The sequence below is a fragment of the Rhinoraja longicauda genome, chromosome 7 (assembly GCF_053455715.1).
Source record: "Rhinoraja longicauda isolate Sanriku21f chromosome 7, sRhiLon1.1, whole genome shotgun sequence".
In the NCBI taxonomy this organism is placed as follows: Eukaryota; Metazoa; Chordata; class Chondrichthyes; order Rajiformes; family Arhynchobatidae; genus Rhinoraja; species Rhinoraja longicauda.
Genome location: NC_135959.1, coordinates 70,550,229 through 70,622,317, shown reverse-complemented (window position 1 = coordinate 70,622,317; position 72,089 = coordinate 70,550,229). Strand labels below are relative to the sequence as shown.

General features: G+C 46.3%; 1 protein-coding gene across 1 annotated transcript; it reads right to left on the bottom strand.

Annotated features, from left to right (window-relative positions):
* Nucleotides 1-32,076: 32,076 nt before the first annotated feature.
* On the bottom strand, nt 32,077-56,183 carry LOC144595592 (palmitoyl-protein thioesterase ABHD10, mitochondrial-like). Its single transcript, XM_078403158.1, has 5 exons — nt 55,875-56,183; nt 48,525-48,705; nt 43,971-44,082; nt 36,937-37,074; nt 32,077-34,613 (listed from the first exon to the last, which is right to left on the bottom strand). Exons 1-5 carry the CDS (start codon nt 55,963-55,965, stop codon nt 34,272-34,274), a joined length of 864 nt encoding a protein of 287 aa, XP_078259284.1. The 5' UTR covers nt 55,966-56,183; the 3' UTR covers nt 32,077-34,271.
* Between the last annotated feature and the right edge of the window lie 15,906 nt (nt 56,184-72,089).

Sequence of the window (72,089 nt, the reverse complement as noted above, 5' to 3'; positions counted from 1 at the left end):
TGCTGACAAGGACAGACATTCAAACTCGACTGTCTGTCTGGCAGATACCTCAAATTACGTTTATGAGAAAATTAGACTTTCTCTCCAGAGATGTTGACTGTCCCGTTGAGTTACTCCAATAAGTTTGTTTCTATATTAAATGGCAATTTTATTTCTTTTTTAAAACTCAAATTGTGCAAATGCCATGCGTAGGAAGGAACTGCAGATGCTGGTTTAAATCGAAGATAAGACACAAAATGATGGAGTAACTCAGGCGGGACAGGCAGCATCTCTGGAGACAATGAATGGTTAATGTTTCGGGTCTCGACCCTTCTTCAGACTGCAAGGGTCTCGACCCGAAATGTCACCTATTAATGCCAAAGATAGACACAAAAAACTGGAGTAACCTCCAGGATTCATTAGCAATTTATAATACCCGTTCCCAGATGAGGCGAATGGGAATGAGGACCCTGACAAGCAGGAGTGAAATATCAGTCTGGAGAAGTGTCTGACCAGACACATCACCCATTCATTCCTCGTCTCCAGAGATGCTGCCTGTCCCGCTGAGTTGCTCCAGCATGTTGTGTCCATCTTCGGTTTAAACCAGCATGTGCAGTTCCTTCTTCCACCTATTAATGCCATGAGTTAAATGTGGCCCTTGTGGCTAAAGGGATCAGGGGGGTATGGAGAGAAGGCAGGTACAGGTTACTGAGCTGGATGATCAGCCATGATCATATTGAATGGCGGTGCAGGCTCGAAGGGCCGAATGGCCTACTCCTGCATCTATTTTCTATGTTTCTATGCGGCTGGTCTGCAGAAACGCACCTTTTGAAGTGGACACCTCCGTCTCTTCCTTTTGTCGAGCTGCTGGGGCTCCAGCGCCCAGTTATAGCGGCGCCTAAGGCAGCGCATCAGGCGGACGGCCACGAAGCAGGTGACGGCCACCGTGCAGACGCTCAGCAAGGTGGCGAAGCCCAGGTTGGTGGTCCACAACAGCGACAGGAACTTGTACACCAGCTCGCCGAGCAGAGCGAAGCGCGGCTTGGGCGGCGGCTGTGCCGGCAGCTGCCTCCACCACGACGCGGGCGGCTCATTGCCAGCCGCCAGCCCGAAGAGCTGCAGCAGGTCGGCGATCATGGCGCCGGGCGGGTCGGTGCGGTGCAGCCCGCCGGCCGACCGGCCAGCGCCTCACGGGCAGCGAGCGGCTCGACCGCCGTCCGTGCGGCGACACCCTACCCAGCACCGTCGGAAAATTGTATGCAATCTTTGGAATTGCAGACTCTTGCAGTTAGCGGCTCGAATCGTCAACGCAACTGAGCAAATGGAGCGAGAGGAGAACAGGGGGAGAGAGACGGACGGTAGATCCGGGCAGGCGCGCGGACCAGCGGACAATTTGAACCAGGCAACCGTTGGCTGCGCGAGCCACAGCAAGCTCTGAGCGTCTGCCGCGGTTGCGCAGCCAAGCCCAAGCCTGCCCCGCTGTGACGTCACGGCCCGCTCAGCCTGCCCCGCTGTGACGTCGCGGCCCGCTCAGCTGGCCCGCTGCCGCGTCACGGCCCGCTCAGCCTGCCCCGCTGCGACGTCGCGGCCCGCTCAGCCTGCCCCACTGCCGCGTCACGGCCCGCTCAGCCTGCCCCGCTGCGACGTCGCGGCCCGCTCAGCCTGCCCCGCTGCGACGTCACGGCCCGCTCAGCCTGCCCCGCTGCGACGTCGCGGCCCGCTCAGCCTGGCCCGCTGCGACGTCACGGCCCGCTCAGCCTGCCCCGTTGTGACGTCACGGCCCGCTCAGCCTGCCTCGCTGTGACATCACGGCCCACTCAGCCTGCCCTGCTGTGACATCACGGCCCGCTCAGCCCCCCCAGTCTGCACCTCTGGAGATCATCATCATATCATCATCATATATCTACAGCCGGAAACAGGCCTTTTCGGCCCTCCAAGTCCGTGCCGCCCAGTGATCCCCGTACATTAACACTATCCTACACCCACTAGGGACAATTTTTACATTTACCCAGCCAATTAACCTACATACCTGTACGTCTTTGGAGTGTGGGAGGAAACCGAAGATCTCGGAGAAAACCCACGCAGGTCACGGGGAGAACGTACAAACTCCTTACAGTGCAGCACCCGTAGTCAGGATCGAACCTGTGTCTCCGGCGCTGCATTCGCTGTAAAGCAGCAACTCTACCGCTAAGTGCTGGACTCCTGGTTTAACAGCCGGTCAGTCAGCATCTCTGGAGATCATGGAGAGGAACAAAGTTCTGGAGCAACAGTAGGTCAGTCAGTGTCTCTGGAGATCATGGACAGGTACAAAGTTCTGGTTTAACTCGGTGAGTCAGGCAGCATCCATGGAAAACATGGATATGTACAAAGTGCTGGAGTAACAGCAGGACATGCGGCATCTCTGGAGAATATGGATAGGTACACAGTAGTGGAGTGACAGTGGGAGAGGCAGTGTCTTTGGAGAAAATGGAAAGGTACAAAGTGCTGGAGTAACTCAGCGGGACAGGCAGTGGCAGTAGTGGAAGTGGCGGCGCTGCGCAGCAGCTGCGGCTCACCTGCAGTCCGTTTGTCTTTTGTGTTGCCAATCCATGATCTTCTGATTTGGACAGGTACAAAGTGCTGTAGTAACTCCGTGGGGCAGGCAGCATCTCTGGAGAAAATGGATAGGTCAATGTGCTGGAGTAACTCAGTAGGTCAGGCAGTACCTCCGGAAAACATGGATAGGTACAAAGTGCTGGAGTAACTGTGGGATAGGCAGCATCTCTGGAGAAATGTATTGGTATAAAGTACTGAGTGGGCCAGGCAGCATCTCTGGAGAACGGATAGGTACAAAATGCTGGAGTAGCAAAATGCTGGAGTAACAACAGGCCAGTCAGCATCGGATAGCTACAAAATGCTGGAGTAACAACAGGCCAGTCAGCATCTCTGGACAAGGGAAATGTATGTATTGGAGTAACTCATTCAGTCAGGCAGCATCTTTGGCGAACATGGAAAGGTACAAAGTGCTTGTGTAACAGTGGGACAGGCAGCATCGCTGGACAATATGGATAGGTACAAAGTGCTGCATTAACTCAGCAGGTCCGGCAGTACCTCTGGAGAACATAGATAGGTACAAAGCGCTGGAGTAACTGGGCTTGTTGGGCGGTACCTCTGGTGAACATTACAAAGTACTGGAGGAACTCATTCAATCCGGCAACATCTTTGGTGAACATGGAAAGGTACAAGGTTATACAGTAACCCAGTAGGTCAGACAGCATCTGGGGAGAACAATGATAGGTTCAAAGTTCTCGAGGTAAGTGGGTAAGTATTGCTAGAATAACTCAGCAGGTCAGGCAGTATCTCTGGAGAACATGGATGGGCACAAAGTGCTGGAGTAACATCAGATTAGTCAGCATCTCTGGAGAACATGGATAGGTACAAAGGTCTTGAGTAACTTAGTGGGACAGGTAGCATCTCTGGCGAACATGGATATGCACAAAGTCCTAACAACCGGTCAGTCAGTATCTCTGGTGAACATGGATAGATACAAAGATCTTGAGTAACTCAGCGGGCAGGTAGCATCTCTGGAGAACATGGATAGGTACAAAGTGCTGGAGTAGCAGTGGGACAGGCAGCATCTCTGGACAATATGGATAGATACAAAGTGCTGCACTAACTCAGCAGGTCAGGCAGAACCTCTGGAGAACATAGATAGGTACAAAGTGCTGGAGTAACTCGGAGCGATAATCAGCATCTCTGGAGAATAAGGATAGTGCAAAGTAGTGGAGTAAAGCGGGTCAGGCAGCATCTCAGGAGAACATGGATAGGTCCAAATTGCTGGAGTAATTCAGTGGGATAGGCAGCATCTCTGGAGAATATGGATAGGTACAAAGGACTGGAGTAACTCAGTAGGGCTCGAGATCATGGAAAGGTACAAAGTGCTGGAGTAACAGCAGGTCAGGCAGTGTCCCAGGAGAACATGGATTGGTAGCATTTTCGTAGAACATGGATAAGTTTAAACTGCTTCAGCAACTCACGGGACACGCAGCATCTCTGGAGAACATGGATAGGTACAAAGTGCTGGAGTAAAAGTAGGTCAGTTATCTCTAGAGAATGGATAGGTACAAAGTACTGGAGTAACTCAATCATTCAGGCTGCTATTTTGAGAACATGGAAAGGTAGAAAGTGCTAGAGTAACTCATCGGGACAGGCAGCATCTCCGGAGAACATGGCTAGGTACAAGGTAGTGGAGCAACAGCGGGTCCAGTAGCATCTCAGGAAAACATTGACATGTTTAAAGTGCTGCAGTAACTCTGCATCTCTGGAGAACATGGAGAGGAACAAAGTACTGGAGAATTCATTCAGTGCCAGAGTAATTCAATGGGACAGGCAGCATCTCTGGATAACTTGGAGGGAACAAAGTGCTGGAGCAACTCAGCAGGGCAAACAGCATCTGTGGAGAATATGGAAAGGTACAAAGTGCTGGATTAACTCAGCGGGACAGGCAGCATCTCTGGAGAACATGGATACGTACAAAGTGCTGGATTACCTCTCTCGGCCAGGCAGCATCTCAGTTGAACATAGAGAGGTTTAAAGTGCTGGAGTAACAGCAGGTCTGACAGCACCCCAGGGGAACAGATAGGTACAAAGTGCTGGAGTAACTCAGTGGGACAGGCAGCATTCCACTGGAGCCTCTCTTACCTGACCTCTGCTCCGCTCTGATCCAAATCCACATGCCTGTTGTGTTTTCACCATTATCCCTGTCCTCCCTTTTTTCCAATATGGAATGGTCCTCAAATGAGGTTTTACCTTTGTCCCCCTCTGCCTCAATGAGTTCTGGGCCTACCATGATGTCGAGCTCATTTTCCACTTCCTCCTCCTCCAGTACTTTTTAGATGTGAAGGAGTCCTCACCTCCCATTGTTCATCCCTTCTCCAACATTTACCCCCCCCCCCTCCCCCAACCTTCTGGACTTCCCATCCCGGCCTTCTACCCTCATGGGACCTTTTTTCTTTCCAACTGCCGGCTCAACATCAAGAGTCTTGTCCTCAAATCCCCTCAGACATTCCAACCTCACCCCCTCTGAACACACAGCCCTCCACTTGTATAGCAACAATCCCAACATTGTTATTCAACCCACCAAAGGTAGGTGCTATTGTAGTCCAGCGTGCCATTCTGAGGCCAGATGCCATCATCTCTCAAGCTGTCTATGATCTCATTGTCTCTGGAGATCTCCACCCACAGCCCCCAATCAATGTTCCCCAGCCCCAAACTGTCTGATTTTCTCTCCTCCTCAAAATCCACAAGCTGGCCTGCCGTGGCAGACTCATCATCTCTGCCTTCTCCTGCCCCATGGAACATCTCCACATATCTCAATTCCATCCTACCCTCACGTCCAGTCCCTTCCCAGCGAGGGCTGAGACACCTCATGAGCCCTTCAACTCTTGTAACAACTTGCAATTCCTCGCCCCCATTGCCTCATCTTCACCATGGACGTCCAGTCCCTCCACACCTCACTCCCCCACCTGGAACTTGTCATGTTCCTCCATTTCTTCCTCCAACAGAGACCCAATCAATTTCTCTCTACTCCTCCTGGCAGAACGTGTTCCTCAACCTCAACAGCTTCTTCGTTAACTCCTCTCACTTCTCTCCAAGTTCAAGGTGTAGGCATGGGCACTTGCTGGGCCACGGCTATGCCTGCCTTTGTATCAGGTACGTCAAACAGTCCTCGTTTCAGGCTTACACAGAGCCTATCCCCCAACTCTTTCTCCGCAGCATCGATGACTGCAAGGGGCTCCCTTTGGCACCTGTGCAGGACTCATGGATTTCAATAGCTTCACCACTAACGTCCAACCTGCCCTCAAATTCACCTGAACTATCACTGACATTTCACTCCCCTTTCTTGATCTATCGGCCTGCATCACGTAATAGACCTACCGATTCCCACAGGTATCTGGTCTATTCCTGCCTCTTGTGCCTTCTCTACTCTCAATTCTTCCATCTCCATCGCATCTGCTGCAAAGATGACTTTCCATTCTCTCTTTCGTAAATGTGGTTTCCCCCTTCTGTCATAACTGGGTCCCTCACCCTCCTCTCTGTTTCCCGTAGGTCTGCTCTTGATAACCCCCACCCCCAGATGGAACAAGGACAGAGTTCCCCTGGTCCTCACCTATCATCGCACCAGCCTCCGCATCCAACTCATCATCCTCTAACAGCTCTGTCACTTCCAATGTGATCCCACCATTAGTCACGTCTTCCCATCCCCGCCCCTTTCAGCCTTTCACAGAGACTGCTCCCACTGCAACTTCTTTGTACACATCCCTTCCCATCCGAACCCGCCACTCCCTGCAACCGCAGAAGATATAATACCAATCCCTATACCTCCTCGCTCACCTTCATCTAGGGAGCCCAGCAGTCCTTCCAGGTGAGGCAGAGTTTCATGGGCACCTCCTCTAACCTCATCAACTGCATCTGATGTTCCCGATGTGGCCTCCTGTACATCGGCGAGGCCAAGTGTAAACTTGCCGACCGTCCCACTAAACACTTGCACTCAGTCCACCAAGGCCTTCTGAATCTCCCGGTTGTTGACCATGTTAACATCCCTTCTCATTCCCACACTATTCTTCCTGTCCTGGGCCTCCTCCATTGCCAGAGTGAGGCCTCTCTCATAGACTCTATGGGGCAGCTCACAAGCCAACATGGGTATGAACATTGAATTCTCCAATTTTGGGTAACCTCTCAAAACCACGCCCTTCCTTTCTCCCCCAACACACCCCCCTCACTCTTCCTTCATTCCCTCCTACCCTTCCCTCTGCCCCACCTGAATCCCACCTATTTCTTCCCTCCACTAACACCCCTCCCCTTAATTTTCCAGCTTTCAGTCCAAAGAAGTATCTCGAACCGAAACGTCACCTATCCATGCTCTCCAGGAATTCTGCTTGATCCGCTGAGTTACTCCAGCAATCTGAGCCCTTTGATGCTTTTTTTACTCAATGCAATCCCAATGAGTTGTTTTCCAGTACCATTTCTTCTCTGAAATGTATGTATAATTCTAAAATATTAGCAAACAAACATATGATAGATAATTTAAAATAAAATCACATGTTCAGCTATGCAACATCACAATCCTGAGTGAGAAATGTTATAATTTTTTATTGATCAAGATTTTTCAGGCAATGTTTAAAGCTCAACCCTTTCGGCAAACTCAGTAAGAGTTTGTTACAAGAAGAGAGATATGCAGCAGAAATATTGGTCACGCAATGGTGTATTGTATGCATTTTTACTGTTTGTAAATTGACTGGTTTAATTACAAGAATTTCTAGATCCCGATTTATCCATCAGCTTCATTTATTCATGTGAGGTTGAAGGTAAGCGCTTGTCTGCCGCAGATAGTCCATGTAGCTCCTGATATGCTCCCTACAAAAACACAATGGAAAACACGTAGGCTTAGGTAGACATCAAATGTTAGAAGATAAATAGCGGCACGGTGGCTGGCGCAGCGGTAGAGTTGCTGCCTTACAGCGAATGCAGCGCCGGAGACTCAGGTTCGATCCTGACTACGGGCGCCATCTGTACGGAGTTTGTACGTTCTCCCCGTGACCTGCGTGGGTTTTTTTCCGAGATCTTCGGTTTCCTCCCACACTCCAAAGACGTACAGGTATGTAGGTTAATTGGCTGGGCAAATGTTTTTTAAAAATTGGTCCTAGACTGTGTAGGATAGTGTTAATCTGCGGGGATCGCTGGGCGGCGCGGACCCGATGGGCCGAAGGGCCTGTTTCCGCGCTGTATCTCTAAATAAAAATAATAAAATCAGAGTAAAACAGCATCTGCAGTTCCTTCTATCTCCAAGACATCAATAGTGCCTTGGAGCATTGAAAAGTACAGCACAAGAACAGGTTCTTTGGCCCACAAAGTCTGTGTTGAACGTAATGCCAAGACCTTAACTTGCACTTAACCCATAGCCCTCCAATCTCTGCATATCCATATGCCTATTCAAAAACCTCTTAAATGCCACTATCGTATCTGCCTCAATCACCATCCTCGGCAGCACGTTCCAGGCACTCACCTACCTCTGTGTAAAAAAAAGTTACCTCACTTATCTCTTTTAAAATTTGCCCCTCTCACCTACAAGCTATGCCGTCCAGTATTTGATTTTTTCATCTTGGAGGTAAAAAGGTTCTGACTGTGTACCCTATCTGTGCATCTCATCATTTATATACTTCTATCAGGTCTCTCCACAACCTCTGCATTCCAGAGAAAGCAACCCACGTTTGTCCAATCTCTCCCTGTGGCTAATATCCCCGAATCCAGGCATCATTCTGGTAACCCTCCTCTGCTCCCTCTCCAAAGCCTCCACACCCTTCCTATAATGAGGCGACCAGAACTGCACACAATGCTCCAAATGCGGCCTGACCAAAGTCCTATAAAGCTGCATCATGATTTCTAGACTCTTCTCAATGTCACAACCAATTAAGGCAAACATACCATATGCCTTCTTTAACACTCTACTTGTGTTCCCACGTAGGTATTAATGGACTTGGACCCCAAGATCCCTCTGCATATCAATGCTGTTTAGGGTCAAACCTTTAATTGAACATTTTGAGCTCCCAAAGTGCATCACATCACACTTGCTCGGATTAATTTTCACCTGCAATTATCTGTCCATTTCCATAGTTTAGATTAGAGATACAACGTGGAAACAGGCCCTTCGGCCCATCGGGTCCGCGCCCACCAACAATTACCCATACACTAGTTCAATCCTACACTCTAGGGATAAAGACAGAAGCCAGTTAACCTACAAACCTGCATGTCTTTGGAACATGGGAGGAAACTGGAGCGTCCGGAGAAAACCCACGCGGTCACAGGGAGAATGTACAAACTCCATACAGACAGCACCCATAGTCAGGATCAAACCCAGGTCTCTGGCGCTGAGAGGCAGCAACACAATGCTGTGCCACCACTAGAGTTGATCTATATCACGTTGTATACTTTTAACAGACCTCCCCACAGTCCGCAACCCTAGCAATCTTGGTGTAATTTGTAAACTTACTAACAAACGCATCTATGTTTATGTAGCAACATGGAACTGCAGATACCAATTTTAGACAAATTACCCACTTCATCGTCTCTGGTGATCTACCTTCCACCGCTTAAATCCAGGCTGTTTATTCCAAGGCCACCTGGAACCAGAGTGACCACCAACATCATGTCATTTTCATATATACATGTTACTACGCGGGCAAACAAAGTAGTCCTTGTGATACAACAAAGTAGTCCTTGTGATACAACAAAGTAGTCCTTGCAATATCACAACAATACTTTCCACCTTTCCCTGCTTTTTGGTATGTGGGAGATTACATAATGATGTAAAAGAGGCAGAGGAGATGATCAGGGTGAATGCCACAAAACCACTTGGAGAGGACGTCCTGGAGTACTCTTCCAGTGAGACAATGGGTATAGCTCCGGAATAAGAAAGGTGCAATGACTATTTAATGGGTTAGGACATAGACCTCCAAAGAAACATATATGTTCTACGTTCTATGGAAACATCACAAAACTAAAAGGACACTTGTTCCACATATTTTTTTATTGCAGTTCCTTTTTTACACCATCATTGATCTGCACAATATATATCAAACAAGCTGTTTAGTACTCACTGAACAACAGAAGGATCTGATGCAAAACCAACTGAACTCAAACCGATGTAGTATTGTGCTGAGTCTCTCAACGATGTCCAGTATTCACTTGCCTAAATTACATTAAACATACAGTTAAAATATGCGGAACATACAACTCATACAGAATGGAAAGCCGTTAAGAAAAATATATATATTTAAACCGTTCATGATTTATAACTTGCAGTTTTGTAAAATTCCCCCAACCCCTGGGTGAAATGGTTGTGTGGCTAATAGGGAATGGAGGTCTATAGCCTGTGCAAACTACCAATGAGTTGCAAATGATACATTCGGCATGTGTTGTGACTTCATAACGTAAATTAAATAGCTGGTGAGCAGTGAATGTTGTGGTTGACTCAGTCCAGAAAAAAAAATCAGCCCAATGTATCAGTGCCGACCTGATAATTGACTAAATAGGCTTTCTCCTCAGTCAAACCTGGAGGGATAAATATTTCCCGAAGGACCAGAAGACTTCCCGTTTAACTCTAAATAATCCTGAAAGTATCAGTGAGAATGTTGGAACAGATCAACAAGGAACAGGAAATCTGCTGATGAGTCATCTGGTGCAATCTATTTAAATTCCAAGGGTAAATACGTCCAAAGATCTTGCCTCAGATCTGAAAACTTTTCCTGAACTCTAACCCGAGATAAATGAGGCATATTCTGTGGAGAGATAGGCGCCTTGTGAAGAAAATAAAAACCCATGTAGACTCCTCACTTGCCTGATATAGTGACAGTGCCACAGCTTAAGAATATGGGGTGGGCCATTTAGAACTGAGATGAGGAAAAACTTTTTCAGTCAGAGAGTTGTGAATCTGTGGAATTCTCTGCCTCAGAAGGCAGTGGAGGCCAATTCTCTGAATGCATTCAAGAGAGAGCTAGATACTCTTAAGGATAGCGGAGTCAGGGGGTATGGGGAGAGGGCAGGAACGGGGTACTGATTGAGAATGATCAGCCATGATCACATTGAATGGCGGTGCTGGCTCGAAGGGCCGAATGGCCTACTCCTGCAACTATTGTCTATTGTCTATTGATTTTCACTTGAATGTCTTTTGATTTGGTGTACTATATTTGGTGTTCATAATTTGATCTCCTCTTGAGTCATAGAGTCATACAGCGTGGAAATAGGCCCTTCGGCCCAATTTGCCCACATCGGCTAAACATGTCCCATCTACACTAGTCCCTCCTGCCCGCATTTGGCCCATATCCCTCTAAAAAAATCTACATCGGAAAAACAAATATGGATTGGGTGAGCACTTTGTGAAGCACGTATACTCAGTCCATTGGGGTATCCATGAACTTTGCTTAGCTTCCCATTTTAGTTCACCACACCTCTGTCTCACTCTGATATATCAGTCTGTGGCATCCTGTCCTGTTACCAAGAGGCATAAAGCAAGCTTGAGGACTAACAGCCAGATTTACCTAGATTTTCAGAAAGTCTTTGATAAGGTGCCACATGGGAGGCTGCTAAGGAAGATAAGAGCTGGCAGATACTAACATGGATAGCAAGTTGGCTGGATGGCAGAAGACAAAGAGTGACAATAAAGGGGGCTTTTACTGGTAGGCTGCCAGTGACTAGTGGAGTTCTGCAGGGGTCGGTGCTGGGGCCGCTGTTCTTCACGTTGTATATTAATGACTTGGATGAAGGGATTGAAGGCTTTGTGGCCAAGTTTGAAGATGATATGAAAATAGGTGGAGGGGCAGGTAGTGTAGAGAAAGCAGGGACTCTGCAGGATTTGGATAGGTTGGAAGAATGGGCAGAGAAGTGGCAGATAGTATATAGTGTAGCAAAGTGTGGAGACATGCATTTTGGTTGTGGGAGTAAAGGCGTAGATTATATTCTAAATGGGGAGAGAATCCAGAAATCGGTGCAAAGGGACTTGGGAGTGCTGGTGCAGGATTCCCAAAAAGTTAATCTGCAAGTCGAATCAGTGGTAAAGAAAGCAAACACAATGCTAGCATTTATTTTGAGAGGGCTTGTATACAAAAACAGGGATGTAATGCTGAGGCTCTATGAGGCGCTGGTCAGGCCGCATTTGGAATATTGTGAGCAATTTTGGGCACCATATCTGAGGAAGGATGTGTTGGCTCTGGAGAGGGTCCAGAGGAGGTTTACAAGAATGATCCCAGGAATGACTAGGTTAACCTATGATGAGCGTTTGATGGCACTGGGCCTGTACTCGCTGGAGTTTAGAAGAATGAGAGGGGATATCATTGAAACGTACAGAATAGTGAAAGGCTTGGATAGAGTGGATGTGGAGAGAATGTTTCCACTGGTGGGAGAGTCTTGGACTAAAGATCGTAGCCTCAGAATTAAAAGACGTTCTTTAAGAAAGGAGGAACCATTTCTTTAGTCAGATGGCGGTGAATCTGTGGAATTATTTGCCACAGGAGGCTGTGGAGGCCATCAGTGGATATATTTAAGGCCTATATCAAGGATATAGATAGATTCGTGATTACTATGGATGTAAAAGGTTATGGGAAGATGGCAGGAGAATGGGGTCAGGAGGGAGAAATAGATCAGCCATGATTGAATGGCAGAGTAGATTTTAATTTTTTTTTTTTTTTAGATTTAGAGATACAGCGCAGAAACAGGCCCTTCGGCCCACCGGGTCCGCGCTGCCCAGCAATCCCTGCACATTAACACTATCCTACACACACTAGGGACAATTTTTACATTTGCCCAGCCAATTAACCTACATACCTGTACGTCTTTGGAGTGTGGGAGGAAACCGAAGATCTCGGAGAAAACCCACGCAGGTCACGGGGAGAACGTACAAACTCCGTACAGACGGCGCCCGTAGTCAGGATCGAACCTGCGTCTCCGGCGCTGCATTCGCTGCATTTGCTTTCAAGAGAGAGCTGGATAGAGCTCTTAAGGATAGCGGAGTGAGGGGGTATGGGGAGAAGGCAGGAACGGGGTACTGATTGATAGTGATCAGCCATGATCGCATTGAATGGCGGTGCTGGCTCGAAGGGCTGAATGGCCTACTCCTGCACCTATTGTCTATTGTCTATAACTCTACCGCTGCGCCACCGTGCCGCCACTGGATGGACCGAATGGCCTAATTCTGCTCCTATTGCTTATGATCTTATGAAAGTCTCATCCTCTGCCTGTGAATATTATTTTTAGAAATACAGTGTGGAAATAGGCCTTACAGCCCACCGAGTCTGCACCAACCGGCGATCACCCGTACACTAGTTCTATCCTGAACACTCGGGATAGTTTACAGAAGCCAATTAATCTAAAAACTTGTGCAGGAATGAAATGCAGATGCTAGTTTAAACTGAAGATTGACACAAAAGATGGAGTAACTCAGCGGGTCAGACAGCATCTATCAAGAAAAGGTATAAGTGTAAGGTATAATTATAATCTCCACCAGGGGGCACCGCACCATGGCTGCCTCGCCTACAGTCTGTCTGTCGTTTTCTAAGCTTTTTACAATTTTTGGTAAGTTTTATAAGTTTGTGTAAATGTTCTCTGGTTTGTTCTACATGGGGGGTGGGGGAGGGGGTCGGGGAAACTTTTTCAATTTCTTACCTTGCTGGAGATGCGATTGTTTTCTGGATTGTATCTCCAGTCGCTCTGCGGCCTAACATCGTGGAGCTGGAGGCCTTGCTTGGAACTGACTTTGAGCCACCGCGCGGCGTGTATTTACCAACTGAGCGTGCGATTCCTTGCCTGGGATCAACGCTCCAACTGCGGCCTGCGGACTCTAACATTGCGGAGCGCGCAGTCTCGGGTTGAGTCCGGTTGGGAGCTCCAAAAGCCGCACGAGGTTCGACTGGTCCAGAGCCGGGGTAGATCACTCGGCGCGGGGAAGCTGAGATCCCCCCCCACCCCGATGCAGGAGCTGGATCGCCCCGACGAGGAAGGCCCAATGCCGGCTACGGGAGTCAAGATTGTCCCATCAACAGAAGGTTAGAGGCCCCCGACCGCTAGAGGACAAAGAAGGGAGAGATTGAACTTTTTTTCGCCTTCCATCACAGTGAGGAATGTGGAGGAGTCATTGTGGTGGATGTTCATGTTAAAATGTATTTTGTGTGTTCTGTTGGTTTTTATTGTTATGACTGTATGGCAAATGACATTCCTTATATGTTGTGAAACATACTTGGCTAATAAAGTATAATTGTGATTGTGATTGATTGTGACATTTTGGGTCGAGGCCTTTCTTAGACTGAAAGTCAGGGGAGAGGGAAATGAGAAATGGTGTAGGGAATGGTGAAAGAGAGATAGAAAACAAATAAATGAAAGCCATGTAAAAAAGTATCGATGATAAAGAGGACATAAGATTCTGTAAACTCAGCTCTGTCTAGTTTGAAGCCATCACTTGTTAAGGGATGTGTCACACAGTAATATAATCCTACCTCCATATTATACAACTTTTATGCTTATCCTGGAGGTGCCAAATTAATGAAATAATCCATCTGTGATTTATCTTGTTCACACTAAAAGCTATCGAAACATTAGGAGTGGCATTTTCTGGAAAAGCTGGAGTAACTGAAGAAGTCTGAAGAAGGGTCTCGACCCAAAACGTCACCCATTCCTTCTCTCCAGAGATGCTGCCTGTCTCGTTGAGTTACTCCAGCTTTTTGTGTCTATCTTCGGTTTAAACCAGCACCTGCAGTTTCTTCATATGCACGGTAGCGCAGTGGTAGAGTTGCTGCTTTACAGCGAATGCAGCGCCGGAGACTCAGGTTCGATCCTGACTACGGGTGCTGTACTGTAAGGAGTTTGTACGTTCTCCCCGTGACCTGCGTGGGTTTTCTCCGAGATCTTCGGTTTCCTCCCACACTCCAAAGACGTACAGGTATGTAGGTTAATTGACTGGGTATATGTAAAAAATTGTCCCTAGTGTGTGTAGGATAGTGTTAGTGTGCGGGGATCACTGGGCGGTGCGGACTTGGTGGGCCGAAAAGGCCTGTTTCCGCGCTGTATCTGAAATATGAAAAAAAAATATATATATTAGGAGTGGCATTTTCCATTATTAAGAACTACAGGGCTGAAAAGCACTTCACAACATTTTTTACATCAGCCTCAGGATAAGGCATGGAAAACACCTGGGGTGGAGAACTTCAATTTCTCAGATGGAGGTTACTCTTACATTTATTATTGTCATGTGTATCAAGAGGCCCTTGTTTAAAATCCAACGACAACATTGTTTTTTAAGGGACATTCCAATAACGAAATGTCTCTTCAGTTGTGCAGTCTTCACTGCCCCATTCCCACTGTGAAGGAAATCTGAGGTTGGAAATCTGATTACCACACTGCATAGGTTTGACTCGAAGTTTTTAGGATGAATTGATGAAAAATTAGCCACCAATTTTGCAGCGAGTTTTACAAGCAATCATACAAATCATACGAGCAATCAAATGTGAGTTTTACCTGCTCTGCTGGGGTGACGCCCCACACATTATTTGCACTGTTTGAATCCCAGTATCCTTGCATAGCGTTCGTTTGCCTTTTGCTTCGGATGAAATGATGGGCTTCTTGATCAGTCAGGAATGGTGCAGCAACCACCCCTGCCAAAACGGAAAAGCTGCCATCATTGACCACGCGACAAAATAAAATCAAATGATTTAAAACCTAGAAACATAGTCATAGAGAGATACAGAAGACAGCATCTCTGGAGAAAAGGAATAGGTGGCGTTTCGGTATGAGATCCTTCTTCAGACTTCTTCAGTTTGAAGAAGGGTCCGGACCTGAAATGTCACCTATTCTGTCTGAATAATAATAATAATAATAATAATATATTCCTTTATTTGTCCCACACCGGGGAAATATACAAGAAGGATCTCAACCCGAAACGTCACCTATACCTTTTCTCCAGAGATGCTATCTGACCTTCTGAGATACTCCAGTTTTTTGTGTCTATCTTCTGTTTAAACCAGCATCTGCAGTTCCTTCTTGCACATAGAGAGATACAGACCAGAAACAGGCTCTTTGGCCGACTGAGTCCATACTGAAGAAGGGTCTCGACCCGAAACGTCACCCATTCCTTCTCTCCTGAGATGCTGCCTGACCTGCTGAGTTACTCCAGCATTTTGTGAATGAGTCCATACTGATCATCAATTACCCATTTACAATATTCCTACATTAATCTCAATTTTTTATTCACCCGACATCCACAACAACCCTTTCTATATTTGTTATTTCTTCTCTTTTAGGTAGATCAGAATCTCATATTGAGCATAAAATGAACGCTCAACTCTTTGGTTAGTAAGTTTGCAGATGACACCAAGATTGTTGGCATTACAGACTGTGAGGAAAGCTGTGAAGGTGTACGGCGGGATATAAATCAGCTGCCAAGATGGGCAGAGAAATTGCTACATCCACAACCCTCTGCAATTTCTTACAGTCTTGGATGGAGCTGTTCCCAAACCATGCTGCGATGCATCCCAATAAAATGCTTTCTATGGCGTACAATGCTTTCTATGGCCTCAGAAAAGCCACCAGTGTCCACAAAGACTCTTCACACCCCTGCAACAGTCTGTTCGAACTCCTTCCATCGGGCAGACGATACAAGGCCTTCTACGCCCGCACCTCCAGACTCAGGAACAGCTTCATCCCCAGGGCCATAGCTGCTATGAACTGGTCCTGCTGAGCCGGATGGTCACATCGCACAGTGATCCGGCACAGATCTACTTGCACTTTATTCTGTTTTAAAACTTGCAATTTGTTTCATTGGGTTGTTTAAATGAATACTGACTAGCTAATTAATTTATTGCATCGTATGGGAGGCGCATTCCCAATCTCGTTGTACCCCTGTACAATGACAATAAAGATATATTGTATTGTATTGTATTGTATTGTATTGTATTTGTAGAAGTTGGTGAGGGTTAATGGGACATGCTAAACTTCCTAAGCCTTCCAAGTAAGTAAAGGTAGTGGTATGCTTTCTTGGCCATAGAATCGATGTAGCTCGTCCAGGACAAATTGCTGGTGGTATTAATTCCTACGAACATGAAGCTATTGACCTTCTCCACTTCAGTGCTATCAATGTATGCATGTGTACTGCTTCTGCCTCCACCACCAACCCCAGCAATGCCTTCCAGGCCTCCACTACTCCCTGTGTAAAGAACAACTTGCCCTGCAGATCTCCATTAAACTCCCTGCTCTCACCTTATTGCCATGCCCTCTAGTGTTGGACATTTACACCCTGGAAATAAGGTTCTGATTGTCTACCCCATCTATGCCTCTCATAATTTTATATACTTCCATCAAGTCTCCCCTCAACCTCGGATGTTCCAGAGAAAACAATCCAAGTCCATCCAACCTCTCCCTGTGACTGGAACCCTCTAATCCAGGCAGCATCCTGGTAAACCTCCTCCTCACCCTCTCCAAAACTTCCACACCTTTCCTGTAATATTCCAGATGCGCTCTGACCAAAGTCCTATAGAGCTGCATCATGACTTTATGACTTTTGTGCTTAATGCCCCCAGCAATGAAGGCAAGTATACCATATGCTTTCCTTACTACTCTACATGTTTTGCAACCTCTAGTGAGCTATAAACTTGGACTCCAAGATCTCTCTGCACATCAATGCTTTTGAGGGTCTTGCCCTTAAGACCACCCTCAGCCTCCTGAGCTCCCACGAATAAAGTACTAGCTTGCCCAGTCACTTGAGGGCTCTGTCCCTTGGGTCCTGGCAACATCCTCGGCAACACAATGATGCTGGGGGAAACAAAAAAAGTGGCACAGCTGTTAGAGCTGCTGCCTCACAGCACCAGGCACCCAGGTTCAATCCTGACCTCAGCTGTAGTTTGTGTGGAGTTTGCACGTTCTCTCTGTGTTCATGCAGGTGCTCCAGTTTCCTCCCACATCCCAAAGATGTGCCGGCTTTGTCGGTTAACTGTCTGGTGTAAATTTCCCTGTTAAATTCTCCCCACAACCCGTACTAATTAAGAATCTATCTGTCTCTGCCTTTAAAATATCCATTGACTTGGCCTCCTCCACAGCCGTCTGTGGCAACGAATTCTACAGATTCACCACCCTCTGACTAAAGAAATTCCTCCTCATCTCCTTCCTAAAGGAAAGTCCTTTAATTCTGAAGCAATGACCTCTAGTCCTTGACTCTCCCACGGGTGGAAACATCCTCTCTACGTCCACTCTATCCAAGCCTTTCACTATTCGGTAAGTTTCAATGAGGTATGAATGAAGTAAGTATGTTGAGGAGTTTGATGGGATGTTTCTGTCACCAGTAGCTTGAGGAAAAAGAATGGCTGTTATAATTTAAGCATGTACTCTGGTTATAAAAGGTGCAGAGACACATGTTAACCTCCAAATATTTTTTTGCTGGTCAATATCATGATTCATCTGTGACCTAATTTTCAGGCAAAAAATATTTCTTTAAGACTTGCAGTGGTATCAAGAAAAGTCGCCCATTCACAATTGACAAAAGTAATTATGGATGATATATCATTTGAGCATAGGCTCATACACCGATCAGCCAAAACCTGATGACCACCTGCCTAATATACTGTTGGTCTTCCATTTGCCGCCAAAACAGCACCGACCCACTGAGGCATGGACTCTACAAGACCCCTGAAGGTGTCCTGTAGTATCTGGCACCAAAATATTAGCAACAGATCCTTCAAGTCCTGTAGGTTGCAAGGTGGAGCCGCCGTGGATCGGACTTGTCGATCCAGTACATCCCACAGATGCTCAAACGGATTGAGATCTGGAGAATTTGGAGGTCAGGGCAACACCGTGAACACTTCATCATGTTCCTCAAACCATTCCCGAACAATGTTGCAGTGTGGCAGGGCGCATTATCCTGCTGAAAGAGGCCACTGCCATCAGGTAATACCATTGCCATGAAAGGGTGTACCCGGTCTGCAACGATGTTTAGGTAGATGACACGTGTCAAATTGACATCCACATGAATGGCTGGGCCCAGGGTTTCCCAGCAGAACATTGCCCAGAGCATCACACTCCCTCCACCGGCTTGTCGTCTTCCCACAGTCGGTTCGGACCAGACGGGATAGCCTTCGTTGCCCTCGCGCATCGATGAGCCTTGGGCGCCCAACACCCTGTGGTTTGTCCCTCCTCGGACCACTGTCGGTAGGTACTCACCACTGCTGACCGGGAGCACCCCAGAAGCCTTGCCGTTTCAGAGATGCTCTGACCCAGTCGTCTGGCCATAACAATTTGACCCTTGTCAAAGTCGCTCAGGTCTTTACTCCTGCCCATTTCTCCTGCATCCAACACATCAACTTCAAGAACTGACTTCACTTGCTGTCTAATATATCCCACCCCTTGACATGTGCCATTGTAACAAGATAATCAATGTTATTCACTTCACCTGTCAGTGCTCATGATGTTTTGGCTGATCAGTGTATATTTCCATGAAATGGCAGTACGTAAGAGCATTGAAAGTATTTCGGTGGCTGGTGTGGGCAAGTTGTGCCAAAGGGCCTGTTTCCACACTGTATCACTCTATGGCAGCCTGCAGCCTAATGATATGAATATTGAATTCTCCAATTTTAGGCAATTGCCATCCACCATCCCTTTCTTCAACATCCTCTTTTTTCCCCCTGGACTCGCACCTATTCCTTCATCCCCCCTCCACACACACACACCCCACCTCCTTTGCCATCTTCCTCTAGCTTTACAATTTACAACTCTTCAATCCTTCTGTCATTTGCATCTCTGACCTTTGTCCAACCATCTGCCTATCCACCCCCCCCCCCCTTATTTGTATCCAGGTTTTTACTTGCCAGGTTTTGTCCTGCCCCTCCTCTCTTCCAACTTTCCTCCCCCGCCGCCCCCCCCCCCACATTCTGCCTTAAGAAGGGTCTCAACTCAAAACGTCACCTATCCACGTTCTCCAGAGATGCTGCCTGACCCGCTGAACACTTCAGCACTTTGTGTAAACCAGCATCTGCAGTTCCTTGCTTCTCTGGATTCAATTGTTTTCAATCTCCCCTGCATTGGTTTAGATGGGCTGCACGATGTCACATCGGGAGAGATGCTGCCACACTGGTCTGCTACGGTGGCGTTGCTACCAGAGACCCGGGTTCGATCCTGACCACGGCTGCTGTCTGTATGGAGTTTGTATGTTCTCCCCGTGACCGCGTGGGTTTCCTCCCACACTCCAAAGACATGCAGCTTTTCAGGTTAATTGTCTTCCGTAAATTGTCCCCAGTGTGTGTAGGATAGAACAAGCGATCGCTGGTCGGTGCGGTCTGGGTGGGCCGAAGGGCCTGTTTCTGCACTGCATCTCTAAACTAAAGTAAACACTATGCATTGGTTGGCAGTGGAGCTTACTTGTCCTTGCAAGCATTTCACTACAAACAACCACGAAGCCCACAAGAAAAAACAGCACCAGAAGTAAGAATTCTGCCCCACTGAGATCTTACTTCTAATTCCTGTCAGATCATCACAGTTTTAACTATCCAGTTGGCCAAAATTCCGTGTGTTTCAGCCTTGAATCTACTTACTGGTCCAGTGTACACACAATTTTGGCAACTTGCACGTTATTATTTGCTAGTTCAAGATTTTCAGTCTAAATTGCTTAAATTGCCAGTCCTGCTGCACAGTAAAGTTCAAATCGCGTGTGGGACGGGACACCAGATGCTGGTTTACACCGAAGATAGACACAAAATGCTGGAGTAACTCAGCGGGACAGGCAGCATCTCTGGAGAGAAGGAATGGGGAATATGGGGGGTATGGGGAGAAGGCAGGAACGGGGTACTGATTGAGAATGATCAGCCATGATCACATTGAATGGCGGTGCTGGCTCGAAGGGCCGAATGGCCTCCTCCTGCACCTATTGTCTATTGTCTATTGAATGGGTGACGTTTGGGGTTGAGACCCTTCTTCAGAAGTTCAAATCAAACAATTAACCAGGTAGAGACTCCTCCACACTCACCACATTCAAAACATCACTGAAGTCTCACCTATTCAGTACTGCCTTCAACCACTGAAGGTCCCCCACCTTCTGTCTCCTTTCTCTGTTCGTTTACTTATTTATCTATTTATTCACTTCCCTATGTTCTCTAAATCCCTGTAAAGCGTCTTTGAGTATATGAAAAGCGCTATATAAATGTAATGTATTATTATTATTATTATTATTATTAAAGTAATTGTTAATTGTAGTTAATTCTGCTCATAAATAGTGAATGAAGGACCTGTTGCCACATTGTATCTCTAAAGTAAAATAAACATTATGCATTAGTTGGCAGTGGTACTTCCTTGTCTGCCAACATTTCACTCTAAACCAAATCACCAGTAAATGCATATCAGTCATTGATTATTTCTAAAACGACCATTATCAATCTGAGGAAGTTTTGGATGCAATGTTTTTAACACCTTGCATTCTTGTTTTTGCACCTCATCGCATGACTTTGCAGCCGTTGTTGTGGGTAGTTGGCTGTTTGGGCTGAGGGAAAGCAACTGAGCCTTTTGTCCTTGCAAGCATTTCACTACAAACAAGCTTTGAATTCGATTCCGATGAACTCAGCCGATATTTCACCTTGAGGGTGGCTGAGGTGTCCCGGAGCTGGAACCACAACACACAACGATAAGTGGGATTAATAATTAAATGCATCTTACCATAAATGAGCAGCGCTGCGAATGCAAGTTGGGTGATGATAAACGGCATACTATGAGAAAACAAAAATACATTTTATTAACTAAGTTACCTCTTGGTGCTGAAAAACACATCTGAAAAATTTGCCTTATTGGAAATCCTGAGAAGGGAACTGCTTGACTTTGCTGCGGAGATACATACTTGCTTCCCCTGTGCGTGTTTGTGGACAGACCAGGAGTGAGCGCCTCCCGGATCCTGGATTTCCTCCAGGATCAGTCTATGTGTCGGGGAGCCAGTGCCTTTTTCCATTCATGAGAGCAGCATTGACTTCTGGATGAAGCTCCAGGGTTCACCAGGAGCCCTAGGCATCTCCGGCACTGTTGGCTTTGAAAGCGAATTCTATGTTTAAACAAAAGTAATGTTCCTGAAAGTCCAGGTGGTTTGAAAGAACGGCAGACATTCAAATCCGAATAAGTTTTAAGTGCGACTTTAAAAAGAGACTGTTAGAAAGGTACATTGATGGGCAGGTTTGGAGGGATATGGACCAAACACGGGCAGGTGAGACTAGTGTAGCTGGGACATTGTTGGCCGGTGTGGGCAAGTTGGGCCTGTTTCCACACTGTCTCACTCTCTGTTGTACAGGGCATTGGTGAGACCACACCTGGAGTATTGTGTACAGTTTTGGTCTCCTAATCTGAAGAAATACATTCTTGCCATAGAGGGAGTACAGAGAAGGTTCACCAGATTGATTCCTGGGATGGCAGGACTTTCATATGAAAAAAGACTGGATAGACTCGGCTTGTACTCGCTGGAATTTAGAAGATTGAGGGGGGATCTTATAGAAACGTACAAAATTCTTAAGGGGTTGGACAGGCTAGATGCAGGAAAATTGTTCCCGATGTTGGGGAAGTCCAGAACAAGGGGTCACAGTTTAAGGATAAGGGGGAAGTCTTTTAGGACCGAGATGAGAATTTTTTTTCACACAGAGAGTGGTGAATCTGTGGAATTCTCTGCCACAGAAGGTAGTTGAGGCCAGTTCATTGGCTATATTTAAGAGGGAGTTAGATGTGGCCCTTGTGGCTAAAGGGATCAGGGGGTATGGAGAGAAGGCAGGTACGGGATATTGAGTTGGATGATCAGCCATGATCATATTGAATGGCGGTGCAGGCTCGAAGGGCCGAATGGCCTACTCCTGCACCTACTTTCTATGTTTCTATGACTCTGGTGTAGCTGGGACATGTTGGCCGGTGTGGGCACGTTGGGCCGAAGGGCCTGTTTCCACACTGTATCATTCTGTGACTCTGGTGTAGCTGGGACATCGTTTAAAAAAAAATTATTATCAAAAATTATTTAAAAACAATATTTACAATACACTGAGACAAAACATAACCCACCACCAGAATACCATACAAACAAATATGCCAAATGAAACTATTATACAATTATATTACAATCCCCATCCAGGATACATCCAACCCCCCACGGTGCCCAGCGGTCCCGGACATCCTCCTGGGTGCCTGTGGACAGCGCGTAGTACCTCTCCACCACCACCCGGGCGCGGATGTTACCCCGGAAAAGGGGTATAAGACAATAACTGCAGATGCTGGTACAAATCGAATGGTATTTATTCAGTAACTCAGCAGGTCAGGCAGCATCTCAAGAGAGAAGGAATGGGTAACGTTTCGGGTCGAGACCCTTCATCAGTCTGAAGAAGGGTCTCAACCCGAAACGTCACCCATTCCTTCTCTCCTGAGATGCTGCCTGACCTGCTGAGTCACTCCAGCATGTTGTGAATAAATACCCGGAAAAGGGGTAGGCAGCTGGCTTGGGCAGAGCCGCTGGGACATTGTTGGCCGGTGTGGGCACGTTGGGCCGGAGGGCCTGTTTCCACACTCCATCACTCTATGACTCTAGTGTAGCTGGGACATTGTTGGCCGGCGTGGGCAAGTTGGGCCGAAGGGCCTGTTTGCACACTGTTTCACTCTACGACTCTAGTGTAGCTGGGACATGTTAGCCGGTGTGGGCATGTTGGGCCGAAGGGCCTGTTTGCATACTGTCTCACTCAATGACTATAACACAAAGTGCTGGTTGAACTCTAGACGGCCAGGCAGCATCTGTGGATGGAATGGGCAATGTTTCGGGTGGAAAGAAACGTCCTTTTCCATTCCCTTCACGGATGCTGCCTGAGCCGCTGAGTTCCTCCAGCATAGAAACATAGAAAATAGGTGCAGGAGTAGGCCATTCGGCCCTTCGAGCCTGCACCGCCATTCAATATGATCATGGCTGATCATCCAACTCAGTATCCCGTACCTGCCTTCTCTCCATACCCCCTGATCCCTTTAGCCACAAGGGCCACATCTAACTCCCTCTTAAATATAGCCAATGAACTGACCTCAACTACCTTCTGTGGCAGAGAATTCCACACACTCACCACTCTCTGTGTGAAAAAAACGTTCTCATCTCGGACCTAAAAGACTTCCCCCTTATCCTTAAACTGTGACCCCTTGCACTTTGTGTTTTGATCAAGATTCCAGCATCTGCAGCTCCTGGTATCTCCGTTGTAAGTGCATATATAACACTTCGAAGGGGAAACCATTCCGACTCTGAAAAGTGAGATGATGCTTCACCCAAACTCCTCGAGTTCAATCACAACCCCGGCAGCTATCCGACGGGGCGGGAATGTGTAGGGAGGAACTGCAGATGCTGGTTTACACCGAAGATAGACACAAAATGCTGGAGTAACTCAGCGGGACAGGCAGCATCTCTGGAGAGCATGGATAGGTACAAAGTGCTGGCGTTTCTCAGCGGGACTCTGTGTCTCCCTCTCCCCTGACTCAGTCTGAAGAAGGGTCTCCACCCGAAACGGCCCCCACTCCTATCCAGAGACGTTGCCTGTCCCGCTGAGTTGCTCGAGCATTTTGTCTCTATCTTCGACAGAGGGACTGCAATACGTGGGTGAGAAAGGTGCACACTCGAGTGTTGCTAGACCCTCTCGGCAAACGGGCCAAAGTCCGGGAAGAACCCCTTCACAAACTCAAAATTGAGGAAACAAGCCGATGGGTGAGGTGGAGGGAACACAGTGATAAGGTGCACATCAGCGTTGACCAGGCTACGGTCACTTTAAACACTGACAGCTGGAGACAGCAAAGAAAAAACACAAACAAATTAAAACTAAAAGGGGTTGGTTGTATTTGTGGAATGAAGGAGGGGGGTGGGGGGGGGGAGCGGTTATCTGAAATCGGCTGTAGCGTCCGACACATGAGACGTTGTCCGACGAATGTACTTGGGCATTACTGGAACAAGTTAGCAGGCTGAAGGCAGAGGTGGGTGTGGGGATGGTAATGGGCGAGAGAATCACGATGCCAGGAGGTCGAACACTCGGGTTCACTCTTGCCCACTGAATGGAAGCATTCTGCAAAGCAGCAGATAGACACAAAACCATGGTAGTTCCAACACAAAATGCTGGAGCAACTCAGCGGGACAGGCAGCATCTCTGGAGAGGAGGATTTGTTCCAACCATCATCTTCCCATCAACACACCCCCCCCCCCCCCCCCCCCCGCCACTTACATCTGTCAACCTATCCATTACCTGCCATGCATTGTCCTTGCCTCTTCCCTTTCCCAGTTTTCTTCCTTCCCACCCTACGACCAGTCTGAAGAAGGGTCTTGAGAATTCACCGAACTCTGTTCTCCAGGGATCTGGTGAGTTACTCCAACACTTTATGCCCCTTGGTGGATTAACCCGCATCTGCAGTTCTTTATTTCAACCTTTTTAAGAAGTGTGGTGCTTTGGGTTTAGTTTTCCTTACAGTAGACAACATCAGATGGCTCAAATGAAAAACTGTGGCCACACAAAGGATATACTGGGCGGGGTTGGAGCACTCCTATATGTATCCCGATCCAAAGAAAGATGAAGATTCTAACACAAATAGTGGGCACATCAAGGATCACTACAATAGCTATTGTAAAGAATTCCCTTCATTTAGACAAGCGTGAGAAGGAATGGGAAGTCCCCTGTGTGGAAGATCATTTGTTAAGTAGTTAAGATTTCATTAAAAATTCAACAGCTCCATTGTCGTGGCCTACCCATCGAGGTCGAGGATGGTGGTCTATGTTCCGTTGTTTTTATGAACTCTCAGGTGGCTTATGAGTCCAAAGTTGGGCGACTGAATCAAGTATTCACCGCTTCCGTGCCAGTTCTTGACTAGGAGCTTCCAGCCATCACGTAGCCTGTCTTGAGTGAAGTTTTGTCCTGCCCACAGAACGAAGACGCCTGTGCGTGTGTTTGTTTAACGTGTACTTGATGCTGCACTCCAAGAAGCACACGGTCCTTCACAAATCAATCCACTAATTCCAATGGCAAGGGAACCGAGACGATTGGAGCTGATAGACCTGTTGCAGCCTTCATCCGCCTTCACAGCCGTTGGGTTCAAGATAACATCGTCCGCCTGGTCCGCCGTTGAGGTCTTGTAGGTTGGACAGCTCCATGATCACCTTTATGGATAACCCAAACCGAATAAGGTTCTCAAACTACAATGGTGTGATTATGAATTCATATTCTCTGGATCATTTGTTCAATCTTCTAGATTATTATATCTGTCACTTTCACAATGGTTTTGCATGGACTCAGGGACTGAATTGAAAAATTGGTTATCGCCTAAAATGTAGCGAGTTGGGATAAATGGGTAATTTTCAGGTTGGAAGCATTCATTGGTGATATGCCTAGGGATCAACGTATCTAAGTTGCTGATTTAGTGGAGAGCTGTCAGGTTCAGAAGGATTTACTTCAGAAGGATTTACAGGCACATTGTTATCTAAGTGGAGGTAGATTACAAGTGAGTGATGCTCGAGGGAAATAATGGTTCAATAGTTATTTTATTATCACATCTACCAAGGTACAGCAAAATTATTATTTTTGCATACAGATCAGTAAGATCATTATTATACATCCTGATTACTTGCAGGATGTGTAAAAACAGCCCACTGAGTCCATATGCAATGTAAGAAAATAACTGCAGATGCTGGTACAAATCAAAGGTATTTATTCACAAAATGCTGGAGTAACTCAGCAGGTCAGGCAGCATCTCAGGAGAGAAGGAATGGGTGACGTTTTGGGTTGAGACCCTTCTTCAGACTGATGTCAGGGGGGCGGGACACAGGAAGGATATAGGTGGAGACAGGAAGATAGAGGGAGAACAGGGAAGCGGGTGGGGAAGAGAGGGACAGAGGAACTATCTAAAGTTGGAGAAGTCGATGTTCATACCGCTGGGCTGCAAGCTGCCCAAGCGAAATATGAGGTGCTGTTCCTCCAATTTCCAGTGGGCCTCACTATGGCACTGGAGGAGGCCCATGACAGAAAGGTCAGGCTGGGAGTGGGCGGGGGAGTTGAAGTGCTCAGCCACCGGGAGATCAGGTTGGTTAAGGCGGACTGAGCGAAGGTGTTGAGCGATACGATCGCCGAGCCTGCGTTTGGTCTCGCCGATGTAAAGAAGTTGACATATGCAAAGTCGCCTGGTTTTGGTGCCGTTTTCAAAGTCCCAGTTGCAGCTGGCCATGAAGGCCCACCTCCATCCGGATCGCCAGTGAACCGTCATCCCTCTTCTCGCCCAACCACCGTCAGCCTTTGTGCCCCGGGGGAGGCTCCCACAGCCGACCTTGAGGGTACAGAAGGTAAGACCACCTCCCCGGTTCCTTCTTACCGGCCCTTTGTCCAGCGTCCGTCGTTGGCTCCCCCCACACGTCTCCCCAGTTGCTGGTCTTTGAGGCTGGGGCGGGGCGCCCCCTCCAGTGGGTTCCCCGGTTCCACTGCGGGCGAGCGGGGCCTGCTGCCGGGGTATGGCACCCACCCACCCACACTCCTCCTGGAACGTCTGCACCACCCTCTGGGAGTGTATGAATCACGACAAGCAAGCTACAGCAAGTGGTTCATAAGGCAAATAGCAAAGGGGTTGGAGCTTACAAATACTGGCATGGCTATATCTGAAGTATTACACAGTTTTGGTAGGCAGTCCAAAAAATATTCATCAGGCTAATTTCTGGGAAGAGAGGACTGTCCAATCAAAAGTGGCCAAACTGCCTGTGTTTGTATTCTTTGAAGTCATAGTCAGACAGGATTGAAATAGGCCTTTTGACCAAACTTATCCATGCCAAACGAGATGCTCCATGTAAGCTAGCCCCATTTACCTGCACACCACTCGTTACTGGCCTCCAGTCTGAGAAGTAACCTTCCACCATCACCCTCTGCCTCCTTCCTTTAGGCCAATTTGCTATCCATTCAGCTATCTCTCCTTGGATCCCAGGCAATCTAACCTTCCAGAGCAGCCTACCATGCAGAACCTTGTCTAATGCCTTACTGAAATCCATGTATACAACATCTACAGCTCTGCCCTCAACGCCCTTTTTGGTCAGGTCTTCAAACACGACCTCCCACGTACAAAACCCTGCTGACTATCCCTAATCAACCCTTGCTCATCCAAATGCCTGTATAACCTATCCCTCAGAATACTCTCCAGTAACTTTCCAACTGCAGATGTTAAGCTCACCGGCCTATAGTTCCCAGCATTTTCCCTGCAGACCTTCTTGAATAGAGGCACAACATTTGCCACCATCCAGTCTTCCGACACCTCTCCTGTATTTAAGGACGACTCGTAAATTTCAACCAGGGCTCCCGCAATTTTCACTCTAGTTTCCCCGGATATACCTGATCAGGCCCTGGATATTTGTCTACCTTCATACACGATAGTACGTTCAATACTTATTCGACGGTAACACTGACTGTTCTCAAGACACTTCCATTGACAGCCCCCAAGTTCTTCCATCCTACTGTCTTTCTCCTCGGTAAATACAGAGGAGAAATACTCATTGAGGACCTTGCCCATCTCCTGTGGTTCCATACAGAGGTGACCGCTTTGATTCCTGAGATGTTCCACTCTCTCTCTAGTTACCTTTTTCCCCCTTATGTATATATAAAATCTTTTGGGATTGTCCTTAATGCTACCCGCCAGAGCTATCTCCTGGCCCGTTTTTGCCCTTCTGATCTCCTTTTTCAGTTTGCTCCTTAGCTCCCGAAACTCCTCCAGGGATGCACTTGATCCCAGCTGCCTATACCTGCCCCATGCATCCTTTTTGTTTTTGACCAATGCCTCAATTTCCCTCGTCAGCCAAGCTTCCTTGAGTTTGCCCTTTTTGCCCTTCACTCTAACAGGGACGTACATATCCTGAGCTTTCATCAGCATGCTTTTAAAAACATCCCACTTGCATGATGTTCCTTTCCCCTCTAATAACCTGTTCTGCCAACTTGAGCAAGACCTTCTCTCATACCCTCAAAGTTGGCCTTAACCCAGTTGTGCATTTTAACACGTGGGCCCTCTCTGTCCGTGTCCATAACTATCTTAAACCTAATCGAACTGTGGTCACTGGTCCCAAAAGGCTCCTCTACAAACCCTTCATTAACTTGCCCTTCCCAATTTCCAAATACTAGATCCAGTGTTGACCTCTCACATGTGGGGGCCTCTACAAGCTGTTTGAGAAAACTCTCCTGAACGCTTTTGAGGAATTTCACCCCATTTAAACCCTTCACACTATGATTTTCCCAATCTTTATAGGGAAAGCTAAATCCCCTACTACAATAACCTTATTTGAACTGCAGCTGTCTGCAATCTCCTGGCACATTTGTTCTTCTAATTCCCGTTGACTATTCGGGGGTCTGTAGTACACCCCCATCAAAGTGATCATCCCTTTCTTGTTCCTCAGCCTCACTAGACGAATCGTCTCTAATGTCACCTCTGATCATAGCCGTGACATCCTCCTTAACCACCAGTGCAACCCCCCCGCCTCCTCTTTTTCCCCTCACCACTGTCTCTCCTGAAGCTCCTGTACCCCGGGACATTGAGCTGCCAGTCCTGCCTCTCTCTTAACCAGGGTTCAGTCATGGCTACAACGTCCCAGTCGCTCGTACCTATCCACGCCCTAAGCTCATCTGCCTTCCCTGTCAAGCCCCTAGCAATAAAATACGTGCAGTTTAAACCAACCCTCCTTCCTCGCTCTCCGCCTTTCACCTGCCTATTCTGTCCACTAACCTTTCCCACACCACCCTCCATACCAACTTCTAGCCTCTCACCTGCCTCTGTCCTGCACGAGATCCCACCCCCCCTTCCAATCTAATTTAAACCCTCCCGTGCTGCATTAGCAAACCTAGGATGTTGGTCCCCCTCCAGTTAAAGTGCAACCTGTCCCTTTTGTACAGGTCACCCCTGCCCCAGAAGAGATCCCAATGATCCAGAAATCCAAATCCCTGCACCAACTCCTCAGGCACACATTCATTTCCCTCTATTTTCCTATTCTTCCCTTCACAGGCACGAGGTACTGGAAGCAATCCCGATATCACTGCCCTGCAGGTCCTGCTTTTCAGTCCTCTTCCCAATTCCGTAAATTCTTGTTGCAGAACCTCCTTCCCCTTCCTACCTATATCGTTTGTGCTAACATGTACAACAACGTCCGGCTGCTCCCCCTCCCTCTTGAGGATGCCGTGCAGCCGCTCCGAGACGTCCTGGACCCTGGCGCCAGGGAGGCAGCACACCATCCTGGAGTCTCGCCTGCTGCCGCAGAATCTCCTGTCCGCACCTCTGACTATCGAGTCCCCCACCACCACTATGGCTCTGCCTGACGTCACTCTTCCCTGTTGAGCCTCAGCACCAGGGCTGGAGTCACAACCTTGGCTACCACCCAATCTTGTCAATAGACAATAGGTGCAGGAGTAGGTCATTCGGCCCTTCGAGCCAGCACCGCCATTCAATGTGATCATGGCTGATCATTCTCAATCAGTACCCCGTTCCTGCCTTCTCCCCATACCCCCTGACTCCGCTATCCTTAAGAGCTCTATCTAGCTCTCTCTTGAATGTATTCAGAGAATTGGCCTCCACTGCCTTCTGAGGCAGAGAATTCCACAGATTCACAACTCTCTGACTGAAAAAGTTTTTCCTCATCTCAGTTCTAAATGGCCTACCCCTTATTCTTAAACTGTGGCCCCTTGTTCTGGACTCCCCCAACATTGAGAACATGTTTTTAAATGTGCTATACAAATAAAATTGACTTGACTTGACTTGACAACTGTGGCATTGGTCTCCTCGTTGAATCATTTCCTAGCTGTGCAGATTCCCGGTGTGTGAAGAAAATATGAAACACATTAGAGAAAAATCAATCACAATGGAAATTGAGGTAGTCTTTCTCCAAACTGTTAAGCAACCAATCTGACTTTCCTGAATGCCATGATTATGAATTTCCGCTCCAACAGCTCCCAAGAGGGTGTACCTGTTTTCACTAGGTACAGCCACCGGGGGGCTCCTGCACTCCATGTTTACTTCTCCTCCTCGTTGTCACCAACCTTCGCTCTTCCTGTATCCTCGGTGTGACAACCTCACTGTAGGTCTTGTCCAGGAAACTCTCGTTATCCCAGATGACCCCGAGGTCATCCAGCTGCTGCTCTAGTTCCCCAACACGGTCATTCAGAAGAATCAAATGCGTGAGAAACGATCTCTCACATTCAAAACCATGCTGACTATCTCTAATGAGCCCCCATCTATCCAAATACATATATATCATCATTCAGAATCCTCTCTGGTAACTTACCTATCAAAGATGTTAGGCTGTAGAATAAAGCAACTGCAGATGCTGGTTTACACTAAAGGACACAAGGTGCTGAAGTAAATCAGCGGGTCATGAAGAACATGAGTGGGTGATGTTTCGGGTTGGGGTCCTTCTTCAGATGTTTGGCTCACTGGTTTATAATTCCCAGGCTTTCCCCAGCAGCCCTTCTTAAATAAAGGCACATTAGCCACTCTCTCGTCATCCAGCACCTCACCTGTGTTTAACGCTGTTTCATATAACTCATCGAGGGCTCCCATACAATTCCAGATGAAATTCTTAATTGCCGTAGCATAACAGATGTGAACTCATGGATAACATAATAAACAGTGCACAATTCTCTCACTGCTGCTGCATGACCACTGAGTTCCTCCAGCACTTTATTTTGTTTTGCTCATAATTTCCAGCATCTGCAGTCTCCTGTGTCTTTCTCATTTTGTCTTTAGCATTGACCCCACATTTGCTCCTACTGTCAAAGCCACCAACTTCTAGCATCCTCTCCGTGCCCTTTCTGTGAAGCAAGGCAATGCTTGCGTTAATATGTCACCGGGCAGAAGTCACCAAGCCGTGCCCACAGACTGCCCTGATGGCATTTGACAATCATGTATCAAAGACTTTTCCACAGTTTCAAACGTCTCTGGTGTTCACAGACATTCAGAAACAGTTCAAAATAAAATAATAAAATCTATTGAGAAAAAAGTAATAAACCTTTTAACCTAAAAAAATCATAAAACCTATGTAAATTCAAAACTTTGGCGCAGCGGTAGAGTTGCTGCCTTACAGCGAATGCAGCGCCGGAGACTCAGGTTCAATCCTGACTACGGGCGCCGTCTGTACGGAGTTTGTACGTTCTCCCCGTGGGTTTTCTCCGAGATCTTCGGTTTCCTCCCACACTCCAAAGACGTACAGGTATGTAGGTTAATTGACTGGGTAAATGTAAAAATTGTCCCTAGTGTGTGTAGGATAGTGTTAATGTGCGGGGATCGCTGGGCGGCGCGGACTCGGTGGGCCGAAGGGCCTGTTTCCGCGCTGTATCTCTAAAATCTAAAAAAAAAATCTAAAAATTACACTGAGCAAATGAAGGAGCCGTGCTGGATTCAGCAGTTATATCTGGCATAATGCGGTGTGGGTCTGATTCTATAATGAGTTTGACATAGCAAAGATATATCTCATCATGAACCAATAAACTTAAATGATGCAATGCAAAATGACAAGAAAGGTAAATAATTGCATCGGGCACCTTTGTATTCTTTTCTTCAGTTTAATTATTTGGAAAGTGTCGCAAAAAGTCACAGTTGCCAAGGTTGGACTAGTATTAAATATTAAATCTAAACTATCAATATGTAAACAAATTAACACTATTTGGACAACGTTCTTAAATTTACATTGATTATAGGAGGAAGTTAAGAGGTGGCACTTTGGATTTTAACATCACATCCTGTATATTTGAAAACTATATATCAAGATTACAAAGCAAGACAGCAAAAATAATGAATGCGATCAGGGCTGACACAGTTCACAAGGAGGGCCATTAACATTCTTCAAGTTAATCAGAATGACACAGTTGTGAAAAGAAACAATAGTCGTTCATGTAGCCAGCACACTGGCAAAACACTAAATCTTAACCCTTACAATCTGAAGAAAGTTGTTACTTTGATAATTAATTTTTCATTGGTTCACACAATATCAAATACTTGAAATAAATAATTTCATCTTAAATCAATGGTTCCTTAATATAAGAGCCTTATTAGGAACCAACCACCAAGGTGGTGTGAAAGCAGGAATACTTCCCAAAGATGAAGTCCCCGACTGACAAAAGAAGTTATAAAGAAATTAGTTGCACTATTTTACTTTTTACATGAGTGCTCTTTAGCATGTCATATTAGAACGTAAATTTGCTAAACAATGCAACTTTGAGGGCTATGGCTCAGATTCCAGAAATGTCATGTAAATACATCAGGCAACAGTACAGATTTTTTTCAGAGTCTGCTAGTATTCCCAATATTATTAAATAAAAATGTAGAATCAGTTTCATAGTTGAATCTATTTATATAACCAAGTGAAGAAAAAATGTCAGGATGCATTAGCCTTGCTATGCAATATGCATGTTGAGCTATTAATATTGCTAATTGCACTACATAATATCTCAAACCATGGTGAATTTATAAAGTATCGATCAACAGTCACGACCATCCTGACTTTTATCGTCCCAAATGATTCATGACTTTTTTTATCCAAATAATATTTTCTATTTCAGGTACCTATTTGGACCAGTTCCAAATAAGTCTGCACAGTTTATTTCCACTAGTTGAGTGAACTATTTCCACTAGTTGAGTGAACTGCTAATTATATATACGGGCACTCCCCGACTTACGTAGTAGGCAAATTATGTACATAATAGTACATGTAAACAGGTTCACAATATGTGGTCCCGTTTCCTGAATGACTTGTGTTACTACAACAGGAGACGGCGGCTTCATAGACATAAAATCGTCCCCGGGCTCACTTTGGTTGGACACTGGGAAGGCAGGTGAGGACGAGGGATGCGATCCCCGCCCGAGTCGCCAACGTTTTCCAGAAAGTGCACCAGCGACCCCTTCGCCCGCTGCCGCACCGTCGGGTTGACGCGGCTGTTGTTGTGGCTCACGTTGTAGCCCCTGGCCAACAGTGTTTCTTCAGGACGCCACCACCAACAGGATGCGCTCAGTCAATGCGGGGCTCCCTCTCCTCTCAACAGACGCTTCCTCTTTCTGTCAGCCGTCGCTGTGACCACTGCCCCTCCACCACCGCCTCCTCCTCCTTCCCCCCGGAGTCGGCGATACCTTCCATCTTGAGGAGGGGAGGAGGTGGCAGTGGAGCGTTGAGCAGCACAGTGGGCAAAGCGATGGGAGGAGGAGGCGGCGGCGGAAGGGGGAGTGGACAAAGTGATGAAGTGGCAGGTGGCAAGAGGGGAGGGAGCCCAATGCTGAATGAGTGTATCCTGTCAGCGGCAGTGGGCTGAGGAAAGCGTGTTGGCTAGCAGCTGCAATGTGAGCCGCAACAGCAAGCATGTCAACTGGACGGTGGAGCAGCTGGTGAAGAAGGGCTCACTGGGGCAGACCAGCGGCATCGGCACCTAGTTTTAAGGTGAAATGACACAATGCCTGAGTAACGCAGCGGACTGAATCAGTTCTGAAAAGGCACCTGACCTGAAATGTCACCTATCCATGGTCTCCAGAGATGCTGCCTGATCTGCTGAGTTACTCCAGCACTTCGTGTCATTTTGCATATTAACCAGCATTTACATAAAATCTGACTTGCATATAGTTTACGGAACATACACTAAGGAACAAGTCGGGGAGTGTCAGTGTGTGTGTGTGTGTGTGTGTGTATATATATATATATATATATATATATAAAACATTAAATACACATATATACACACACCCACTTATATATATATATACTTTCTAACCATCTTCAATTATCCCAGTGTTGAAAGTTTGTCTATGAGATCATCAATTGTGTAAATGATTAATTTCACATCATCTTTCTCAATCATTCTATGCAGACTATGTTTGCGAAGTATAAGGTCAACATCAGTCCCAAGAACATTTTCAGCTATTTTCAGTGAGACCTGCCAGGGAATATGCTCGTCCTTCATTCCATGGATGAGTCTCATCGGACAGGTTATTGGAATGGCGCTGTGCAAGACACAGTGGTTTTCAGCATCTTTAATAAATGAGTAAGGAATCTTGAAAAATTCTGCATCCTTTTGCTTGTTTGGCAAATACCATTCACCTTTTTCTTCTATTTCTTTCTTTGTCTAACAGGAACAACAAGCAATTTAGAATGTGTTGCAAATATAGATTATCACATTAGTTTGAGTGAATGATTGAAAGATAACAGCTTGGAAACAGGCAGGGCCCCAGCTATGCTTGCCTCTTTGTCGTATAAGAAAACAACTGCAGATGCTGGTACAAATCGAAAGTATTTATTCACAAAATGCTGGAGTAACTCAGCAGGTCAGGCAGCATCTCGGGAGAGAAGGAATGGGTCTCGACCCGAAACTCAGACCTTCCTCAGTCTGAAGAAGGGTCTCGACCCGAAACGTCACCCATTCCATCTCTCCCGAGATGCTGCCTGACCTGCTGAGTTACTCCAGCATTTTGTGAACAATTGCCTCTTTGTCTTGTACGTCGAATGATCCCTGTTCCAGGCGTACACTGGCTCTATCCCCAAACTCTATCGCCGCTACATTGATGACTGCATTGGGACTGCTTCTTGCACCCGTGCAGAATTCATGGACTTCATTAACTTCACTATCAATTTCCATCCTGCATTTAAATTCACTTCGACCATCTCCCTCCCCTTTCGTGATCTCCTCCTCCCCATCACAGTAGACTGACTATCGACTGACGTCTATTTCAAAACTGACCGACTCCCACAGCTGTCTAGACTACACTTCTTTCCACCCTGCCTATTGCAAAACTCTATCTCTTCATCCCAATTCCCCCGTCTCCGGCGCATCTGCGCCCAAGATGAGGTGCTCCATATCAGGACATCCGGGATGTCCTCATTCGTTAGGGAACGGAGGTTCCCCTCTTCCATCATAGATGAGGCCCTCACTCGTGACTCTTGGTATCCCCCAGCTCCGTCCTTGCACCCCCTCCCCCTAGTCGCAACAGGGACTGAGCCCCCCTAGTCCTTACCTTTCACCCTATCAGTCGTTGCATACAACACATAATCCAACAACATTTTTGCCACCTCCAATGGAGATCCCATCACTAGTCACATCTTCCTATCACCTTTTCCACAGCCAACAGTGGACCTTTGTCGGCTCTACCTTTCCTTAATCGTTGTTGCTGGCGTTGATTTGTTATTTTCATATCTTTCATTCAATTGTTCTTTGTACCTTTTCATACCTTTAGTTTCCCTCTCCCCTGACTCTTAGTCTGAAGGGTCTCGACAGGAAATATCACCTCTTCCTTTTCTTCAGAGATGCTGCCTGACCCGCTGAGATACTCCAGCATATTTTTTAAACTATCTTCGGTATAAACAAGCATCTGCAGTTTCGTCCAAGACAGATTTCAGTCCACTGAGTTCAAGCTAACAATCCGTTACCCGTTCACACTGGTTCTATGCTATCCCACTTTTACATCCACTCCCTAGACACTTGGGGCAATCATTTGTTTATTTTTACAGAGGCCAATTAACCTACAAACCTGCACGTCTTTGGGATGTTAAAGGCCATGAGCCTCTAGTAGCCTACACTTATCTATCTACGTGGAGTACACAAAAGTCTTCAGGTCAAGAAATCTTTATTAACCAATTTGACCATGTCCATACAATATAGGGCAACAAACCTCTTATTAATGAACTGGGGCCTTATAATGGACTTTAGAGTCAGTGTCTTCAGTTCATTTTAGTCAGTTTAGTTTATTGTCACGTGCGCCAAGGTACAGTGAGAAGCTTAAAGTACCATCGGCCCACTCGTCCATGCCAACCAAGATACCCCATCTAAGCTTGTCCCATTAATGGGCAGATCCTTCACTAGACAAACTCACTAGTCACCTGTCCTAAGACATTTTAGTTGTAACTGTACTATAACTGCTTGACAAAAGGTATCTCTCATTCTGGAAAGGGAATTTACAAAACTAAGGGCAATCACAGTCGCACAGCGGTAGAGTTGCTGCCTTACAGCGAATACAGCGCCGGAGACCCGGGTTCGATCCAGATTACGGGTGCCGTCTGTACGGAGTTTATACATTCTCCCCGTGACCTGCGTGGGTTTTCTCAGAGATCATCGGTTTCCTCCCACATTCCAAAGACGTACAGGTTTGTAGTTAATTGGCTTGGTAAATGTAAAAATTAACCCTAGTGGGTGTAGGATAGTGTTAATGTGCGAGGGTCGCTGGCCGGCAAGGACCAGGTGGGCCGAAGGGCCTGTTTCCGCCCTGTATCTCTAAACATCACCTTTCATCATACCCTTTGCTACATCCAATGCCCTCAACTATTTTATTAATAAGTGTAGAGTGAATCACATTGACTGAAGACTACCTTCTGTGAAGGACAGTCCAGTCCTTCTTTCAGAACGTTACTTGATGGAAAAAATAATTATATCGTAATTGAGAAGATGGTTTATTTACCTCCAAAGGAAGCTGCCTGAAAGCAGTCACCAAATAATCAGCTCCTGTAGCTATGCCAACGAGTCCAGCTACCCTCTCTGGTCGTGCTATGGCAGCAAGGAGCATCAGCCATCCTCCCATACTGGAACCCACCAGAATCTGAGGAATAGATATTCATAATTGTGTAAGAACTGCAGATGGTGGTTTAAGCCGAAGGTAGACACAAAAAGTTGGAATAACTCAGAGGGACAGGCAACATATATGGAGAGAAGGAATGGGTGACGTTTCGGGTCAAGACTCCTTCAGATATTCACTTAATTAGTTTACTACATGGACAGAAAAATAATTAGTTTCTCATGCGATAGAATGCGTGGAAAAGAAAGAGAAAATGCTTAATTTTCTTCACATTTCACCATTGAAAATATATTTGATTTGCAAATGTTCTCAGTACTGATGAAAGGTAATTTGACTTGTAATATTAATACTATTTATTTCTCCAAAGATGCTGCCTGATGCAATTAATATTTACATCACGGATGAAAGTGGGAATTTGTGCTTGGAGGTGCTAAATGACAACTTTTCATCTGTTTACATCAAGGCGAAGAGCATGGAGGACAGCGAGATCAGTGTGGAGAATTATTAATATGCGAGGGCAGTTTGAGAGTAAGGAGGTGGTGGTGTTGGGGCTTTTGAACACCATTAAGGTAGATCAATCCCTCGGACCTGCTGAGATATATCCCAGGTTATTGGGAGAGGCAAAAGAGGTAATTGCAGTAGCCTTGACAAAGGTCTTCTCTAGTCACAGGCGAGATCCAGGAGAGAAGCTAATGTTGTTCATTTAAGAAAGGAAGTAAAGAGAATCTAGGGATTTATAGGCCAGTCGGTGGTAGGGAATCTATTGGAGAGGACTCTTCAGGATAGGATTTTCTCCCACTTGGAGGAGGATGGGTTAGTTAGGCACAATCACCATGGCATTGTATAAGGCAGGTCATGTCTTAATAACTTCATTGTGTTTTTTGTGGAGGTGACAAAGATGACCGATGAGGGCAGAGTGGTGGATATTGGACACATGCATTTTAGTAAGACATTTGATAAAGTGCCCCATGGCAGGCTGATACACAAGATTAAGGTGCATGGGATTAACAGTGACTTGATGTTATGGATTCATAATTGGGTTACTGATAGAAGACAGAGGGATGCGGTGGAAGGCCAACATTCAGGCTGGAGGTCTGTGACTAGTGAAGTTCCGTAGGGATCGCTACTGTTTATGAGATATATAAATAACTTGGACATTAATGTAGATGGGTTGGTTAGTAAGTTTGCAGATGACACTGAGATTGCTGAGGTTATGCACTGTGAGAAAGACTCTCAAAGTATACAGTGAGATATAGATGAGCTACAAAAAAAGTGGCAAAATGGAAGTTGGAGTTTAATCCGAGCAAGGGCGAGGCTTTGTACTTTGGGTGGTCAAATGCAAGGAGAAAATAAACAATTAATGGCATGACCCTTAACAGCATTGATGTACAGAGTGATCTTAGGATCCAAGTCCATAGGTCCATGTAAGTGGCAACATAAGTAGCTAGAGTGGTAAATAAGGCATATGGTATGCTTGCTCAATGCATTAGGTATGAGAGTCAGGAAGTCATTTTGCAGCTTTTTAGAGCTTTGGTTAGGCCACATTTGGACTATTGCATTAAGTTCTGGTCGCCCCATTACAGGAAGGATGTAGAGGCTTTGGAAATGGTGTATAGGGTTATCAACAGAGCTTTATTTGTCATTCGGTACCAAGGTACCGAACGAAACTACATAGCAGTCACACAAAAAAAAAGAACACAAGACACATGACCCCAACACAAACGTCCATCACAGTGACTCCAAACACCCCCTCACTGTGATGGAGGCAACAAAACTTCCACTCTCTTCCCCACGCCCATGGACAGACAGCTCGTCCCCGACCGACCCGCACAGTCCCCGCAATGATGCCTGGATTAAAAGCAATTAACTAAAGGGAGAGGTTAGACGGACTTGGATTGTTTTCTCTGGAATGCTGGAGGTTGCAGGGAAACCCGGCAGAAGCATATAAAATGATGAGTCATTGAGGGTAGAATGTCAGAATCCTTTCCACAGCATGGAAAAATCACATACTGGAGGGCATAGCTTTAAGCTGAGAGATACAAAATGTAAAGGAGATGTATAGGTTATATTTTTTTTTTACACAGAGTGCCTGGAATGTGCTGCTTGCTGGGTCTGGTGGCTGAAGGAGATAAGTTTATGGCATTTATAGACTTTTGGATATGCAGGGAATGAGGATTACAGGATATGTGCAGGTAGACAAGTGATGGTCTTGGGATCATAAATGGCATAGACATTGTGGGCCAAAGAACCTTTCTATGCTCGATCATTGTTCTATCTATTTTCTACCATTTAACAAGATCATGACTGAGGTAAATTAACTTTGACCGTACAAAACGTCAGCCATACAAAACTTGGTTAGACCACTAAAATGTCGAGCACATGGAACTGCAGGTGCTGGTTTACAAAAAAAAGACATAAAGTGTCAGAGTAACTCCATAGGTCAGACAGCATCTCTGGGGAACGTGGATAGGATCAGGACCCTTTTTCAGACTGGTTGTGGTGGGTAGCGGAGGGGGGAATTTGGAAAAGAAGTGGAGCAAGTCAAAGCCTGGCAAGTGATAGGTGGACACAGGTGAGGGGGTTGTGATAAGCACATGGCTGGACAAATGCCGTAGATGAAAAGACAAAAGGTATGAGATAAGGATAGAAGAAGTGCGAATTGTGAAGCCACAGGAAGGAATATACGTAGGATGGGATGGGGAAGAGAGAAATTGGTGCCAGTCCAGATGGGGCACATACTGCAGTTTTACAAAAACATTGGTTATATTGCACTTAGAGTATTGTGTACAGTTCTGGTTGTCACACTACAGGGAGGATGCAGTAGCAATTAACCATGGTAGGCTAATCCAGAAGATTAAGATGCACGGGATTAACGGTGATTTGTTCGTATCGATTCGGAATGGCTGACTGATTGGATGACAGAGGGTTGAGGTGGAAGGACAATTTTCAGGTTGGAGGTCTGTGAAGAGTGGAGTTCCGCAGGGATCTGTGCTGTGCGGAAGGCTATCACGGTATGTAGACCAGTAACAGAAATGGGCGGAGAAGTGGCAAATGGCATTTTTACTGATGAAGTGTGAGGTGTTGCACTTTGGTAGGTCAAATGCAAGGGGAAAATACACAATTAATGGCATGTACCATTACAGCCTTCATGTCCAAACCCATAACTCTCTGAAAGTGGTAACACAAGTAGATAGAATGCAAAGGTCATATGGTATGCTTGCTTTCATAGGTTTGGGCATTGAGTACAATAGTCAGGAAGTCATGATGCAGCGTTGTCGGACTTTGGTTAGGCCGCATTTGAAGTAATGTGTGCAGTTCTGGTCACCCCATTACAGGAAGGATTTGGAATGGGTGCAGAGGAAGTTTAACAGATGATGCCTGAATTTGCAACATGACTTCCTCGCTCTTGTACTTAATACCCTTAGCAATGAAGTCAAGCATATCACATGGCTTCATCAACGTCCTATCTACTGGTCCTGCCACCTTCAATGAGCTATGAACGTGGACTCCAAGATTCCTCCGCACATCAATGCTGTTAAGGGTCTTGTAGCTAATCCACATCCTGCTGTATCTTCTGACAGGGTTCCTGACTTTCTGCAACTCCTCCAATTTTGATGCCGTCAGCAAACTTGCCCGCCAGCCCATCTACATTTACATTGAGATCATTTATACATAATCACAAACAGCAGTGGGCCCAGTGCAGATCCCTGCGGAGCTCCACTGGTCACAGAGCTCCAGCCAGAATATCCATCCTCCACCACAACCCTCTGCCTTCTGTGGATAGGCCAGTTATGAATCCATACGAGCAAGTCATCGTGAATCCCATACATCTTAATCTTCTGGATCAGCCTGCCATGAGATACTTATCAAAAGCCTTACTCAAGTCGTTGTGTACAACATCGACTGCCCTACCTTCATCAATCTCTTTCGTCACCTCAAGTGATCACATCTGCATAAGATTATTTTGAATAGGGATAAGTTTGTATTTTTGGGGAAAGCATTACATTTGGAGTACGGCTGGTTACAACGTTGTTAAGCAGGAGTTCAGGAGAGTAAATTGGGAGCAAGTGTCATTGGGTAAATGTGCATCTGACAAGTGGGAGTCATTTAAAGACCAGTTGATCATTCAGGATCGGCATGTCCTAGTGAGGAGGAGAGCTAAGCATGGCAAGGTAAGGGAACTTTGGATGACCAAAGAAGTAATAAAAAGCACAAAGTGCTGGAGTACCTCAACAAATCAGGCAACATTTGTGGAGGGAACAGATTGGCAGCCTTTCAGGATAGAACCCTTTTTCAGCCATTGTGCTAGGGAGGAGAATATTGTAAAAGAGAGTGGTAGTAGGACAAAGTCTGGCAAGAGATAGGTGGGTACAGGTGAGTCGAGTTTGACTGGTAAATGGGTGGAGTGAGTGACAAAAGATAGAGGTAAAACAACACAAATTGCCATTGTATCTTTGCGGATCAGGCAGTATCTCTGGAGCGAATGGAGAGGTGTCATTTCTGGTCGGGACTCTTCTTCAGGCCGATTGTATTGGGGGAAGTAAGATGTTGTGATTTGTAAGTTATACAAGTAGTGTAAGAAAATAACTGCAGATGCAGGTACAAATCGAAGGCATTTATTCACAAAATGCTGGAGTAACTCAGCAGGTCAGGCAGCATCTCAGGAGAGAAGGAATGCACAAAATGCTGGAGTAACTCAGCAGGTCACACAAAATGCTGGAGTAACTCAGCAGTCTGAAGAAGAGTCTCGACCCGAAACGTCGCCCATTCCTTCTCTCCTGAGATGCTGCCTGACCTGCTGAGTTACTCCAGCATTTTGTGAATAAATACCTTCTGTAAGTTATACAAAGTCGGCATCACAGTGGTACAGCTGGTAGATCTGCTGCCTTACAGCGCCAGAGACCCAGGTTCGAATCTGATCTTGGGTGCTATCGGTGTGGAGTTTGCATGTTCTCCATGTGACCACGTAGGTTTCCTCTTGGTGCTCCTGTTTCCTCCCACATCTCAAAGACGTGTGGGTTGTAACTGGCTTCTGTAAAACTGCTCCTAGTGTGTAGGGGGTGGATGAGAAAGTGGGATAACGTGGAATTAGTGTGAACAGGTCATCGGTAGTCAGCAATGAGTTGTTGGGCTGTAGGGTGTTTTTCCCTGCTGAATCTCCAAACTAAACATAAAAGAGAGTGCATGTAAGGTTAAAGATGATGAAATCATTCAGGACCTTTGAGGAATTCAGGACCTTAAAGCAAGTAGGAAAGAACTCAAGCGAGTTGAGAAGGGCCAAAAGAGGCCATGAAATGTATTTGGTGAGTCAAAAAGTCCCTAGGCTTTTCATACCTCCATTTAAAATAAGGGGGTAACTCGGGGAAAAATAGGACTGCTCAAGGTTAAAGGAGAGAATTTGTGCTTGGAGTCAGATGATGTAGGCGAGGTACTGAACAAGTACTTTGGTTCTGTATTCACGAAGCGGACAGTGAAATCAGTGTGGAAAATACTAATGTACAAGGGCAGTTTGAGATCAAGAAGAAGGAGGTCTTGGGGTTCTTGAATAGTGTAATGGTGGATAAACATTAGGGCCCGATGGTATCTATCCCAGGTTATTGGGAAAGGCAAGACAGGAGATTACAGGAGCCTTTACAAAGATTTTTGCACCTTCTCGAGCCACAGGCTAGGTTTGGACAACTGGAGAGCAGTCAAAGATAGGCACAAAACGTTGATGTAACTCAGCGGGATAGGCAGCATCTCTGGAGAGAAGGAATGGGTGACGTTTCAGGTTGAGATCCTTCTTCAGACTGATATCAGGGGAGAGGGAGATACATAGATAAGGAAGACAAGATGTGAAACAGGACAAAGGGGATAGAGATCAAGGAAAATGTAGATTATTGTTAGTTGGGAGAAGGTAACAACAAAGCAAACAAAGATAAAATGTAATCGGAGACAGTAAGACTGGTCGGAGAACTGGGAAATGGGAGGGATAAAGAGAGAGGGAAAGCAAGGGTTACTTGGAGAAGTCAATGTTCATATCGATGGGGTGTAAACTGTCTAAGCGAAATATGTGCTGTTCCTCCAAGTTGCGCAGGGCCTCACTTTGACAATGGAGGAGGCCCAGGACAGAAAGGTCAGTGGGACTGAGAGGGGGAATTAAAGTGTTTAGCAACCGGGAGATCAGATATGTTTAGGCGGACTGAGCGGGGGTGTTCAGCGAAACGATCGCCGAGCCTGCGCTTGGTCTCGCAGATGTATAGGAGTCCACACCGGGAACAGCGGATACAGTAGATGAGGTTGGAGGAGGTGCAAGTGAACCTCTACCTCACCTGAAAAGAGCGTTGGGGTCCTTGGACAGAGTCGAGGGGGGAGGTATAGGGACAGGTGTTGCATCTCCTGCGGTTGCAGGAATTCAAGATTAAACAATCAGTCTGGAATTTATGGAGACAGCATTTGTAGTATATTGCGTTTAGCATTGTCATATCGGGAAGTGATAGAAATATTGAACATGCAAGCGAACTTAAGTAAAAATAAGCATTTTTTTCTTATGGAGAGAATAGTGAGTGAGCACAAGGGTGGAAAAGGTACCAAATTTGCAAAGGTTTGATACAATAAGGGAATATGCTTATGACAAAAATATGCACCAGCTGTATGGCAGAGGCTAGTTACCTCTGACGGCAAGTTTAGCATGCTGAAGTACGGCAGAAATTTATTAATTAGTCACTGAAGTCACTTTTACTTTCCTCTCAGCTGAAAATAGTTTTGCCTCCTTTTTAAGTTTTACAAGTTAACATTTCAAATGTCGAGTTAGAATTTTTTTTCTTGTTTTCCCATTTGTCTTGTACAGTTGCAGTGAATAATAGTTTGTCATAAATACCTCTGAACGTATTGAAAAGAAAATCTGAGCCTAATAATTTACTGGGGCCATAAAATCTTACTTGTGGTCCTTCTGAGACGTCATCGAGTATGGCCAAAACATCCTTCTTCCAATGGCCTACTGTATAGTCACTGAAGTTTCCATCAGATTTACCACATCCTGAATAATCAAACCTTAGAGGCAAAACCAAATATTGTAAGACATGTATCTGAAACAGCCAATTTTACGTCCTTATTAAATTACAGGCAAGATCAAAAATATGCACGGAAATATCTAGAAACTTTTTCTGTCGTCCATTTGCTTCACATTGCATAAAACCTTCAGAACACACTGAACATCAGAAATAGAAACAGAAAATGGTGGCAGCACGCAGTGGGTCAGACATTATTTAATGCAAAGAGAAACAGTTAATGCTTCAGGTTTGGAACCCGTAAATGATGCATCTTAAAACAGAAACATAAAACTTTTCTCCTTCCATTTTTATTAATTAATATTTTAAATTATTTTCAGATTTTAATGAGCAGGGATTTTGTTTAAAGAATTTATTAGTACCTTTGTACAAATCTGCACATCTAAACAAGACGTGTGATCAAATTACTCAAAAGATGAAAAATGAACCAGAAATGTCTACAGGAAAAGTCAAGTTTTATCTTTGTCAAAGCAACATGAAGTTAATGAAGTAGATTCAGCGTAATGTCAATTTTTAAGGGGCTAGAATACTTGAAATAAGGGGATGTGAAAAAAGCACAGCAAGCGGGTTTCAAAGTAGATCACATTTTCGAGGTTAAATGTGATTATTCAGATTAGCAGGCTGTGGGAAGTGCAGTGCTATGTTACACAAAGGATAAGAAGACTGAAAATAGTAATAATTATTATGTTGCTATGTTGATGTACACAAACATTATAAAACATTAACACCATATACAGATCCAGTCAACATGCGTAGAGACGTTATTGCTCTCGACGACCTACAGGGGAAATTCACCAGATGTTGCCTGGGATGGACTATTTCAGTTATGAGGAGTGACTGGTTTGGCTGGGATTATTTTCCTTGGAACACAGGAAGCAGATAGAGATTTACAAAATTACGAGCGGGGATGGCGGGAAATAGTAGGAAACATTTTGCTTTGGTAGATGCATCTAAAATGAAAGGGCAACAGTTTAGGATCAAAAGCGTTAGAGGATAGTTGGACTGCTCTGCCTGAGTGGGTGGTGGAGGCATCTATACTCACCACATTTAAGAAATATTCAGGCAAACATTTGAATTCCCAAAGCAGAGAAGGCAACAGGTCAAATGCTGATAAAAGGAATTATCGTAGGAAAGTACTTAATGGTTGGCATGGATGTGATAGTTTAAAGGCCTAATTCAAATGATGCATTACTCTACGATATATCTTCACATATGGCAATATGTTAGGTGATGCAAGTTAGTTGTTACTGCAGTCAGCAGTTTATTGACACACAAAATGGTGAAGTTATGAAATGTGGAAATGAAAACCATTTGAAACTACCTTGTGAAGTAAGTGAAATGAACAGCGTAGGTCAGGGCCCATTTCAACTTTGTCCAGCCGATTGATAAAGAGGATTATCCATTTTAATCTCACACATGGCACGAGGCATTTTGCAGTATGGAATAGATTTCCTCAGCAATCTCCCATTGGGGTGGAAAGTGGACATATGGCAAATGTGTTAGTGGGAGAGTCCCGTGCGAGTGTTGATCAGAAACATGAGGTCCAAAAGAAACAGGTGGTAGGGTGGCAGAATAGGTGGCAAAGAGGAAAGGTTGGACAATTTGTCTGGCGTTGGGGGCCCTGCTGATGGGGACAGGGGAATACAGGGTTCAGGCAGATGGCTGGAAGGAAGAACAGGGTGGTTTGGTGTAGGAAAAAAACCGCAAGGAAATTGCTCAACGACCCTGAGGGTTAAAAGAACAAAGCATGATCACAAAGTTACTTAATTCATTTATAGTATGCATAATTTTAACAGATCAGACATATCCGAGGGCACTGCTGGGAGCTAAAGAGGAAATTGCAGGTGGCCTGGTTGAGATTTATGAGTAATCTTATTAACGGTAGATTTGCTGCCTTACATAGCTAGAGACCTGGGTTCGATCCTGACTAACAAGTGCTGTCTGTCGGAGTTTGTACATTCTTCCCATGACGGTGTGGCTTTTCCCCGGGCGCTCCGGTCTCCTCCCACACTCCAAAGATGTACAGGCTTGTAGGTTAATTGGCTTTGGTAAAGACTGTAACTTATCCCTAGTGTGTTGGGTAGTGCGAGTGTATGGGGATCGCTTGTCGGCGTGAACTCGGTTGGCTGAAGGGGCAGTATCGCTGTATCTCTAAAACTAAAAATGGAGATACCAAGCAAGGCAAGTGTGGATTCATTCTCCTGTCTGCCTGTGTCACCATGGCCTACCTAATGCCAGGATCAGGAATCAAATTTCAGGGACTGGACTCACGGACCAAGTCTAGACCTTCGTTAATTCTAGACGTACTATAATAATGAGCAGATGGTTGCTACTATAAAACAGTAACAATACTGGTGGGTGCAGGTTGCAAAGGGGTAGAGACCGAGGGCATAAATCTGTTACTGCATAACACATTAATTATATTTATTTCTACCTGTGCCATTAATTCATTTGTCCTGTTAAGAATATCATTGTTTTGTATATCACTGGTGGGCATCTATCTGGCACCGTGTGACACTGTGGTACAACATTATTTGGCTCAGACTGGCTCGGTAGAATAGAAGCTCAGTGATTTGATGAGTGGGTTGGTGGTGGAGTGGCGAGCAGGTGCTACCTGGTAGATTGATAACTGTTTTAAAACATCACTTGAAATTTTTATAAACGGTTATCTATATACTAAAACTCTTTTTTGTTTGTTTATTCCTGTACTACAGTCAAAACGGTACACGATAGCGTGACAATTTTAGGCCCACCTGGCTCACCGTCATCCCTTTGGTGCTAATGGAAGAAGTTTCATTGAAATTGGGTGTTATATTTTTTAAGTTATTCACATTTTAAAGTTTAAATCTATCTCCTAGGGAGAGAGGGAGGTGGAGCGAGGGGGAGAGGGAGGGAAGGAGGGAGGGAGGGGAGGAGAGAGGGGGGAGGAAGGGAGCAGGGGGGAGAAGGGAGGGAGGGAGGGGGAGGGGAGGGAAGGGGGAGACGGGGTGGAGGGGGGAGGAGAGGGTGCTGCACCAATGCAGGAGAGGTTTGGGCCCAACGGGTCCACTTGGTCTAGTATATAGCTAAAATAAATCTGGTATCCTTTGAGTGCCATTACTACGTGGTGCAGACCACATAACTTGTCCTCCTTGTAGATAAATTGTGCGCCACTTGAATGGAGGAGAAACAATATTGTGTCGGAAGGAACTGCAGATGCTGGTTTATATATGTGGACACAAAATGCTGGAGTAACTCAGTGGGACAGGCAGCATCACTGGAGAGAATGAATGGGTGACATTTTAGGCCGAGACCCTTCTTCAGACTGAGAGTCAGGGGAGAGGGAAACGAGAGATATAGACGGTGATATAGAAAGAAATAGAACAAAGAAATGAAAGATATGCAAAAAGGTAACGATGATCACGGAAGCAGTCCAGTGTTACTTGTGGACTAGGTGAAAACGAGTTAGACAGACAATGAAACTCACCACAGCACTAGTGAAACGAGTACAATGACTCTAAGGTATCACAAAATGCTGGAGTAACCCAGCGGGTCAGGCAGCATCTCAGGAGAGAAGGAATGGGTGACATTTTGGGTCGAGACCCTTCTTCAGACTCTGGTGGGGGAGGGACAGAGTGAGAGGGATGCGTTACTTCAAGGTAGTGAAATTTCTAAACTGGAAGTTAGAGGTTGATGGGGGACCTCATTGAAACTTACAGAATAATGAAAGGCATGGATAGAGTGATGTGTAAAGGATGTTTCCACTGGTGGAGAGTCTCGGACCAGAGGCCACAGCCTCAGAATTAAAGAGCGCTCTTTTAGAAAGGAGGTGAGGAGGAACTTCTTCAGTCAGAGGATAGTGAATCTGTGGAACTCACTGCTACATATGGGGCTGTGGAGGCCAAGTCAATGGATATTTTTAAGGCAGAGGCAGACAAATTCTTGATTAGAACGGGTGCCAAGGGTTGTGGGGAGAAGGCAGGAAAATGGGATTAGGGGGCAGAGATCAGCCATAATTGAATAGCAGATTAGACTCGATGGGCTGAATGGTCAATTCTCCTATAACTTATGGACATGAACTTGTGAAATCAATATTCATACCACTGGGTTGTAAACTGCCCAAGCGAAATATGTAGTGCTGTTCTTCCGATTTGCGTTTGGGCTCACACTGACAATAGAGAAGCCCAGGACAGAAAGGTCAGCAAGGGAAAGGGGAGATAAAATATTTGGCAACCAGGCCCAGGTGGACTGAGCGAATATGATCAGCGAAACATATACCTCGTGTTCAGAGAAACAATATTGTTGGGCAAGCGGTAAATTGTAATTAAATGATTATTTAGACAATTAGTCTCTAACATTAACAAATATTGCATTTATAAAAGGTGCAATATATATATATATATATGTATAGATCATTGTAATCCCTGTAATTTTGCCATACAATACCTTATGAACGAATGGCCAAGTGATTTGCAGAAATCTTCAACTGCCAAAGCTTTATCTGATTTCATGCTGGCTGCAAAACCAGGTAAGTAAATGACTCCTGGATTTCTGCCTTTTTGTTTCTTGTATGCTAATTTAGGAAGGTCAGGACGATTTAAGTATTGGGTTGATTTCTTTCGACACCCTGCAACAGCAAACCATGAATCAACATTAATAGCATGAAATTAGAGCCCAAATGAGCCACATGTGTGGCAAACAATCTACATTAATATCTAATCAATTTAAAGATATTTTCATCTTTGGTGCTGCTTCCAATTTCATTCCAAATTCAGTAAATTTGCAATTTTTGTTTTTGCTTAGCTACAGTCTGTTTTCTAATCACTTTTCAACATTCAGACTTTGCTTCAGTTTTCTAACATGGTCTACTCTGAACACATGGAAGTGCCAAGGAAACTGCCTCCACGATGGTGGTGGGAGACGAAAGAGAAATTTGGCAGCTGTGAAACGGACCGTGAACTTACCTCCCACACCCTCAGAAAGTGCCCTAAACCTCCGTGACCAGCCCGAGAAGCAGGGCATGGCGGCCTCGCGGCACACAAGTGGAGAGACGATTGTGGAGGAGACAGAGGGACCTGTTGCAGTGGCCATGGGTGGTGGTGTTGGCCGAGCAGCCAACCTCTCCTTCACCCATCCAGTGCCATCAGGACACCGAGACGTAAAGTGAGAATTTAGTGGAGAGAGTTAGCAGCTTCCAGCGCCTGGGTGTGCAGTGCTTGAAGATCTGAAGAAGGGTCTGAGGAAGATTCTCAAAAATGAAACGTCACCTATCCATGTTCTCCAGGAATGCTGCCTGACCTGCTGAGTTACTCCAGCACTTTGTGTCTTTTTCTATACTCTGAAGATCTCCCCTGGGTCCAGCACATTGGTGCAATCATAAAGAAAGCTCACCTCTACCTCCATAGAAGACTGAGGAGATTTGGTACCTCGACAAATACTCTTTTGAACTTCTACAGATGTAGAGAGTATACTGACTGGTTGCATTATGGCCTGGTTCAGTAATTTAAAAAACACCCAGGAATCCAGTCCATCACAAGTCCTGACCTCCCCACCTTCAAAGGGATCTACAGGAGACTGTCTCAAAATGGCAGCTAATATCAAATGCACACGACCCTGGCTATGCTTTTATGTTACAACTACTGTTAGGAGAAAGGTACAGGAGCCCGAAGATCGTGACCTCCAGATTCAAGAACAGCTTCTTCCGAAAACCATCAGACTCTTGAACATGCATAGCACTAACTATTCAGTAACTATGATCTACTACAGCTCACACACTTAAGTTGCACTATTAGGGTTAGTATTACTGATTATTAATTGATAGAAATAGAGGAGATTGTGTCAAAAATGAATCCTCTCTTTCTTCTAAACTCAAGGGAATAGTCAGGTCTCCTCAAACCTTCCTCATACTGCAATTGGAACTAGTCTAGTCAATCTTTCACTTAGGCAGTCTGAAGAAGGGTCTCGACACGAAACATCACCCATTCCTTCTCTCCTGAGATGCTGCCTGACCTGCTGAGTTACTCCAGCATTTTGTGAAATAAATACCTTCGATTTGTACCAGCATCTGCAGTTATTTTCTTACAACCCAGCAGTACGGCTACTGGGCTATAGTTAACATGGAAGAAAAACATTAGTGAAGAATGAGTAACCTAATGCCAATATACATATATACACATTCATGGTAGATGCAAAACTCAGCAAGGAAATGACTCATGCATTTAAATGTTTAATTTTCTTATTCAGAGATGATTTACTGAGAGACAAGCAAGCAGTGTGTCGAATAAAGTAACAGAAGATTTAAAACTTGCTTGGGAGCTGTGTGAAGAGCCCTGCTAGCAGCTCAGAAATGGTAGAATTATAAATGCGGAAAACGGATAACCACATATAAAAGGCAGGATTATTTTAAAGGGATAAATGACAAGCTCATCCCTGAAAGAAAAATAAATGATGTCTATTCAGGCAACACTTCCAACCCTGGAACAAATGAGAGAAGGGGCAACAATGTTTCTGATCTCCCTGAAAGCTCCAGCAACATTGGTTCTTCTGCTGGGAGGAGCTGCCGATGGTGGTTTAAAACAAAGACAGACACAAAATGCTGAGTAACTCAGCAGAGCAGGCAGCATCTCTGGAGAAAAGGAATCAGTGACGTTTCGGGTCGACTCCCTTCTTCGTGTGATTTTTTTCCCGGGTGCTCCAGTTTCCTCCCACATTCCAAAGACGTAAAGGTTTGGAGGTTAATTGGTTTTGGTGAAAATTGTAAATTTGTCCCTATTGTGTCAAATAGTGTTAGTGTACGCTGCACTGTTTCTCTAAAGTCTAAAGTAAAGTCACCCTCTGTCAGGAAATGTTGCCCCTCAGGTTCCTGGTAAATCTTTCCCCTATCACACCTTCTACCTCCGTCCTCTTTTTTTTGATTCTCCTACCCCGGAAAAGTGCATTTGCCACGAAATTTGACCACTTTGGTTTCTGAAGGACCCTATTCTCTCTCTACTTACCATCTTTCCCTCAATGTTCCCAGAAACATTTCTTTAGTTTCTACTTAATTTTATCTGCCAGAGCTATCTCTCCTGGTTGCCTTCCTGATTGAGGAGCATGCTTATGAAGACAATCTCCTATACTCCTCCAGGGATATATTTGATCTCAGTTGCCAAGACCTGACCCATGCCTTCTTTTTTTCCCCCTGGAGACCAGCCTCAATTTCCCACAGCATCTGAGTCCTGACTGAAATCACATTCTAAACAGCACAATAAAATACATAAAGAACTAATGCCTCCAGGCCAGGCACATTTTTCAAATATTTCTAGCGTTCCAATCATCAATCAACTTCACTACAATTAAAGGGCTATACGGCACGGAAACAGACTCAACAACACAACTTGATTATGGAGACCGTTGCCTAGCTGAGCTATTCACACTTCCCTGCCCCAGTCCCATATTTAGATTTTTTTTAGATTTAGAGATACAGCGCGGAAACAGGCCCTTCGGCCCACCAGGTCCGCGCCGCCCAGCGATCCCCGCACATTAACACTATCCTACACACACTAGGGACAATTTTTACATTTGCCCAGCCAATTAACCTACATACCTGTACGTCTTTGGAGTGTGGGGGGAGGAAACTGAAGATCTCGGAGAAAACCCATGCAGGTCACGGGGAGAACGTACAAACTCCGTAGTCAGGATCGAACCTGAGTCTCCAGCGCTGCATTCACTGTAAGGCAGCAACTCTACTGCTGCGCCACCGTGCTGCCCACGGCAGCATATCCCGGCAAACCATATATAAGAAGGAACTGCAGAGGCTGGTTTACATTGAAGGTAGACGAGCATTTGTGTCTCTCTCCAAACCTTTCCTATCCATATACCTGACTCATCCATATACTGCGTTTAAACATTACAATTGTACCCACCTCCACCACTTCCTCTTTTACAGAGAGGGTTGCTGGATGTGGAGGTGACGGTTAAGGAAGATACCATAGTGGCATTTAAGAGACTTTTGACTAAGCCTATGGAGATATAGGGAATGGATATGGATTATGTGCAGGCAGTTAAGAGTTGGCATCATGTTTGGCAGACATTGTGAGCCAAAGGGCCCATTCATGTCCTATACTGTTCTATTAGCTACCCTTAAGCCTTCCAGCACCTCTCTTGTGGCTGCAATTTCTTCCTATCCTAAATTACACACTATAGGATACTGGAGATTGAATTATCTTTGTCCATTAAGTGTAGCCTTTAGAACAGTGCCATTTACTTTAGAATGTCTTGCTTTTTCTCCCAAAATAACTTATTTTACACTTCTCAATAAGCGAGTTTGGTATCTCGACTGAGCATGCACAGATCGTAGGTCACAAGGGCTAATCATTCTCGCCGGCTGATCAGCTGCGTGTATACAGACCGGCGTTTCATCCGTATTTTCCAGTTTTGCTTTGTAGAGGTAAGAAAATACTGCTTTAAAAATATTAATCAGGTGTATTTATGGTTAATTTGCACAAAACTACGATGATTTTGTAGTTTTTATTGCTTTATGCTGTGGTGAGTGAGCGAGATCGTTAGGATTTTTTTTTGCATTGTAACTTGTACCGGAGCAGCGCCTCAAGCGGGAATATGTCGCACTCCCCAAACCACGAGATATTCTTGGTTTTCGCAATCGTTCTTGGATTGTCCGCGATGCAAAAGAAAAACAAACGTTTGAGTGAATGAACTGCTGCTTTGTGCGGGCGGTGGCTACAGTCCGGAATGCCAATGGATGACCACCGTAAACCTGAAACTGCTGTCCTTGCAGCGATTAGACAGCTGCAGAGGTCAGCATCCAGCGGAGCGGTTTGTCTGATCAAACCCTCCCTATAATATCACCCAGAAACACATCACTCCGGTAGATACCAAATGCTGGATTAACTTACCAGGACAGGCAGCATCTCTGGAGAGAAGGAATGGCTGATGTTTCGGGTCGAGACCCTACAGGAAGGGTCTCGACCTGAAACGTCAGCCATTCCTTCTCTCCAGAGATGCTGCCTGTCCCGCTGAGTTCCTCCAGCATTTTGTGTCTATTTTCGGTGTAAACGCTTGGTGCTTCATTGCGGGTTACAGAGCTCCCTCCCACCCTAGGCAATGTCATTTGTGCCGCCGCCAGGATCAGACCCGGCGCTGCACAAACTCATCCTCATTCCACACAAACCTCGCTCCTCTTCACCCCTATACTGCTCCCAGGGATGGCGGTGCTAGCAGAGGCTGTGTTCGCCAGTGCTGGCTCCCTGTAGCCCGTTGCCTGGGTCCTGCTCCCTTGATCACACCCCCGCTGCGCGTTTCCGATTGCAACACCTGCAACCTGACGGAGAGGGGGGAGGGATGGGTCTGGGAGGTATATGCCCGCCTGTCCCAGGGACCACTCTCATGGCAGCGCTGGCTATGAGGATTGAGCCTGTCAGGTGCCGCTCCATCAGGTGCCGCTCCATCAGGCACTTGTAGGCAAAATGGGACTAGCCCAGTAGTCAGAGAAAGAGAGAGAGAGAGTAATACAGCATGGAAATAGGCCCTTTGGCCTAACTTGCCCATGCTGACCAAGATAGAAACATAGAAAATAGGTGGAGTAGGCCATTCGGCCCTTCGAGCCTGCACCGCCATTCAATATGATCATGGCTGATCATCCAGCTCAGTAACCTGTACCTGCCTTCTCTCCATACCCCCTGATCCCTTTAGCCACAAGGGCCACATCTAACTCCCTCTTAAATATAGCCAATGAACTGGCCTCAACTACCTTCTGTGGCAGAGAATTCCACAGATTCACCACTCTCTGTGTGAAGAAATGTTTTCTCATCTCGGTCCTAAAAGACTTCCCCCTTATCCTTAAGCTGTGACCCCTGGTTCTGGACTTCCCCAACATCGGGAACAATCTTCCCGCATCTAGCCTCTCCAACCCCTTAAGAATTTTATATGTTTCAATAAGATCCCCCCTCAGTCTTCTAAATTCCAGCGAGTATAAGCCTAGTCTATCCAGTCTTTCTTCATATGAAAGTCCTGCCATCCCAGGGATCAATCTGGTGAACCTTCTCTTTACTCCCTCTAAGGCTAGAAGATACCCCATCTACAATAGTCCTACCAACTCATTTTGGACATATCTCTCTAAATCTTTTCTTCCATGTACCTGTCCAAATGTCTTTGAAATATTGTTATTGCATCTGCCTCAACTACCTCCTCTGGCAGCTCGTTCCATATGCCCACCGCCCTCTGTATGAGAAAGCTGCTCCTGGATATTCCGATTAAGTCTTTCCCCTCTCATCTTAAACGTATGTCTTTGCTTCGAAGATCTACTCCACTGTAATGCTGCTTCTTGTTGTTTTCTACAAGCACGATTTGGCCATTCCTTTCAATGCAGTATATGAACTTGGTCAGGTGGGCCAAAGGGCCCGTTTCCATGCTTTATTGTTCTAAATGATAAGTGGTTTGTTTCATGCAAGAAAACTGCTGCTGGGTGATAATTGTCTAAAAGCTTGAACTTAGTTATCAAATATAGCAACCTGCCAATGTTCAGTTGGGCACAAAGCTACTGTATGAGGCAGAAGGTATCAAGATCCTTCAGTTAAGATGTAACAGAAAGCAACACTAAAGTTCACCAATGGGAACAACTAGCAATTTCTCAAGGTAATTATTTTTATAGGTGAATGATCCCGTTTTTTAAAACTGTTTTGATGTAATCTCTGACAAACGCAATGATTTGCCTTGAACGCCGAGATGGTCCTGTGTGAAGTATTTCACCGGTTGGCATGACAGGCAGGCCTCCCAGGACATCACTGACCGCCAATACAAGCAATTCATACTCCTGCACCATTTCACTCCTGTACCACCTGTACTCGTTTTCTCCTAACACACAGCTAACAATAGATACACAAAATTATGGAGTAACTCAGCGGGGGACAGGCAACATCACTGGATAGAAGAAATTGGTGACGTTTCAATACCTTTCTTCAGACTGAGTCAGGGGAGAAAGATAGAGATAAGGAAGTGCAACATGTGAAAATGTGACAAGGGGGATAGTGATCAAGGAACATGTAGAACAGATCATTGTTAGCCAGGAGACGGTAACAACAAAGCAAAGATTTAAAACATAAACGTGGACAGTCAGACCAGTCGGAGAACTGGGAAGGGGGGGGGGGGGGATGTAGAGAGAGGGATGCTGTTCCTCCAATTTGCACCGGGCCTCACTGTGACAATGGAGGAAGCCCAGGACAAAATGGTCAGTGTGGGAATGGGAGGGGGAGTTAAAGTGTTTAGCAACTGGGAGATCAGGTGGGTTTAGGTGGTCTGAGCAGAGGTGTTCAGTGTTCAGGGGGGGGGGGGGGAGGGGAGGGGGGGGTGAAGGGGAGGGGGGGAAAGGGGGGGGAAGGGGAGGGGGGGAAGGGGAGGGGGGAGGGGGGGAAGGGGAGGGGGGAGGGGGGGAAGGGGAGGGGGGAGGGGGGGAAGGGGAGGGGGGAGGGGGGGAAGGGGAGGGGGGGAAGGGGAGGGGGGAGGGGGGGAAGGGGAGGGGGGAGGGGGGGAAGGGGAGGGGGGGAAGGGGAGGGGGAAAGAGGGGGAAGGGGAGGGGGAAAGGGGGGGAGGGGGAAGGGGACGGGAAGGAAGGGAGGGGAAGGGGGGAAGAGGGGGGAAGGGGAAGGGGGAAGGGGAAGGAGAGGGGAGGGGGGAGGGAGGGGAGGGGGGGCTAACTTTCGCACGGGGTAAACAACGCTGGCGGGCCGCCGCTCCTGCAACGTTGGTGAACCGCAGGCCTCCTCCGCCGAGCTGCCGCCCGGTGTGTGTGTCGCAGCTTACCCGCGGTGAGGGCCCACGGTGGCCGCCAGCGCACGGCGGCGCTCCCCACGTCCACTAGGCCCGGCAACCGGCAGCGCGCCGCGACCGCCATGACAGGGAGGGGGGGTCACTGACCACGGCCGCTGCATCAATATTCAGCAGTCGTGGAATTACCATCGATGAGGGGTCGGATACTGAATATTAGAGCCGCGGAATTAAAATCAATGAGGGGTCGGGGACTGAATATTAGAGCCGCGGCCGCGCAATTAACATGACTGAGGGGTCGGGGACTGAATATTAGAGCCGCGGCCGCGGAATTAACATCGATCAGCTGGAATCGGAATATTAATGAGCCGCGGCCGCAAATGAATGTTAACGAGGGGCGGTGACCGAATATTAATGAGTCGCGGCCGCATAAGGAATATTAATAAGGGGATGGGAACAATATTGATGATCCATTGCTGCATAATTAATATTAATGAGGGGGTGGGAACCAAATATTAAATTTGAACACAGCCGTATAATGGCTTTTAATGAGGAGGGGAGGGGCTGGAAACGGAATATTAATGAGTCACGGACCAATCAGAGCACTGCCTTCATGCCGCCGTTCCATCCAGCTTTGCATTGTCCACCCCCCCTGGACAATGGAGATGTCCAGCAAGTGGAGAACCCCAATGGCTTCAACGTTGAATTTTCCAATTTGAGGCCAACGCAATGTTATCAACATTGGAGATAGACACAGAATGCATTCTCATCTTTGACATTTCCACCCTGGCAAAAAAAAGATGCTGGAGTAACTCAGCAGGACAGGCAGCATTTCTGGAGAGAAGGAATGGGTGACGTTTCGGGTCGAGACCCTTCTTCAGCTTATGACATCGCCATTAACTTTCCCAAGTTCCCCAGTTTTTTGATGTCTTTCCCCATGGTTAAATCCGAGGAAAAGTATTAATTGAGGATGTTGCCCATCCTATTTGTAGACATAGCTCAGACCATCATGCAAACCAACCTCCCTTCCATTGACTCCATCTATACTTCACGCTGCCTCGGCGAGGCCACCAACATAATCATGGATGAGTCTCATTCCAGTCAACCCCTCTTCTCCCTTCTACCATCAGGTAAGAGGTGCAGAAGTTTGAAAAGGCATACCTGCAGATTCAGGGACAGTTTCTTCCCTGTCATGGCTGCTGTTGTAGTTGGAATCCTACTCTGGTGAGAGGAGGAATAAAAGGAAGAAGGAGAATTCTGGCTGGTAGGGCAGCAAATCGAGGCAGGCTTGGAGGGACTCTCTTGTCAAGACCCTGATTCTCTGGGGATCAATGAAGTGTGAAGAAGGGTCTCGACCCGAAGAGTCACCCATTCCTTCTCTCCAGAGACGCTGCCTGAACCGCTGAGTTATTCCAGCATTTTGTGTCTACCTTCGATTTAAACCAGCATCTGCAGTTCTTTCCTACACATAACGCGGTGAGGCGCTGGTAGTGGTGAGGAAAGAGGGGGTTCCAGGAGCTGATGCCAGGAATCCAATTCATGACTGAAGATATCAATGTTAGATTGGGCTCAGAGCATGGGATGGAACATCTTAGTTTAACAAAGAAGAGTGATGCCCTGGAGAGAGGTGAGGAGGGTGGGAGGCCTGGGAGGTGAATGGGAAAGTGATGAGTGGGCAGTCAATGGGGCTGCCTGTTCGGGGAGAGGCCCTGAGAAGTGGTGCACAAGGAAGCAGGAAGGAAGGGAGGAGCCTTGTTGGAAGTGGTGTGTAAATGTGCAACACTGTGTTCAGAGGAAGGTGCACCTAGCTAGGACAGGGGATGAGGCACTCCAGGAATGTATACAGGGGAGGTGCACAGGGGAAGAGTACCTGATTGATGCCGAGATTCACAAAAAATGATGTATAGGAAGAGGGTGGTCAGGTTAGTAAAGCCTGATCATGATGCACTGATTTCAAATTTATCACTTTAATAAATTTCCATATCGAGGTTTAGTGTTTCTAAATTATGCAGAGAAAGTGATGCTTGCTGATGGATGCAATTCAAAATCAATTCTTTGGAGGACGAGTGCAGAAATGGAATTTGGAATTGCAATGACTAATGTCAGGGCATTTCAATGGTACTGCGTTGAATTTCCTGTTAGCATCTGCAAGCAGGAGGAAGGGAAAAAATCCTACTGGTGTCACCGCGAAGGTGTGGTGGGAATGGCGGTGGAGCTTATCAGTGTCCCTGTCATGGATCATGGGCACGAAGAACTAACTGATAAGGTGATTACATTCTTTATTAAACCTAGCCTGACGCACACCCCTCAGCACCCAGGTTCGTTATTTTTGGGACACGATCACATACTCCAATAACAAATTTTGATTGTCATCATTTATGCACATTTGCATCTCCCATTAATTGTTCTCTCTAATATTGCCAATCATTGCAATTCTCATGTTATGTACTATCTTTGCCACCGGGTGGCGCCAGCAATAGCTGCCTTGCCAACAGTTTGTGGGTCCCTTCCTTTGTGTTCAAATTGTATGTGTTAAATGTGTTTTTAGTGTTCTTTAGGTTGTTTTATGTGGGGGGTAGGAGGTGGGGGGTGGGGGGTTGGGAGAAACTTTTTCTAATCTCTTACCCCAACAGAGATGCGATTTTTTTCATCGTATCTCCGTCCGCACTGCGGCCTAACATCGAGATCGACCGGGAACTCCACCGCAGAGCCTGCGGTCTTTAACATCGCAGAGCCCGCAGTCTCTGGTTAGAGACCGACTTCGGGGACTCCAAGCCGCAGGAGCTTAGACTGCCCCGACGCAGGAGTTTCAATTGTCCCAATGCAGGGGCTTCGACCACCAGCTGCGGGAGCTTCGATCACCCCGACTGCGGATGGTTCGACAATAGACAATAGGTGCACGAGGAGGCCATTCGGCCCTTCGAGCCAGCACCGCCATTCAATGTGATCATGGCTGATCATTCTCAATCAGTACCCCGTTCCTGCCTTCTCCCCATACCCCCTGACTCCGCTACCCTTAAGCGCTCTATCTAGCTCTCTCTTGAATGCATTCAGAGAATTGGCCTCCACTGCCTTCTGAGGCAGAGAATTCCACAGATGCCCCAACCGCGGGAGAATAAAGAGGGAAGAAGATTGGACTCTTTTGCCTTCCATCACAGTGAGGGAATCCACTGTGGTGGATGTTTATGTTAACTTTTATGTAGTTGTGTGTTGTTGCTTTTTTTTCTCGTATGGTTGTATGATAATTCGCATATCACTGTACCTTAATTGGTACGTGACAATAAAAGACCTTTGAAACTTTTGATCTTTGGCTTGTAGTCACCCTTCATCTGGTGAAATTCTCATCCTCATTCATTCACAGTACTGTTTTTTAGCCTCTTTATGGAAGAGAGGGCACGGGCTGCAAAGAAAGAAGACAATGTGTTCTGCTGGAAACTACACAGCCTATGGTTGCAGATGAAGATACCAGAAGTATGTGTGACTTACCTGTATCTCTTTCTGTGAGGACCAGAGACTGACATCCTTCCTGTAGCTGGGTGACCAGAACTGCACACAGTACTCCCAAGTGTTGTATCACCAACGGCTTGTATAACTGCAACATGATGTCCCTATTTTATACTCATTATGCTTCCTTCCCAATGAAGGCAAGCAGCCAAACATCTTTCTCACCACACTATCCACGAGACTCGCCAATTTCAGAGAACCATGCACCTGTATTCCTAGATCTTTCTGTTCTGCAACACTCTCCAGGTTCTACCATTTACTGTGTAAGTTCTGCCCCAGTTTGACGTACCAAAGTGCAAGCCCTCACAATTAGAGTTAAATTCCATTCATCATTCATTGACCCCCCTCTCTTGGCAAAGCAGCAGTAGCCTATGTTACAGCACCATGGTTGTCTCCACTGTACAATAGGTATTGGGGGGGGGGGGGGGGGGGTTGAGGGGATAGATGAAGAAGCTGGCAGAAAGGCAGCAAGAAGACATTCCTGTGGCCGCAAAAAGACTCTCGGATAGTAAGTTGCCTTCCTGATGCCAGTGTTAGGGACATCTCAGAGTGGTCGCCGGATGTTCTGAAGGGTGGAGAGTAAATTGTGAATTAAGAGCCAGTGATTGTGATACATGTCCGTACCAATGATTCAGATAGAAAAATGAACAAGATCCTGCAACATGAATTTAGGAAGTCAGGTAGTAGATTGGTGACCCTCGGACTATCCTTGATCGGACTTTGCTGGCTTTACCTTGCACTCAATGCTATTCCCTTATCACGTATCTATACACTGTGAATGGCTTGCTTGTAATCATGTGCTGCTAGGAGCAAAGAGGTCCTTCTGCAGTTGTACAGGGCCCTAGTGAGACCGCACCTGGAGTACTGTGTGCAGTTTTGGTCTCCAAATTTGAGGAAGGATATTCTTGCTATTGAGGGCGTGCAGCGTAGATTTACTAGGTTAATTCCCGGAATGGCGGGACTGTCATATGTTGAAAGACTGGAGGGACTAGGCTTGTATACACTGGAATTTAGACGGATGAGAGGAAATCTTATCGAAACGTATAAGATTATTAAAGGGTTGGACACGTTAGAGGCAGGAAACATGTTCCCAATGTTGGGGGAGTCCAGAACAAGGGGCCACAGTTTAAGAATAAGGGGTAGGCCATTTAGAACTGAGATGAGGAAAAACTTTTTCAGTCAGAGAGTTGTGAATCTGTGGAATTCTCTGCCTCAGAAGGCAGTGGAGGCCAATTCTCTGAATGCATTCAAGAGAGAGCTAGATAGAGCTCTTAAGGATAGCGGAGTCAGGGGGTATGCGGAGAAGGCAGGAACGGGGTACTGATTGAGAATGATCAGCCATGATCACATTGAATGGCGGTGTTGGCTCGAAGGGCCAAATGGCCTCCTCCTGCACCTCCTCCTCCTCCTCCTGTCTATTGTCTATTGTCTTTCTGTTGACTGTATAGCATGCAACAAAAGCTTTTCACTGTACCTCGGTACACATGACAATAAACTAAATTGAACTGAAATTTAAGTAACAGGAACTCTAGATTACATTCAGTGCCACAAACTGCCAAGCATAACATAGGAACATTAATGCCAAAGTGATAATATAGAAGGGAAGGGTGTAGTTTTCGGATCATTGGGGTCATTTTTGTGGAAAATAGGACCTGTACAAACTGAACTGGAATGAGTCCAATATCTTGGCAAAAACGTTTTCATGTGTTGTTGACGAGATTTCAATCTAATTTGGCAGGGAATGGGACACAGAGTAGAAGAATAGTTAGGAGGAATGTGCTGTCAAATAGACAATAAAAACTGGATCAGTCCAGTCGGTAAAGGGGGCATAGGCACATTAAGGCAAGTGGGAGGATGATAAATTAAATTGCATCTATTTTAAGACAAGGAACTTGATTGGTAGAATGAATAAACTTAATGCTGGCTAATACATGGAGTTACAATAACTAGTACAGAGATGTGATTGAAGGACAGGCAGGATTGGCATATAATTGATCCAAGGTACAGAATCGTCAGGCTTTCTTTAGTGGTAGGGGTAGGCTACAAGAAAGGAACTAGTCCATCAGTGCAATATTGAGTGAGGTTACTCCAGAAGACTTTAAAATGAGGCACCGCGGGTCGAGCCTACAATTAATCACTTTGTTGGAAATATATTACAAGCCTCTCTTTAGTCAATGGGAGGAGCAGATACCGTTCAGAGCCAACGGGGGGCGATGTAATAGCAATAGGATTATAGTCGGGTTATATAGTTTAAGAATTTTTTTAAGGGGCATTCAGGAATTCAGAGCTGGTTAGGGGAGGTAGAAGAGCAATTCTGCGATTGCTTTGTGTCTATAGACTCAGCAGCAGACCTCGATGAATATGTTACAGCAGCAACAGACTTCATAAGGAAATGCGTGGAACAGTGTGTTTCCACCAAGAGGATCTGAGTTCCTTAACCAGCCTTGGATAAACCAGAAGATCCACAATCTCCTGAGGATTAGATCTTGGGCATTCAAATCTGGTAATACAGGGTCACACAAAAAGTTCAAGTACAACCTGGAGAAGGCCATTGGGAAGGTAAATATATACATTGGGTATAAACTGGAGAATCAGAAGGCCATTTGGCAGCAGTAGCAGGGCGAGCACACCATTACTTTCTATAAGTGGAAACCACGTAGTGGCTCATTTGACAGCATTTGATAACTTGCTTCAAAGGCAAAATCATTTATGTATCTTCTTCAGCCCCCATAGCCCCCAATGACAATGTGATCTCAGCAAGGTCAATGTCCGAAGATCCTTCACGAGGATGTTTCCTCAGAAAACCTCCGGTCCTGATGGTGTACCTGGCCATGTCCTTTAAACTAACTGTTGGACTTGTTGTGAACATTTTTAACCTCTCACTACTGAGGTCCGAGGTTCCCATTTTCTTTAAAAGGACATCCATAACACCAGTGCCCAAGAAGAGCAAGATGCCTCAATGACTACCGACTGGTGGCACTCATGTCTGTTGTGATGAAGTGCTTTGAGAGATAGGTTCTGGTCAAGAAAAAGGCTGGTGTAGGCAGTTGGGATCAAATGAGTATAAGGAAAGCAAGAATACATTTAAGAAGATAATAGGAGGGTTAAATGGAGCCATGACAAATCCGTAGCAGATAAGATAAAAGAAAATCCTGGAAAATTCTATGAAATTAGCTGGGGAAGTAGTAGTTCCCCTTAAGGATTAACATGAGTGTAGGGTGTGGGTAATGAACACTGCTTATCTGCATTTGCTCTGGAGAAGGACATGGAAGTTAGTGCAAGAAAATAACTGAAGATGCTGGTACAAATCGAAGGTATTTATTCACAAAATGATGGAGTTACTCAGCAGGTTAGGCAGCATCTCTGGAGAGAAGGAATGGGTGACGTTTCGGGTCGAGACCCTTCTTCAGAAGAAAGGTCTGAAGAAGGGTCTCGACCCGAAACGTCACCCATTCCTTCTCTCCAGAGATGCTACCTGACCTGCTGAATTACTCCAGCATTTTGTGGAGGTTAGTGCGATATCTTATCAACATTACGAAGCTCTGAAACACAAAGGTGGATAGGCCTCCAGGGCCTGACCGGGTGTATTCCTGTAAGTTAGGATAAACAAGGGAGGAGATTGCTTGTTCCCAGGTAGAAATCTTGATCCTTTTGCAAGCTACAAGTGAGTTTCCGGATGACTGGAGTAGAGCTAATATTGCATCTTTACTAAAGAGCAACAGGAATAAGCCAGGGAACTGCAGATCGGCGAGCCTAAGGTCAGTGGTGGAAAAGTAATTGGAAGGGATTTTGAGAGGCAGAATTCATTTTCATTTGCAAAGGCGAGAGCTGATCTGGACGGTCATCATGGCGTTCTGTATGGGAAATCATGTCTCATGAGTTTAGGCTTTGAAAAGACAAAGTAGATTGATGAAGGCTGGATGGAAGGCATTATCAGGTTCAAGAACAGTATCTAAAAGGGTCCTGAACCCAACACAACACTAACCTCAGCAACTCAGTAATATAGACCGAATGTAGGCAAATGGAACTATCTCAGGAAGACATCTTAGTTGCCATGGACAAGTTGGGCTGAAGGGCCTGTTTCAGTGCTGTATATCTATCTCTATGACATTACCAGATAATGAATAGATGTTAGCATGTAATGTATCTCTCAAAATGAAAGACCAAACAGTGACAGTAGCTGTGTGATATTTTTTGATAAATAATTATATTTAAATGGAGAGTGAAGAACAACCAACTAGAACAACCAACTGCTTGTCAGAGTGTTCTTGTAGGTAGGAACCCTTTAGGCACTTGCCAAAGCACTTAATTTACTCGCAAAATGATAAACAAACACACTGTTCTTTCTAAAATTACACTCCTTGGGAAAAATATCCTGCTATGGCGAGTCCGAAACTTGTTGGTTGTAGACGAAGTTTATTGCAGCCGCAATACACGAATACAGAGTTAAACAACAAGGTACAGGACAACCAATACAAACTTACTGTCTTCCTTGAAGACTTCGCCGAACTCACTAAAACGGGCGCCAAACGCGCACATGACATCGCTGGCCAATCAGCGATGTCGCTCCCTGGACCAATCCCCATGGTCGCGTTCCCACGTGACCTCGCTGGCCAATCCGAGGGTTCGACGACCTGGACCATTCTCTATGGTCGCTACATGACCCCCCCCAGAACCCGAGGTGCGGAACCTAGCAGGGAGCCGGATTTCGCGACCATAACGAGTACGGAGAGGGACAGCCGGAACCACAGGAGCCGGAGGTTCCGGACTTGGTGGAACGGCCGGAACGAGAGGTTCTGGAGGAACTACCGGCACGGGGGGTCCTGGAGGAACTGCCGAAACGGGGGGTCCTGGAGGAACTGCCGGAACGGGGGTTTCCGGACTGGGCGGAACTAACGGAGGTCGGCCTCTCCTAGGGGTTTGACCGACCAGGACTGGTTGATCCGGGTCCAAATGGGCCGGTTTGAGCCGGGACACCGAGACGAATTCACTCTTGCCGCCCATGTCCAAGGTGAAAGTAGCCGTCCCCTTACGTAAAACCCGGAACGGCCCTTGATAGACCCTCTGCAACGGGGCGCGATGGGCATCTTTACGCAGAAAAACAAACTCACAGTCCTTCAGGGAAGACGGTTCATGTACCATGGGACACCCATGACGTGAAGTCGGAACTGGAGCCAGGGAGCCCACCCGTTCCCGGAGAGATGCTAACGCTGATGGGACTGTAGGGAGCAGGTCTGAAGGGTCCGGAAACAGATCTCCGGGTACTCGAAATGTCGAGCCATATACTAGCTCTGCGGACGACGCACCGAGATCTGGCTTAGGAGCAGTCCGGATGCCTAAAAGAACCCAAGGGAGTTGGTCTACCCAGTCCGGGCCTTCAAGCCTTGCACTGAGGGACGCCTTAAGTTGGCGGTGGAACCTCTCTACGAGTCCATTTGCCTGGGGGTGATATGCAGTTGTGGGTTGTAACTTGGACCCGTACAGTTCCGCCAGCGCGGCCCAGAGGGACGAAGTGAACTGTGGCCCTCTGTCAGTTGTAATAACTGCCGGGACCCCGAAACGAGCTACCCAATGAAGGGCCAAAGTCCTAGCACAAGACGCTGACGAGATATCAAACAATGGGAAAGCCTCTGGCCACCGGGTGAACCGATCCACCACCGTGAGGAGGTGGGTGTAGCCCCGGGAGGAAGGCAAAGGCCCGACCAAATCCACGTGGATGTGGAAAAAACGAAAAGCCGGGACCTCAAAATCCTGTACGGGGGGCTGGACGTGGCGCTGGACTTTAGCGGTCTGACAGGGCACGCAGGAACGTGCCCACCCCGCTACCTGTTTCCGCAGGCCATGCCAGACAAACCTCGCTGCTACCAAGGCAGAGGTGGAGCGGATGGACGGGTGCGCCAGCCCATGAATGGCATCGAAAACCCGGCGCTGAAGGGAGGGCGGTACTACCGGCCTGGGACGAGGAAGAGAAACATCGCACCAGACTTTCGTGCCCTCCGGCCCACAAGCTACCTGGGCCAACTTCAATCCCGAAGTGGTGGACTGGTAAGCCGAAACGGTATCCGCTAGGAGCTGTGCCTCCGCGAACTCCTGGGGATCCACTTCGCAGTCCACCGCCGAAATAGGGGGAAAAGCAGGTCTAGACAGGGCGTCAGCAACGGCATTAAGCTTACCCGCGATATGACGGACATCTGTGGTAAATTCGGAGATAGCAGTCAGGTGCCGCTGCTGGCGGGCCGACCATGGGTCAGACAATTTCAAAAAAGCAAATGTTAATGGCTTGTGGTCCGTAAATGCCACGAATGGGCGGCCCTCGAGGAAATACCTGAAATGACGGACAGCTAAATAGAGAGCTAGAAGCTCTCGGTCAAATGCGCTATATTTCAGCTCGGCCGAATTTAGTTGCCGGCTGAAAAACGCTAAAGGCTGCCAACGGCCACCGACCTGCTGCTCCAGAACCCCACCCACCGCCACGTCAGAGGCGTCAACCGTCAGGGCCGTGGGGGCGGAGGGGCTCGGATGGACCAACATGGTGGCGTCTGCCAAGGCTGCCTTAGCTGCCGTAAAAGCCGACTCTGCGGTCGGGGACCACAACAACTCTACCGGATTCCCTGCAAGGCATTGGAAAAGCGGGCGCAGGACTCGCGCCGCTGCCGGAACGAATCTATGGTAGAAATTAACCATGCCTACGAACTCCTGCAGCCCTTTTACTGTGGTGGGCCTGGGAAAAGCCCGGATAGCTTCCACCTTCTCGGGCAAAGGGGCGGCGCCGGCAGGAGTAATTCTGTGCCCTAGAAAATCGAGGGCAGGCAGGCCGAATTGACATTTGGAGGGTTGGATAATGAGCCCGTGGTCTTGGAGCCGCTGGAACACGGTCCGCAAATGGGCCTGGTGTTCCTGCACTGAGGGGCTGGCTACCAGGATGTCGTCTAAATAAATAAACAAAAAGGGTAAACCCCGGCCCACGCGGTCCATCAGTCGCTGGAAAGCCTGTGCCGCGTTCTTTAAACCGAAAGGCATACGCAACCATTCAAACAACCCGAACGGAGTAATAGTTGCAGTTTTTTGTATGTCCTCCGGTCGCACCGGAATCTGATGGTATCCTCGCACCAAATCGATTTTGGAAAACACCACCGCTCCTTCCAGCCCAGATGAAAAGTCCTGTAGGTGCGGTATGGGGTAGCGATCAGCCGTGGTGACAGCATTGAGACGCCGATAATCGCCACATGCCTTGGAAACCCCCCAGATGCCTTGGAAACCATGTATAACGGCGAGGCCCACGGGCTGTCAGACTGACGGACAATTCCCATTTCCTCCATCTTCCTGAACTCCGCCCTTGCCACCACCAGTTTGTCTGGCAGTAGTCTCCTGGCCCGAGCGAAAACGGGAGGGCCTTCGGTGCGGATGTGATGGACCACACCGTGCTTAGCCGAAGGTGCGTCAAAACGTTGGACGAGCAGCTCTGGGAACTCTGCCAGAATCGCAGCATACGAGTCGGGGGCCGCGACGACGGCCTGGACAGTAGGGCTGGGCGAGGAGGCGATTGTCGGAGCGACGTGCTCATCTTCGGCGGAGGGTCGGAGGTCGTTACCGCGGACATCAGGAACCAGTGAAAAAGCCCAGAGAAAATCTGCGCCCAGGATCGCTTGTTTGACGTCGGCTATGATGAATGGCCATTCGTACGTGCGGAGGCCTAACACAAGGGACATCTTCCGTGTACCGAAAGTGCGAATTGGGCTGCCATTAACCGCGATGAGGGTGGGGCCTGTCTTACCCGATCTGGTTTCGAGGTCGGTCGGCGGCACTATGCTGACGATGGCTCCCGTGTCTACCAAAAATTCTGTGTCCGTGAATCGATCATGGACATAGAGGCGCCGGTTCTGGCCAATCGTAACTGCCCCTATGTACGATCGGCCGAGGCATTTCCCGCGAAGGTACAAGGCAAACGACAGTTGCGGGATTCGTTACCCCATCGTAGGTGATAATAGCACCAGCCGCGCTTGTGCGGATCTTTTTGGCGGGCTTTCAGAGAATTGGCGGGAGACGTGGCGCCATCTTGCCGTCGCTGTGGCGTGGTCACCGATGTCGAGACTTTGTTGATTGAACCACTTGCCTTGTTTTTTGCCGCTATGAGCGCGTCCGCTTTCGCTGCATATGCTTCGGGGTCCTTAAAAGAACAATCCGTAAGCAGCAGTCGGACATCCTCGGGAAGTTTCTCGCGGAATGCCTGTTCAAACATCGGGCAATCCGTATGCTCACCGGCTAGCATCATCATTTCGGCCATGAGGACGGAAGGCAGTTGGTCTCCAAGATCCGGTAGGTGCAGAAGTTTTGCCGCACCACCATGCTTATTCAACCCGAAGGTTCACAGTAATACCTTCTTCATGGCCTCGTACTTGTCTTCCGCAGGTGAATTTACGATGAACCGCATCACGCGCTTGGTTGTGTCCGGCGATAGAGCGCTGACGAGGTAGAAGTACTTCGTGGACTCGTCCGACACCTTCTTTATATGGAATTGAGCCTCGGCGTGGATAAACCAAGCTTGCGGTGCGTACGTCCAAAATAACGGAAGATGAATGCCTGCCGCGCTTGACTCCGGTGTGCCCTGCTCGGTCATCGTCAACGAGGCGTCGGGTTCCTGCTCAGTCGGTGATCGTCCAGATCACGTCGGGGTCACCAATATGGCGAGTCCGAAACTTGTTGGTTGTAGACGAAGTTTATTGCAGCCGCAATACACGAATACAGAGTTAAACAACAAGGTACAGGACAACCAATACAAACTTACTGTCTTCCTTGAAGACTTCGCCGAACTCACTAAAACGGGCGCCAAACGCGCACATGACATCGCTGGCCAATCAGCGATGTCGCTCCCTGGACCAATCCCCATGGTCGCGTTCCCACGTGATCTCGCTGGCCAATCCGAGGGTTCGACGACCTGGACCATTCTCTATGGTCGCTACACTGCTGTCTTCTAATTAATCAGAAGCCAGCTGCAAGATGACTTTTTTCCAGGGGGACATTTTTCCTTTCCTCAAGGGCAGTGACCTGCAGGAAGATTTAATACCTCCGCTGAACAAAGCAGGAATGGGACAAGACCTCTTCTTAATTAGAAAACATAAAATGCTAAACTAATCATTTCCTCTATTTAAAGTTCTCTGCATTGAATTATATACTGTATATATGGTTTCTCAAGAGCCTGGACATATTTATTGCTTCAGTGAATTATGGTGAATAATGCAACCATTTGTATTGCATTTTAACAGATGGCGATGAAGTATTACTTTAAAAAAAAAGATAAAATAAGGAAAGACTGCGTGCCTTATAGTAGGTTTCACATCATCCCCAAATGCTTTACAGACAATGAAACATTTTTAAAGTGTGGGAGGATTGATGAATATAAAATATGCTAGCCAGATTGTGCAGTCACTCCCACAAACAGTACCACAATAATAGCTGAGTTAACTGCCATTAGGTTGTTAATTGATGGATTGATAAGGTACAAACTCCCTGCTCTTCATCAATTAAGTTTTATAAGACTGTAGCTTAACCTTGAACTGTGGTGCAGTTGTGGTCAAACCCGTATAATACAAGTCTTTTAGATACACTCTGTAGGCACTGATAAGTGACAACCTTCACCTGGGAACAGACTTAGGTGGATAAGTTAACAGTTCATGTAACTCCTGGTTTTCAGCTGGGAGATTGTTGGGATGCAGAGAATAGTTGTGTGGCCCAGAGTTTATTCACTAAGATAATGTATACGGGTAGATGAACTGGTGAGGCAGTCCCGCAAGGCTCTGAAATGGAGTTGGGGAGGTTGGGTGGGTAGCTTGCATGAGGTAATCTTAGCCCAGAACACTGTTGGTCCCATGAGGAAAGTAGAAAGAGAGATAGTCACGGCATTCCTCCTTTCTTGCTTGCTTGCTTGCTTCTCTCTTGTGCTACCTTGGAGAAAACCAACAACAGCTTCCTACTCAGGCTGCCTAGTTAAATCTGCCAAGACAGTGCCTGGCAAGATGATCATAAACTGAAATGGTGTTGGAAGGAACTGCAGATGCCGGTTTATACCGGAGATAGACACAAAATGCTGGAGTAACTTAACAGGTCATGCAGCATCTTTGGAGATAGGAAATAGTTGATGTTTAGAATCGGATTCCTTCTTCAGCTGTCAAAATGGTGTCACCTGGTCTGGGACAATCTCTGAAATCTCTAAGGTAGGTGAGTAATCAGTGTGAAGATACGTTCCCAAACAAATGTGCTTAGTCCGGGGGTAGTTTTTAAATTGTACCCGCAATTTGTGTTTAATCTGATTAGCTGCATTATGAAAAATGTAATTTTATTTTTATCTTCATGATTCTAAGCTATAAGGTATTTTGAAGTTGGATTTGATTATTAATTTGAGGATGCACTTTTCTCATGTTTACAAGAATCTGAAAACTTCTGAGAACAAACTGGCACAGTAATTATTTTTGGTAAAAAATAATTGAAAACCATCTTTAAGCAAAATACAATAGACGGCATATTTTACCCAGTTTCGCGCTCTAATATCTTTCAGTTTTGACTTAGTGTCTCATAAACAGAGCATCAACAGTTGTTCTTTTGACAAATACCATTAGATGTGTTGAGTGTTTTCAAAGCTTTTTTATTAGATTTCATCAAGTCCTTCTTAGAATTTGCTTCGTTTTACACCTTTTATTTTCCTTCTAGGGAAGAAAATAAAGCCTAGTAATTCATACCAGCTTCTTGATTGTGGCCAAATTCTTATCCTCCTACTTTTAAAGGTTATTTTATCTGATATTGACTGCCTTTTAAGGCAGCAAAATTAGCTGAAAATTCATGAGAAAATGTATGTCTAAAGAGAACTGTCTCTGAAAGTTAGATAATTTTCTTTGAACTCTTTTCTTGACTCAGTTAGCTTCTGAAGAATACATGCTTGTGGGTATTTGGGAACAGGCAATATTTCCATTGTTGATTCTTGTTTTCTGAACTCTCCTCATCAGCGAGTGGAACTTAGGTCACTAATGTAATTAATTTCTCGAAATTCCCAGAATTACAGCTAAACTTTCCATGTATATTCCATTTGTCAGGAATAAAACAGTTTAAAGCAACAGTTCCCAACCAAGGGTGCACAAACCCATTGCCCTGACAGAGGTGGGGGTGGGCAGCAGAGAAATGCGGGGCAGGAGGTAATTTAGTTAGAAAATTCACAGAATAGTAAAAATATACGGCATGCTATTGCCATGATGATGGGGGCAGCTAGAAGCCTCTAGTCACCCTTATCTTTGCCTCAACCCCATAAAAGGAGTGTCCTATGAGCTTATTAGACATTTATGGCTGTGGTACAAATTTAACTTGGTATGGATATGAGCAGATTTCAATCACATTTGTGGGGAACCACTGATTTAAGATAAAATGCCGAAAACGAGTTGATTTCCAAGATTTGGCTTGTTTTGCTACAAACAATGAGACATTAACAGACAGACAGTCTACATTAAACTGATTTTTATGGGCCTCATGAAATCAAAATATAATTGTCTGCCAGATCGGCGATAAATGTGTAATTTATTTGTTGACCAAACTTGGTGAGCTGTCCAGCTTTAAGAGGCAGGGATTCATTTAACACATAATTTGTACTACCTATGCTCCACTCATTACATTTTTCAGGAGAAATTATCTCAGTAATTGGTAGAAATTGCTGTAGTTTCTATTTCTTTGTACTGAACAGACTGTTTCTGAGTGAATAGTCTTGGTTTTACAATAGATAACTTCTTGAGAGTTATATGGCCTGACCTACTGGCAACTCCTAGAAACATAGAAAATAGGTGCAGGAGTAGGCCATTCGGCCCTTCGAGCCTGCACCGCCATTCAATATGATCATGGCTGATCATCCAACTCAGTATCCCGTACCTGCCTTCTCTCCATACCCCCTGAACCCTTTAGCCACAAGGGCCACATCTAACTCCCTCTTAAATATAGCCAATGAACTGGCCTCAACTGCCTTCTGTGGCAGAGAATTCCACAGATTCACCACTCTCTGTGTGAAAAAAGACTTTCTCATCTCGGTCCTAAAAGACCTCCCCCTTATCCTTAAACTGTGACCCCTTGTTCTGGACTTCCCCAACACCAGGAACAATCTTCCTGCATCTAGCCTGTCCAACCCCTTAAGAATTTTGTAAGTTTCTATAAGATCCCCCCTCAATCTTCTAAATTCCAGCGAGTTCAAGCCGAGTCTATCCAGTCTTTCTTCATATGAAAGTCCTGCCATCCCAGGAATCAATCTGGTGAACCTTCTCTGTACTCCCTCTATGGCAAGAATGTCTTTCCTCAGATTAGGAGACCTTGGCCAATGCAGTGTTCTGCTTGCTTAGTGACCTGTCCAGTGCAGATGTGAATGTCAGACTATTTGACGATTGTATAGTATGATTTGCCTGTTGTTAGAATAAGTTTACGGAACAAAGATGTAACCATTTTGTTACTATATTCCTTTTTTGCTCATGCTGACTTTTTTCAAGTAATCTACTTTATTTTTAATGAGCTATGGCAACTTTTTGGTATGCAAGGTGATGTTTGTTTCTCCTTATTGTTGTTTAATTTAGTTTAGAGATACAGCACGGAAACAGGCCCTTCGGCCTACCGAGTCCGCACCGACCAATGATCCCCGCACATGAACACTACCCTACGCACACTAGGGACAATTTACACTCGTACCAAGCCAATAAACCCACAAACCTTTACGTATTGGGAGTGTGG

Excerpts from the sequence above, each read along its gene's own strand:
- LOC144595592 (XM_078403158.1), bottom strand. The coding sequence starts at position 55,965 with ATGGCGGTCGCGGCGCGCTGCCGGTTGCCGGGCCTAGTGGACGTGGGG. Across the intron at positions 44,083-48,524 it reads CTTGGCCATTCGTTCATAAG|GTTTGATTATTCAGGATGTG; the intron begins GTATTGTATGGC and ends TTTGCCTCTAAG. Across the intron at positions 37,075-43,970 it reads ACGTCTCAGAAGGACCACAA|ATTCTGGTGGGTTCCAGTAT; the intron begins GTAAGATTTTAT and ends TCTATTCCTCAG.